General features: G+C 34.3%; 1 pseudogene across 1 annotated transcript; it reads left to right on the top strand.

The window, feature by feature from the left end:
* The first annotated feature begins 17,771 nt into the window (after positions 1 to 17,771).
* LOC309635318 (small ribosomal subunit protein uS19 pseudogene) lies at positions 17,772 to 47,702 on the top strand (annotated as a pseudogene). Its single transcript has one exon. The product of its transcript is annotated as a small ribosomal subunit protein uS19 pseudogene (transcript).
* Positions 47,703 to 72,089: the final 24,387 nt, after the last annotated feature.

Raw genomic sequence — 72,089 nt, 5'->3', positions numbered from 1 at the left:
ATATTGGAGTATAGTTGATTAACAATGTTGTGTTACTTTCAGGTGTACAACAAAGTGATTCAGTTATACATATACATGTCTCTGTTTTTTTTCAAATTCTTTTCCCAATAGGTTGTTACATAATATTGAACAGAGTAAACTTTGATGCAAGAAGAGAAATTTCTTTCATTGAAATGGTAGATTGACCGAAGATACAGGTACAGCTCCTACAGGATTTTGGCTGTAAATTTAGGAAAATGAGAACATTTGATCAATTACTTTTTTTTTTATCAATGAAGAATGATGTAATGACATGAGCTGAGCATGTCAGCATAGGTGTTTGGGTGAAAGAACAAGTTAATATGGGAAATTTGAAGAAAGTAAAGAATTTGTGAAATAGTTTTTCTTAGAAAGTAGAAAGTGAACTTATGTAATAATGTAGCAGTATTGTTGGGAATTTTATTTACAAATTTAAAGTATACCCTTTCTGCCTGATTATATTTCCTCAAGCAAATTTAGCTGCTCTCATTTAGATGGAGATAACTGTGTTTAAGACCATTGGGATTTAGGCAAACAAATGAATGGTTCTCCATTCAGTTATACTGGCAGTAACCTTCATCAATAAGAGGGTCACTTAATAAGCGAATGCTTACTTAACAATATGTGCTTGTCCAAAGAGGAATATGAGTACAGGGGGAGAGGGCAAGTGAAATAGTGGCTACCTTGGAAAACTTTCTCCAAAGCAGTGCTTTTTCAACAGTTTTAAAGATAATGTTAGTTATTAAGAATGTATTGAAAAGACATTAGCAGAAGCAGAGGTAGAGCAAGATCACAATGAAAGCACTGCGGGTAATCTGAAATAGTGCTTTTTCTAAGTGCCTCCTCTTCCCCAATTTTTCTCCCTTTACATTTCATCTTGCCAAGTCTTGCACAATAGAAATTTTCTCTATTAATGTAAGGCACTGTTTCTCTACTTATGCTTGACAGAGTTCAGGGTAGGGAGATAGATGATATATCTCAGAAGAAAGAGAAGGGCATATATGCACCCAATCATATTTGATATCATAGGATAAGTATCCAAATTCATGTGAGAATAAAGTGTACAGGAGTGGAGGAATAATTGAATCTGTCTCATAGCAGTAGGGAAAATTACCATTAATTTTAGTGCTTCCTTGTTTCAAAAGCACCTAAATGACATCTTTTTTAGTATAAAACAAAACACTGTGGAAGGAAAATATATGGAATGTATTCATGCATCTTAATTGTCGAACTAGATTAATATAAGAAGTAATCACTTTATCAGAATGAAGGAAACTGAATCATGGAACTGAATGAACAACAACAAAAAGAAACTAGGTTAAATTACTTGATAAATATTGAAGTTTTTGTACTTGTGATTTGGGATAGTGGAGATTTAACAGATATACCTATCTCCCATTCAATCCCTATGCCGTCCTAATGATTTTATGGAGCACTTATTCACAAGTCTCTCCCTCCTTAATTTGTGTCAGGCTTTCCCATGTTGCCATACTTTTGTCTGACAGGAGAAGGGGAAGGGAACAATGAGTACCAGAAAGTACCAGCATTCAGAGCCCACCCAACTTGAAAACAAGTAAACTCACAATTCACTTAACTGCTCAGTCATCCCATGCAACACAAACACAAACATCTTCAATAGAAACACAGGTAAAGCACATTTTCCAACCATTTAGAAATTTAGAAGCATGTTTACTTGTGGCCTGTGCAAAAATTTTTTTTAATGTACCGCCATTAATTGCAACACCACTCACTGTAATGTTGCAGCACTTGGCCAGTGCCAAGATGAGGTTTAGAAAGGTTTCCACTACCTATGCACTGTTCAAATGCTTCTTCTGTTTGTTTCAATCCGTCCATTCTTCATTCACTCAATGTGTGGGACACAACTGCTGGTGATCCAAAGACTAATAAGTACTCCGTCATGCAGGGTCTACAGAGGATCTTATATTTGAATTGCTTCAATTCAGACTGATAAGAAGGAAAGGAGGGACAGGAAATTCAAGCAGAGTAAATAACATAAAAAAAAAAAAAACAAACAAGCAAACAATGGACAGTGAAATATAAAAGAGCACATTATATCTGGGTAATCCTAGTTTTTTTGTTGAGCTGAATGGACTATGTAGAGGAAAACTTAGACCTGATAACCAAAGAAATTTTGTGTAAGTTTAAGAAGCTATTGACTGAAATAAAATAGAAAGATAAAGTCATATTTGTACTTTAGAGAGACAACTCTTGAGAAATGGTAGATAATAGATGGGAATAGAAAAAGACTAAAGGTAAAGATAGGGCAGAGGTGGGTATTACAACAGTCCCATGGGATACTATGAGCACTGGAACTAAAGCACTAGCAGTAAGTGTAAAGAAGAGAATGAGGAGTGTAAGGCATCCTCAGGAGAGAGCCAACAAGACTTGACAAACAATTGCATATCATGGTTAAGGAGGAGACACATTAAGAATGTCCATTTGTTGTCTCAGGCAACTGAGTGGGTAGTGACACCATTCACTGAGATACACAAAAAGTCACAATGATTTTGGTTTTTTGAGTCTTTTATAAATATACTGGGAATATTAGGAGAGGTACCACCTTAAGCCTTATCATTTTGTACCTTGCATGTAATTGGTTCCATAGATATTAAGAGCAAAACCTTGCAAAGGACTCAGAACATGTGTCAACTTCAGGATTTTGCCTGGCGCCAGCCCTGGGTACAAAAAACTTGTGTAATTTCCATAATGGGATTTTAATGGGTAAAATTCTGTGGATCTTTTTTTTTTCTTTTGTCCTTCAAAAGAGTGCCAGTATCTCTTGTAATACCAATATACAAGTGTTAACAGGAGGTGTTAGGAGAACAGTCTAAGGCTGTTTTTATACATGCAGTATCAGGGGTGATTACAATATCATTTCTTGAATAACTTGGTCAGACACAGCACTTCTGTGTAGGGTTCCTAAGTGTCATGTAGCAAGTCACAGCTGACCTATTTGAACAAATTAGTGAGCAAACATTCTGTGACTATTTCTAGCAGAGCATTAGTGACAGTCTAAATTTATTTTTACCCACAAACTAAAAGATTTTAAAGCAATTCAGGTTAGATACTATTTGCAAAGCAAAGTGAAAGCCCTGTTATTCATGCTTCCCAAATAGCATTGTCTTGACAAAATTTACATGTTACATTTATAGAAATAAGAAGAGAAATGCTCATTTATGACTAGATGACATTTCCACAGATATGTATGGCTAAAAATATGATATATTATGGTTTTTACCCAAATCTGACATATAATTGCAGAAAAGTAGGAAAAAAATCAACTTGCGAATGCACTGCTGAATGATCAACTTGTTCCTTGCTTATGATGGCACATTTGACTAATTCAATTATTATTTTTTTGTTTCCACAGTTTGAATATAATCCTATGAGTCATGTTTCTGTTTGTTCTTGGGTATGAATGCATAATTACTAATGGTGATAGTTTTATATATGCATGAAAAAAACATTTGATTTTCATAAATAACATTCACAGTTTAATCTTTAGACACAGTGAGATAGGAACCCTCTCCAAACCATGGAGACAGTGTGATATAGTCATGTCCCACAGGTCAACTCAGAGGAAGAAAAAATAAATTAATGCTCAGTTATAATACAGAATGCAAACAAGTTGCATTACAATGTTATTTGATTAAAAATTCAATTTTTTGAATTGAAAAATTTCAATCATTAATTGTACATAAAAGTTTGTGTATCATTGCTCTAAATACCAATCCACACAAGTAGCAATCTAGTCTTAGAGTAAACAAAACAAACAAACAAAAACCACAGAGGAAAACAAACCAAAAAAAAAATTCAATAGAAAAGAAAACATAAGTAAATACTACACTTGTAGAACTAATAAATAAATTATATCCAGCCTCAGGGTTCCACTTACATTTTACACAAAATATTTATCAGCTGATATTCCTAACAGAAGCCTACAAATTTTAGGTCGATTACTGTTCACGTAGTCTAGTACCAAAGACTAAGAAATGGACACTAAATTTTAACTAGAAATAGCACCTCCTGGAGTATACTTTTGAAGTTTCTGAAATCACATGTATTTAAAAAGTTTTCTCTAGTTCCTTTGATGTTCAACCTTGATCAATTTTCATTTGAAGAAGTAATTATAAAGTCCCCAGAGTCCCCAAAACAACATAATCAGACACTCAAGCACAAATTCAAACAAAATGAATTTCCATCTACCAAAGAAAGTGATGTGAACATCTTGCTTTTTGTCTAAATACAATGATCATTTTAATTACAAATTATGGGAAAAGTTAAGGGAATCACAGCATTCAGTATACAGCATATATGTGTGTGTGCATGTGGGTATGTATTTTTATGCCTTAAAACAATATAGCCAACAAGCAACAATATTATAATAAAATATGACTTTAAAAGGTTGAGTATATATGGGCAATGCATTGTTTTTCATTTTTATGTACATTTAAAAATTGTTTTCTGTGTGTAGGAGGGAGGTTTGAACTATGTGAGGAAAGAACTATGATATTTCTGTTAATAGAGCAGGATCTAAATTAGTTGACAGCAGAATTACCATGTGGAGGTCATAAGTCTTTGTAAACTCAGAGTTTGTATTTGGAAATTTGGCCCTTGTCCTAGTTCTGGGCTGACAGGTAGGGGTGGGGATAGGGAGGGCATGCAGACTTAATGTAAGTGCACAACTCTCAGAAGTTTAATGTGTGACTTAATCCAACTGCAGGAACTTTAAAAATTAAATCTGTATCTGTGTTGGAGATACAGTTCAATACTTTATAAAGATTAATGCAAGTAATTTTTTAGTACTCCTCTGGCTGCAACAGTGGACCCTGAATAAGAATAAAGTGGGCCTGAGAATAAGGCCCTGTGTACAGGGCACTGTGAGTACTAAAAAGATCCTTGGCAATCATGACAAGCCAAGGAGTCAGAGACATGGCAAATATGGGCCATACTGGTGAACTCTCAAGTTGTATTATCTTTTATTCTTATTCCTTCACTACATTATAAAGTTTTCATTAACTTTAAGATTTCAGGAAAGTGTGTTAGTTCTACTTTGTTCTATTTGGAGAAAAGTCAACCAGTGAGAGCTGCAGTGGCAAAGAAAAGTAGATGTGAAATTGTAACAGCTGACCCAAAGAGATATAGCAACCCATCTGAGTTAACAAGAATTCTTTGGGGATTTTTAGCAACAGTAAATGAGATATGTCGAAGGAAGGAAGGAAAGAAGGAAGCAGGGAAGGAGGGAAGCATGGATTTCCTGCAGATAGGTAGAAAGGAGGCTTTGTGTTGTTCAGGTATTAAAAGAAGGGATACCCTGAAGTTTAGGGAACTTCAGGTTTTGTAATATAATTTGAAGTTACATGTGTATTGCAACATCTACTTTTTAATACAGTTAAAGAGACTTCTTTAAAAAAATACAACTGTGCTTACAAAATCACATCTAATAGCTAACTTTTAATTAAATCAACCTTATTCAAATTGGGTTAAATATTGTTCAGGAGCATTGACTTTAACAAGGAAGAGTGACCTTAACATTGTTAATCCTTAACAATGTAGGATCATAGTTTTAGGAAGTGTGCATGAGTGGGAAAGGAGGAGAGAAGGGGTGTGGGTGGGTAGACAAAAGCAGACTAACAAAAACATCTTTGCATATTTCTCAAACAACACCTAATCCTTAGTTCTGCTGCTGAGAGGTGCATTTCTTGTGGCCCATGCATTTATCTACGACAGCAGATAATGTGTGACAGCATCCATCTATATCTGATATTTCTCTTTTTCACACTGAGACATCAATATCCAGCCTGTTAGATATCTGTAGGTAATGAATCATCTACAATTAAGACTTTTTTGAAATTTACTGTATTTTTTTAATGATCCTCTCATTTCAAAATGAGGAACTTCACATTAGTGATGGTTTAAAGTGAAGTTTTTAGAGTATATCATATATTTCATATGGAAGCAGATAATCATTTCTTTTCCTACAGATAAAATGAGAAGAAACTGTGTAGACGTCTCTCAATCCCTTAAGAACTCCTCTTTTCAGCTGACACAAACTTGATCAGAGTATCCCTGAAAGACTGATCTAGGGATGTATTTTCTACAAAAAGGTTTGAAATGTTACACTTACCAGAAGATGACCACAAATCTGCAAATTTAGTGGGAAGCCAGAGAGCCAAGTCACTACAACTAAGATGCCATTGGCTGGTCTCAGCAGGTCACAGCCCTCCAGCAGCTACTCATCATATACACCAACAGATGTTGTTCACGTCTGAAATGGACACAACAGAGAGGTTTATAACCATCCTGCCCATGCCACATAACGATGGGAGTTAAGACATTTATTCTCTGTCTCTTTCTCTCCCTCTCACTTTTGTTTTAATAAGCCCAGTTACATATTCTGAACTGTAAGTAGAGAATTTAACCTAATTTCTGCTTTATTTTAAATAGCTATTATAATAACTTTACTCATGTTTAATTTAGAATAAAAGATGAGATGTGTAATATCTATTGACCATTTTGTAGAGGTTTTAGATTCATTCTATGTTAGCAGAGAATTTTTAAATATTACATAATTTACCTTCGTAAAAATTTCCTTCTTAGTATCAACATGGGATTCCTTTGCATGTTGTTGGAGTATATATATAAGGTATCAAATTGAATAATGTCTACTTCTTCTCTACTCCTCTATCCTATACTCTAGCTAATAATCAACTATCTCTTATTGTTTGATTACTAGGGAAAATGTGGAGACTGTAGATAAGTAGTAAGGGATTGATATCTAGGTAATTTGATTTAGGAGAAACTGAGTCTAATACTTGCTGAAAAAACTTTTTCCAATATTCTGCTGTGATACATGAAACTCATCTTTAATTCTATGATTAAAGAGTCACTCCAAGTAATTGGAATTTTAAAATCACTGTTTGTGCTACCTGGGAAAGATGAGATATTAATCATGTTGTTTGATTGATTCAAAATGTTAGTCATTCATTTAAAAAAAAAAAAAACAAACGACTAGGGTTCCTACTATCCATTATGCCTTTAACCATGTTAGTTGTGAGAATAGAAATGTTAACAAGCTAAGCCTTGTATTCAAGGTGCTCTTAGGCTTCCTGAGGGTTGGCGTATGCAGATTTTACAATACAAGCTATCTTAACACACACACACACAATGTTCCAAGAGGTAATGTAGAGGGCTTCATTAATAAAGGAATAACTGACACTGTCCAGAAGTGGGGTGGGAGGTGAGCAGGTCACAGAGAAGTGGTAAGGATAAGTAGGATTGTACAAACTTCTACTTTCTTTACCTTCCCATTCTCTGCAAGAAGAAGAACCATATTTAGGGAAAAATCATAAATACTGAAGTAATTTTTAAAATACATGTTGCATTAAATCCCCTGATGTGACTCATATGATTCTCATATCTTTACTCAGTGAAGTAAAATCAGTATCATTTAAAAATACTCCGATTTAACCTAGGTTAAATTTTTGGTTGACCCCCAAGGACAATATGTTATGAATATACTTGATAAGAAACTTTAAGTAAATGAATTGTTGACACAAAAGTCTTTGAGAATTGAAAGTGTTTATTTATAAAGATAAGGGAAAAGCCTGGAGAAAACTGAATGTCAGCTATACTTAAGTTAACTCCTCTCATCCTATATCTGATCAACACCATGAAGTTGCATTTCTCTATCACTTTACTCAAAAGAGCAAAGGGCTTTCTATGCCATCCTGAGGTTTTCTTTTATGGTTTTATTGTAGGGTATGTTGCTGTGTAAAACTGAGGAAACACTGTTTGAGAAAACTGCATTATTAATATTTAGTTGTAGAAAATTGCATTAATTAATTAAAGATGTAGCTATGTTAGGTGTGGGAGGTCAAGGTTTTCTACAAATCTGTGTTAATTTACTGTAGACTGTGACCTTACTGTTTTACTTATAATGCGTTAACTGGTGTATAAAGATGTTCATCCCATTATTAATTTAGGAACAAATCTGAATGCCTTCCTCTTTGCAAAAGTTATTTTCAAGAGCAAATCATATGTGATTCTAATATAGTTTAAATTATTAATTTTAAAAGACAGAGCAATATCTCTTTCTCTTGCAGATTTATAACAATCAATGTTTAGTGGTTCTTCCATTTTAAAATATATGTATTTTATATACACTAACCTTCTCTTGCTAGTCAAAATTCAAGTTAATTTTCTTTCATTTCCTCAAAGAAAAAGATTTTGGTCAGTCACCAATTAAATAATTTTAGAACTGCTTGTAGAGCATAATTAAGCTTTCCCCTTTTCAGATTAAGTGATACAATCAGCAGTGTGAGTTCAAACCTTGAGCCGCAAGCAAAAGTTTTAGAAAGAACTCCTTCTTCTTTATTAACTATAAAATAATTAGAGGGCTGAGAAAAATGGCAACCAGGGGTTATGAGGGCAAATGGTAAAAGGAGTTTTTTCTTTTCATTTTGTTATTATAAGAATGATCTTTGAACCAGAGAAACTATTAAGGATCAATATACCATTAAATTATAAAATATTATTAAAATCTCACAAAACATTTATTTTTAGCTAAGAAGTTCTGCTGTGCTCTTTCAGCTGTAGACCTTCATGGTTCCATGGCAGAGTGTATGTTACATGTGGGCTTCTCTTCTGGAACAAATATGTGTAAAGGGAGGAGATGATGTGTCAATATTCTCCAGGTTGTATTGCAATACCATCTTCATCTCTTCAGTATTTCTCTTGGTTTTGAAAAACTTGAAGAATGATGCAAGTGGAGACCAAAGAGTATCATTTGCTACCTTGTTCTACCAATCCTGAGAAGGCTTTCTGGGTTTATAGTAGCAGTCTGCTTTTTCTTTCTTAACAAACTCCTCAGTGGTCAGCAGGTTGTTTCAAGATGCACCATTAGTCAACATATCCGTCAGACTTCTGTTTCTCATTCTTTGAATATTATCTGAAGAGCCCCCTGAGCTGGCGCCTACAAAGATGGACAGAGCAGCACAACAAAGTATCATGGAAACACTTAAATGAGGACATTAACTATTCTTTAGTCAGTGCACGATAATTCCAGGGACAATATTTCTTTTACTATTTTGTCATTTCATTTAAAAAAATTTAAAAAGACCTACCTACTTAGAGAACTAGTCTTTGGCAAAAATACAATGCTTTCTTCCAAATGATTTATACATTTTAAAGACAAATTTAGTTTTCTAATATCACATTTATTATGTCAGATTTCTCACTCAAAAATTCCAACACAAGTGTTTAAGGAATGATGACTTTTTCAGTGCTTCACCCTATTGTTATATACAGCAGTGATAAAATCAACTGGTTTAATGTCTATCTTTTTTTTCCTTTGCTGCTCTCTTTTCTATGTTAATACTCTTGATGACTCTGGATAGTAATTTTTAACTTCAGTGATCGTATTCTATCATAATAACCTATAACTTATTTTTTACTCAGTTTTTTTTTGTAATTCTTCTGTCTCACATTCATGATTATTGCCTATTTATTATTATCATCTCATAATCATTGTGTCTTTGATTTATAATTCTCCAGTCCCTATCTCTTCTCTAATGTTTCACTTATATTATCTCTGGTCTGTTTGTAAAATCCTTATAGTACAACTGAAAGGGGGCGGGGTCAATGATCTCATAGTGAAAACTCAGTGACATTTTTAAATTCATTTTTTTTGCACTAACTAGTTATTATTGAGTTTTTACTATGAAGTAAATAATTTTGTTGGCAAATATAAAGATAAATCCATTTTGCCTCTGCTCATTAATTCTTATACTTTAGAATAATTAAAGAGAAATACATAAGGAAGAGAAGAGGTATAATAGAAATGAAATGGCAAAGCAGAGGAGGGAGCAAATAATTTTGCCTCTGTGAGTCAGAGAAACATTTAAGTTGAGTTCTGAAAGGAAAAAATGTATCTCTAGGCAGAGAGAGTTTTGGAGAGGAGTAAGTGAAGGCTAAAGTGAAAGTAATTGCTAAGGAGTATACACACATTAGTGTATGGATTTACAGTGATCTTGTTACTGCATAGAGGCCAATGATTCTCTTTTCCTTACGAAATATGTTCTGAAATGTTGAAATTGCCAGATGACTGTACTTTAAATAAAGATGAGAGACAGAATTGAGGTGTGCTTTATATTACTGACCACTGGTCTGAATAGATTGGAAAAAGAAATGATTTTCAGTGCTAGAAGCATATAATGAGAAGCCGGTTTGCTCACACATGGATTCTAGTCAAGACTCAGGTAGTAATTTGCACACATAAAGGAACTGGTCATGTTTATCAGAAGGTACCTTTATACATAGTTTTAGTCTTTAACTGGTCTGCCAAACAATTTAAAGAACATTGTTGAAAAAATATATACACCAAGCAATAAATTCTACTCATTTTTAATAAATATTAATATATAAATATACTCAAAAAAGAAAAAAGTATTTCAACACAATAGATTTTTTGCTTATATTTTCAAGTTAAACACTTTTTTGGCCATTAGTAAATGACTTTCTAAATTGCAATGATCTCACCCCCTCCCGAGTTTCTGCCCCTTGTGTGTATATTGGTAAGGAAGAAGTATGGGCACTGGAATAGATCAGTTTTGTTTTTTGAGGTATCTTTGTTCTCTGCTCACATTCTCCTAGATTTTACTATTTGTTGGCATGTTGTGAGCAGTATTTATCCACTGGTTGTGACTGAAAGAAACTCGTAGCTATGTTCAAAGATTCCCTTTAAAACTCATTCTATGCTTGTTACTCTCAATATTAGAGTGATAGAAATGTATAGTTTTTCCCCTTTCTCTATGTTAAGTTCCCAGTGCCTGATCCTTAAACAATTTAAGGATGTGCCAAGCATTTGATTTTGAAGGAATAAGAGCTGGCATTGAATATGATGCAATGGGTAACATTGCCACAAAATAAAGTATTTAAATTTAAAAATAAAGCCCATCTGGCAAATGACAGTACCAACAGAAAGGAATCACAACAAGGAGGACAGGACAAACTCCTCAAAAGAAGAAAAAAATGTGGCAATTGGATTTGTGGGTCTGTGCTTTCATTCTCATTATATTTCCCTTTGGAGGAGGGGGTAGCTCTAGGCAAGGATTTAAATGTTGGCTTGAGCAATATTTTTTCCTGTGGAATGTCTCCAGGGAATCTCTGACTGAAATCCAAATTCAAGCCCATTGTAATCTCCTTGCACGATGCAACATATGGAGTGGCAGATTTGTGCAGGATGGTGTTGTGCAGATGTAGGATGGTGATGATGCTACACTGTGAAGTCAAAGATAGCATCTAAGGGTGTTCAAAACTATCAGTTTCACTCCCTGGTCTGAAAAAAGTAGAAAGAAATTCAATTTGAGAAAATGATTGTGCCTGGAGGAAAATAACAGAACATAATATTGAAACACTTAATGGTCAAATGGAACCTGAAACCAAGTTAGGCTAAAAGAACTGGATTGATAACAGAAATCAGACTTGGTATGTGTCAGAAATGAGACATGGCACTTGAAAACATGATTCTTTGCAACATCTGATCTCATTGATATCTTATTCAGATACCTAAGTGTAAGAAAAATGTTGATGAATTAGAGGACAGTGAGGAAGAAACAAAAACAATATGAAAGAAAAACTGACTTTTTGAAAAAAATTATCTTTTCAAAAATTTTAATGGAAGATATTACCATGTACTGGATGTAGAAGAGAAATTCATACAAAACTGTCTAAATCTATATAATTAAAAATAAAGAAAAAAAAATAAAGAGAAGACTTTGTGTAAAGAATAGAGAAAAAAAATGGACCATTAAGTCAACATCATAATGGCTTTTGATGATTTTATAAAATTTTTAAGGGAAGGTCTGAAACTTGCCATCTGAAACAATTTTTAGAATACTTGTCTAGCTCCTCAAGTTACTTTACCAAAAGTCAAATTGGGTCAGGGATGATATTCAGATTGCTCATAGGCAGAAGATCTTTTCTTCCCAACTCATTTATTCATTCATTCATTCAACAAATATTAAGTAAAAACCATGAACCAATTATCAACATAACAATAATGACTCAATACCTTAATGTCAAGGTTAAATATAAGGCCATCCATTTTTTTTCTTTTGCACTGCAAGCAAACATTCAAAATGTTATTATTTTCCCTTTGAGAGTGTCCAATAATAAGCCATGGATTCAAATGGTAATTTAATATTGTTGAGGCCAGAGAAATGCTTTCTGTTTTTAGTTTGTTTTATTCTCAGTATGAGTATTTTCAGGATGCTTTAAAATAGTAAGTCTAGCACACAATCTGCCTCAAATTTCAGTGTTAGCTGTTGTCATTTAAGTAGACGTATTAAGCACATACTTATTGAGGCAAAATTTCATAGAGTCTAAGATGCCAAACCCTTGGATACAAATAAGTCAAATGGAGAATGAAGAGTTATTCTCCTAAGGAAAAAACTGTTAAAACAATAGGGGAATTGTATACATTTTTTAAACTTAAAATGAGAAAAAAATATATATGCCAGGAGATCTTGTATTTTTTAAATTACAAAACAGACACAAACAAAAATACATATTACATGTTTGTATAGTATTGTAGCTCTTATCCTTATGTAATTGTTGAGGTGAAAAATCTGAGTAGTTAAAAGAATAACATAAATTAAGAATAACATTATTAGTAAATTTAACATCATGTGTATTTCTTTGTAAGTTGCCTATTAAGATAAGTACATACTCCAATTACTTTGCTTACATTTTTCGCAGAAGTATCCAGGATGTTTTTTTAAATGAATCCCTTTGTATTACATATATGTCATACATAAATAGGCTGCAATATTTAAATTTTCCTCTTAGCCACTATTGCACATATCTAAATTCAATAACAATTCTTTCACTCAGCAACTATTAATTTAGTGCAATTGTGTGTCGGTCTCATTTTTTAGGCATAGAAAATAAAGACATAAGCAAGACGACATAAGCAAGACAAAAATTTGCCCTCATGAAGCTTATATTTTAACAAGGGAGAGAAAATAAACATAAATAAATGTATAATATAATGCCAGGTGCTGATAAATCTATGAAACCAGTGAAACAAACTAAGGCACAGAATGTGATGAGGCAAAAAAGGATGGACAATTTTATATAAGAGGCTCTTGGGGATGCTTGCTTGAGAAAATCACATTTAAGCAGTCACTAGAATGAAATATGACTGGAGTACAAATAAGGGAATGGTAAGAGGTAGAAGAGGGAGTTCTAGGATAGGGAAGAGCCAAATTATGTAGAGTTTGGGTTTTATAATGATTGTGATGGAAAAGACATTGGCTTCTTTTGAACATAAGAATGATAAGATATGATTTACATTTTTAAATGCTCACTCTGCAGCCTATTTTGGTTTGTTAGCAAGAACTGACAAGACTTGGAGTAGAATGACAGCAGTGGAAGTGGGGAAAAACACCCAGGTTCAGGATACATATTGAAGGTAAAGCCAAGAGAACACATTGGTACAAGCAAAGAATAGAATTAGGATGATTTCCTTTGTACAGGCTGTGCAAAGTGATAAGCATTGGTACTACTCACTAATAAGAAAAATACTGGAAGACCAGCAGGTGGGAAAGATAAAAAAGTGTTGCTAATCAAGGTATGTTATGTCTGAGATGATTATTAGACTATTAAGATTATAGATGCAGAAGCAGAGTTGGCAGGGCTAGAGATATGGATTTGGAAACTCTCAAAGATGCATGCCAATTTCAGCTCAGCTACTTGCAGGTCAGTTACCTGCAAGCTCAGAATCAACTGAGTCTTTTTAAATTTATCCAGGAGCATCTCCAAAGCCATAGAAACTCATTTAGTTCTAGCCAGGAAGAATAAGGGGTCTAGTGCCCTTAAGGGTAAACTTCAACCAATATGTGTGTGGGGGCGGGGGAGTGGCCAGTGAGTAAATGCCCCAGCCTCCCATTCCTTCAGGCAGTTAATTCTGAAAGCATTCTATGTTTTTCTGGAGGTCCAGAGCAACTGAGTTTTTCTGCCTAGTGATAGTTAATCTTATGTGTCACCTTAGGCCACAGTACTCAGATATTTGGTCAAACACCAGGCTAAATGTCACTGTAAAGGTATTTATTAGATAAGATTAACATTTGACATTTAGATTAATAGATTTTGAGAAAAGCAGATTACACTCCATAATGTGGTGGGCCTCATCCAATCAGTTAAAGGTCTTAAGAAGAAAAAGACAGAGATCCTTGGAGGAAGAGGAAATTCTGCCTCCAGATTGCCTTGGGAGTCAAGGTGTCAAGATGAAACCTGAACTCTCCACTTGGTCTCCAGCCTGCCAGCTTACTCTACAGAATTTGGATTTGCTAACCTCCACAATAGTGTGAGCAAATTCCCAACTAAACTCTGTCTCTAGAGAGAGAGAGAGATAGATAACATAGATATATAATAGATTATATATATGGGATTGCTTCTGTTCCCTTAAAGAACCCTAATATAGATTTTGGTGCCAAGAGTTATTCTAGACAACTACTATCTTAAGGATCAATTTTCTGAACTGGTTCTGATGCTTCTGGGATTGGTTCTTTAATCTGAATAGAGTTAAAAGCACTATGACTCTATTTCCAGTAGTAAAGAGAGCACTAACAATCCATGATGTGATGTGGCAGTAGCATATGCAGAATATCATCATTAGATACTCTTAATCAAGAGTATAAGAGGAGAGATTCTAGGTGACCATGTAAGTGATACTTTCAAACATTATTGTCAAAATAATCTTAGGGCTTTAGTTTCACATGTGAAAAAAGGATAGTGTTTTCTATCTCTGAGAGTCATTACGAGTATTAAAGAATAAATGAGAAACCTAGCATGCAGTATATACTCACTAAATTGTTGTATTACCAAGGCTATCATTATGATTTTTTGTTGATTGATTATAATCTTTCATATATTGTTATCAATTAAACAACACTTATTAACCATCTAAATGTCCCAAGCACTATTGTGGTCTTGGGGGTTCAGTGGTGAGGAGTGTTGACAATACCTCTGTTCTCTTAGAGCCTAACTTCTGCATTGGAAGAAAAAAAGACTTGCAAGAAACTTGAAAACACTGTATATATTTTAAAAGAAGCATAAGAGCAAAGGTATTTCTAGTGAGAAAAAATAATGGGCTTAACTTGACTGGAGTGAAGAAAATCTATTAGGAAGTAACTGACAGAAGAAGTGGGGTAGTGGTTGAATATTCACCAAAGCCAAAGGAGTTAAATCTCAAGAGATTTTGAGAATGACTTAGAGTTCTTGTGAGAGATTGAGGTAAGTGGTTAATCTGTGACCCTGAAGGACTTTATGGGATGTCAGGGTTGTGTGACCATCACTTGGTATCTTGAAATCTAAAAATATTTTCACTGAGTTTATTCCCAGTTCTCAGAATGCAGCTTCATGTTTCTTTGCTCCTTAAAATAGAAACTCGTACAGCCAGAACTGCTGCTTAGTGTAGTAACCTACTTAAGATTCCAAGTTTAAAATACCAAATGTCCTCTACATTATGAAATAAGCAGTCATTTTATTCATCCATAGTCACCTATAATTTGTCCTCCAAATTAATAAGCAGGTGACTATTATCCAAGCCTTTTTACCAAAACCAATTTCTTCGTTTATTCATTTATATTATTTTAAATGTTTCAAGCACTTAATATTGGATTTGAATAATATGAAGTAGCATGATTTCCATTATTTTGCATATTAATCATTATAGCATGTAGAATTTATTGTGCTTAAATATGAACATTATATTATCTCAGGGTAACACAGAAATATCTGATAATCTAATAGACGTGTACTATTACTATGTCTTTGAATGCTGCATTTTTAGGTTTATTCATTGAAACTCCAAATTTTGATCCATTGCTCTCATGACAAAAAATTAAATAAATAAAAAGAAGGAAAGAAAAAGTCATCATATTATTACTTAAATTAAGGAAAGATAAAATAAATCTAAAAATAAAACATGCAGTTTCAAAAGGGTTCTAGTTGTCACTGAACTCATGAGAATGAAAAATACACTCAATAAAGAGATGAGGAAAAGAAAGAAAAATGAAGGTGGGGGTGAGTGCTGGGTAATGGAACAGACTGTTTTGTTGAACTTGAACAAAAAGGGGAACTAATTACTGTGTCAAATAATTCTGATCTTTGTCACAAACTGTAACATTAGAACCAAAGCAATCCCTAGTGTCAGGCTTCATATGCACTTGACTTTCCAACCACTATATTAGCATATTTTACATTTATTTAATAGCAACTTTGCATTTCTTTTCTCAAGGGACCTCTGTTTTTTTTTTTCAATAAGGCAGAAATTATTATGAAAGTTGAATTTCACTAGTCTCTTGGGAGCTGGACTTCGTATTTGCATCAGAGGAAAATTTTTGAATACTAGGGTATTTTGGAATTCTTATTACTTCTTTTCTCTATTTTGTCCTAGGAAATGCATCAGCCACTTTTTTTACTGCATTTCATTTGAAATTTGTAGCATCAAAGCAGCAAATGTTCTCCTGGCGTTTAGTGTCTCTGTAATCCACTGACTCTCCATCACTTCAGGCATTTAGAGAACATGGAGCATAAGGCACCAGGAGCTGCAGTGTACAGCCATTAGACACACTGTCAGGTCTTCACATTGCAGTCCATGTGAGCAGCCCCATTTGTGGACCTCTTGATACTTATTAATAATAAAGGGGAAGATGGCTAGTTTTGTTCTTAAATACTCAGGAAATTCCTAAGCACTGCTCTCATTTGTGTACACTTAAATGTCAAGTCCAGCAACTGACATTACTTTGCCATAAGAAATTACATTTTATTTCACATGAATATATGGATTACAGAATTTAAAAAATAAATCAGTAAAATATATTAAATATAGTCAGCCTATTTCAAACAATAAAAAAGCAATTCTGTGGTACTGAGTAGTAATGAAACAGGTTTCTTTTAAACAGTAATTTGGATATTAGTTTTAAAGGAACCGATTTTTTTAACCCTTAAACTGTCAGAAATTTATAACAAGTAATGATTATTTGTTATTTTTAAAATTCATAAGAAAGGACTGGTTGCATAAGGAATATTCTTTTGTACATAATATATCAAGTAAATAAAGCACCAAAAGGAATGTCAGTTTACTTTTAGTAAGAATCCTATCAGAAAATAAATGCCAACTAGTTCTTTACATGAACATCTCTGTAATCCTTAAAGTACTACTCATGAAATCATGCCATTTAAATGTCAAAATATCTATTTAAAAATCTATAGAGCTTAAACATTAATGTGATTTATTATAAGAAAATACATGTCTCAAGCATACCACATAAATATGAAGTAGAAAATCCATGTGTACATATCCCTCTATAATTTCAAAAGAAAGATATATTTAATAGTTGAGGGCTTCCCTGGTGGTGCAGTGGTTGAGAATCTGCCTGCCAATGCAGGGGACACGGGTTCGAGCCCTGGTCTGGGAAGATCCCACATGCCACAGAGCAACTGGGCCCGTGAGCCACAATTACTGAGCCTGCGCGTCTGGAGCCTGTGCTCCGCAACAAGAGAGGCCGCGATGGTGAGAGGCCCGCGCACCGCGATGAAGAGTGGTCCCCACTTGCCGCAACTAGAGAAAGCCCTCGCACAGAAACGAAGACTCAACACAGTCATAAATAAATAAATAAATAAATAAAAGAACGTGAATTTCTTTAAAAAAAAAAAAAAAAAGTTGAGGAATATCACCCATAGCTATGTAAAACACATTTTCCTTCATACTGGTAATGGTAAAACACTTGTTTATAATTTAAAATACTCATGGCATTGGGTAGAAAAATAATTTGCTGTCAAAATTAATCTAATTCAAGAAACATTAAGAATCTATAGTTGAAAAGACTATAATATTAAAATAGTTTAAAGAAATATCCTATTTGTAGCAAATTCTCCAATATTCCCTTCTCTTTGAAACTAATACACTTTGACAGAAGTTCAATATTAAAACTGAAGGTACTGTAAAAAGACTCAGAAATTACCTTTCTTAAATATTTAGAAAAGGTGTCAGAAATATTTTATACAATTAATTATACAAAAATTATTGGCAAAAATTATAATTCCTAATATTCTTATCATTGATTTTAATAGTATGACCAAGTTAGGAAATACGTGTCTAATGTTGAGTCAGTTGAATAGTTATTATTCTTTCAACACAGGTCAATTACTCAAAATTAGTCATTGAGAAATTGTGTTTCTACTGAAGTTGATACTTGTCTCAATGATGTGTGCACATACACACAAATACACACACACACATAAATATACATATATACTAACTTAACCAAAGATAGTATATGTATATAAGTGTATGTGTGTGTAAATATATTTCACTTATATTATTTAATAACTTTGGTATATCAAAGTTGCTCATGATCAAGGAAGATCCATAACTAAAATAACAAATTAGGGGTTATTTCCCCCAAATCCTACATATATTGGTTGTAAAGAAAAAGCAAGAAGAAATATTAACCCATTTTGTCCATATCCAAATGTCAGTGTTTAAAATACTGCTTTTATCTGCTTGTGAAAGTCTCTACCTTTCTTTTGCAACTCCCTCAGGAAATGTTATTTTTGGTACCATTTTCTCTAAATACCACTTTAACTGTGATGGTTGTCCCTGATGGTTACACTCTTTACTCCTAAGAAGATCTCAGTACAAGTTAAACATAATTAAATAGTAGACATGCATGCATACATACCACACACACACACACACACACACACACACACACAGGCTTCTCATGAGAAAGCTAAAGCATGCTATATATGCATGGTATGATTTTCCCAACCTCCTATTCATTGTTCTCCAAATCTAACTTTGAATAGTCTCCAGCAGACAAATGAATGTTTTACTACATAAGAGAGATAAAAATAGAAAAGAAATCCAGGTATGGTACGATTTGATGGATACTCTAAGATATTTCTTAACTGTGACTCAAAGAATATTTCATAAACATAGTTAAGTTAGGATACTAGGGTTTTTTCTCTTTAATCTCCAAGAATTACATGTCATAATCTCTTTTCAGGCAAACAGTGCTCTTTAAATTGCTCTTGATTTTCACTATGTTTCATATTTATTGTTCTTAAAACTTTTCATAGAAATATAACTTCTTACTGTTCTTTCTCATTGATTTTTCAGGTCAAAAATTGGAAATGGTGACTTTTTTTAAAAGTAGCCAAATCTTCACACAGTCCTTCACCAAATGACTCTAAATTTGAAATATATTATCTGAAACAAATCCTTTCTAATATATAAGGATAGATCTATGTGATATTTTTATTAAACTTTGAATGCAGATTAAACTCTGCAAGGTTAAATGACAAGGTTAAGTGTCTAATTTTGCAGCCCTTTTATACCTGGTGAGTGCTAAAGCTTTCCTAATGATAGGATTAAATATGGTTTCTAGCTACAAACAGTTGCTTGTCGTTCCCTGTAGGTTAGCCTCTATATTCTGTGCTTATCACAAACAGAGAGGAAATAACTTTCTGGGCCTTTTGTGAGTCTTTTAAAATGCACAGACTTTAGGGAAATCATATTTTCTTGAAGGAAATGAGGCATGACCAATCACACAAAACCTGAGAAAATCCCTTGATAGATGACCTTTGCCACATGTAAAAGAAACTGTTCAGTGGCTGAGGTTTCATGGATTTCATGCATGGAAATCAGATTTTCTGGCCACCAGTGCTGTTCAGTAAATAAATAATCCATCATTGTGTCAAACAGTTGAAACATGGAGATACTGCCCTTGCTTATCTGAATAGACATTTCAAGTTAGTAACTTATGTAAACTGTTTACATGTCAGCAGTTGTGTGAGCAGTGTTCTAGTTTTCACTATGTAAAATAAAATCACTTAGCTTTAGTGATGTTAACCTAATAGAGCATTCATTTGATGCTGCCCACACCTATGAATTTACTGGTGCATGGTGAAGGCATCAGGATGAGGGTATGGAATGTATGGTGTGTCAGAGAATAGTGCTAAATCATTAGTAGGCAGTTCCAATGACATTATTAAATAAATCAACTTACTATTTCATTTAAACCAATAACAGCTTTCTTAAAATATGTTGGCATGATTATCTTTGAGTTGTTTTAATATCTATGTTTTAAGTACATTGTATTATTACAATAAAGTTGGTTAAAATGATGATACTTGACACCTAAAGATTATTTTTCTTTTCAATGGGCAAGTCATACCTATTTGAGGTTATATTCATAATTTATTTTTACTGATTTAACTAACTTTAGTTCTTATATTTTAATTCTATATTAATTTTCATTTTAGCATTTATTCAGTTGTATCATCAAAATATCAATGTATACAAACATAGACACAATTAACTTAGTTGCCAGATCTTTTTCTACTAATGGACCATGTCAGGTTTCCACTACAGCTCTGTTTCTCCTAAACAGGAAGAACTATCCAAGTATTTCAACTATGTTTCTGGCATTAAACACATTTATGTTGCTTTTCAGCTAACTCCTACACTCACCTTTGATATTTAAAGTACTTTCTTGCTAAAATGTCAGGTCCCTTCTGTCACAACAAAGAGTCTGTCTTTCCTGTCTTATCTCCTAGGTATTTGCAAATAGCACCTCACTTACAATAGCCTTTTTTACTCTTCAAGAATACAGTGGGAATTCGTTTGCTTTAGAACACAAATAGTGCTCATTTCATTGTGCTAAGTTTGCCCAGCATTTTGAGAAAACTTGTGAAATTAGTCTGTGAAGTGGGTATATAATAAGACTTATGAAAACACTTCCTGAAAATGGGGAAAAAAATTGTAGGCATTAAATGTAAAATATCTTTTTTCATTGCAAATGATTTAGTCAAGATATTTTATGATGTTTTACCAAAAAAGATATATACTATACTTGCACCCTGATTTAATTTGATTCTGTAAGAAATTAACTTTTACAAATATTTTCAGAGATACCTATCAGATTAAATCAAAATAGAAGTTTAACTTAGTTTTTAACTATATAATGAAGGATTTTTTTGTTTTTAATCTGGCACCAGTCTAAACCTTATAAATCCTTACCATTCTTGGTTTAGAGTGTTATATATTTAAAAAGGGACCCAAAGAGTATGAGATTATTATCTAATCTACCAAGTAAATTAATAGAAAGAACAAAATTTATTTTTAACAATTTATAAACAAGGAAAAAGCCCAAAGAAACAGAAGCCTTTATATATGATCTTGCTTATATTCTACAACAAATTAATCATAAGATACTTGTTTTCAACTTTGTAAGGTAAAACAACAATAAAACTCAAAACATTTTGAGTATTTCTAAGAAAATCTGTAGTTCAGGACAGTCATTTGTGGGTAACATTTGTTTTGTATTAGCATTTTAAAAATATCCATGTGTTTGTGGATCACCTCACTTGAATTATGATATATTTTTTAATCTATCAGTCATCTGCCAGAGAAAGGATTTATGTCCAGGAAGCACAAAGTAAATTGACAGTACCACAAGGATTTGCCTCAGTGGGCATTTATTACTCCCAGGCTAATGGAGGTTGAATATTGTACTTTAGCACATTTCCCAGTTCACTTCTACAAATTAAAATAATCATACGTATATTTATACTAAACTATGTATTAGTACATTTGAATGTTCGTTCTTTATTTTTATTGGACATGTACTCCATGTTAATTGTTCAAAACTTAGAAAAAAATGAATAAAAAAGCACTGTGAACAATGTAATCCATGACATCCATAAATTTTTGGATATCGTCAATGCTTACAATTAAAAATACAAATAAAGGGAAGAAGACAACAGTACCATTTTATGCATACTATTTTATATCTTGCTTAATTTTTCCACTTTATAATATACGGTGAACATCTTGCCATATCCATAGATATAAATGTATGAGGTAACTAGATGAAACATTCAAGGTGCAGTCAAGAAAACAGGAGACACTAGGAAACTGGAGTACAAAGAGATATAATATAGGAAATTAAAGGCTTAAGTGCTGCTCAATGAGAGAAGACTAGAAAGGCCATACTCAGTCAATATGGAAGTGAAAACATTGCAAAAAAATTGCCACCAATGATTGCAACCATATCTCAATATCAAAGAGAATGTTTCTGAAGAAACATTCCAGAGGCACCTGATTGCTGCCAGAAACCCTAGGTGCCTCAGCACTGAAGTGGGTGATCCTCAAGTGGGACGCCCAAAGCTACAGGATTCTTGTGTACAACTGCCTCTAGAAAACAAGGACTCTCCTCTTTGCCTTCAGAATCTAAACTGGAACAGTTCTGGAAAGGGATTATGGGACATGGACTTCTGGTTTCTCTCTTGAGATGGTGGAAGGGGCAGAGATGAAGATGAGGTGACAAAGGACATTAAAAATAATGATTACTGTTTTAATGACTACATACTATATCATAATGGATTTGCAAAATTTTCTTAGTTAATGAACTTTTTGGATATGTTATTTTCAATTTGGCTAATTTAACTGTTGAATATATATGTATATATGATTTAATGATATGACTGAAAATCTAGAAAAATAATAATATAGAGAGAACATAATTTGCTTCAGAAAAAAATATCTGATTTTTAAAATAAATGCATGATTAACTTAATTTTCAATTTGGGTTTGGAGTCAAAAATGTGAAACTCCAAATAATTATCAAAATTCAATAATTCATTATTTCATATATCTGTTCATCCAAAACTGGCTTAAACTAATCTACTTTGTGGAGAATACTGTGAAAGGTACCCAGAGAGATGAAAATATGTTTTAAGATTAAATCGCTGTGATCCAGACACTTGTAATCAATTTGTTGAGATATAGTTTGTCATTAAAAAGACAAAGAAAAAACAAAACAAAACAAAACAATCCAGGCAGGCTATGTGGCTACTTATAACCATTTTTGAAATTCCCAATGCCAATATTTCAAGTAAAAAATATTCCCAAATGCAGGGACTATAGCTTTGAGCACATCAGGTCAATATACAGATTTGAGTAAGTATTAATTATACATTTTGATGGGAAATTCTCCTTATCTTATGGAGAAAAATAGAGTAAAACACTTTAATAAAACTTGTTAATGGGAAAATTTCTTCTTATATAAAAATAACAAAACAAATAAAATTTTTGTTTTCTTAAACATTTATTTACCATTTCTTGGCTACTCAGGGTCCTATTTTGTTTTTTGCTATTAACTCTTAAGTTGCCTATAATTTAAAAAATGTGTTTTGAAAGAATTACATAGAAAGAAGCTTAGTCAATAATATAAAAATATTCATTTCATACATCTTACTAAGAGAATAGATGCTTTCTAAAAATATTGAAATGAGAGAGCAAAGACAGAGAGCCAGAGAGAATGTGCATTCAGAATTTTGTGTTTCAAATGTCATGTTGATGTAGCCCTTACAGTCACAAATGTCAGTTTTATTGAAAAGTTCACCTATATTTTTAGGAGCTTCCTGCCTAAAAAATGCAGTTTCCCTCTTAGTTCAGATATATATATATGTTTATTTTTTTTTAGACAACAGCCCGTTTTTGCTCTTTTGATATATCAAAAAACACAGATATCTTTAGAGTCTGACTATATAATCCTCAGCATGAGAAGCAATTTCTTCATTAAAAATAAATAAATAAATAAGGAAGAGCCTGTATTCTACACCCAGGAGAAATCCTGAGTGTGGTTTGGTACCCAAGAAGAAAAGCCTTTGAAATGAATCTAATGTCACGTTATTGAAAACGTAGCTGCACAGATTAACTTTTTTCACTCTGCAATGGCTTACAAAGCTTCAAATGCCCAGAAATCTCATAAACCAGACCATTTAAGGAATCTAAATAAGCTTGCACGGTTTTAAGCTTTCCGACTTTGAATGTTAGCTTTGAAGTTTTGCCAGAACCTGACTGCAGAAGAGTTGCTTTTAAACTGAATTCATGACACTGGAATTAGTGTTGGAGGTTCAATATGCCTAATAATGATTATGACCATGCTAACCATAGACAGCCATCGCATATGGTACCTCTGAATTAACAACTCTCCAAAGATAAGATGCGTAATATCTTGGCGCCAGTATTTATTTATTTTTCATCTTTACACACGGGTTTTGGAGAGTGTCCAGTTTGGAAAGCCAGTTGCTTTAATGGCATATGGCATTTATCCATGGGTAAGAGGGCATGGAAAGAAGAAAAGAAAGAAGGTTAAAAATAGCTGAATTATAAATGTCCCAATATCAAATTCCTTTTCCTTTTTTCTTTTTGTCTTCATTCTGTCTTTTTCTATTAGCTGGAAAACCTATAACAAAACTCTGGGCAAAACTCCACTGTCAAGTGTCTTTTTGCCAACTTCCAACCAAGACCAGTTCTAATTCCATAAATTTCTCTGTACCTTTAATTTACATAAGCAAATTTCTCCTCATAGCATGAGGTTAATTACAAAGCCTTTTTAATATCAACATATGTGCTTTATTTTAATTTGAAGACTTGCATTTTGCCACTTAGAAAAAAGAAAAATCTACCATGTAGATCTTCCCTCCCATCCTAAAGCTGACATAAATTTTTTGCCCAAGTGAAAGAAAAACATCCCAAGTTTATACCATGGGAAGGCAGAGTCACTTATGGGGAAATTTACTATCATCTTTAGTTCCCTAGATTTTCCAAGAAAACAACAATGCTGTTATTAGTATATAGGCCTGGTATCTGTCACAAAATTTAGGGGTAAGAATGTTGCCCTGCGAGGTTTATGATTCTGCCAGCAAAATTATTTAATCAGCAATTCTAATAAAAAAGAAGCAGGTATATGTATTCAATAAGTACATACAAGTAAGTTTCAGAAAACAAATGTGTGTGTGCATAGATCAATAAATACATACATGCATATCTCAAGTAGCTATATCAAATGCTAATCCAGAAAGAAAAAAAATTTAATTCTTCTTGGGATGATTTTTACCTATTATTTTATGAGATTTTCTACTGAAATGTGGCCCCAGGTTAACTAATAAACATGTTCTCCATTTCAGATAATAATTTTATTCAATTATGAGCACCTACAGCATTTTAAAATGTTTTATTTATTTGATCTGATAACATAGATAACAAAATATAAGAAAGAAATCATGCACGGTACCTAAGTAGTCACATTTATGCAAAGTGTCAAAATAGTAAAATTTATTTTTTTACTTTTAGCAGATAAATGTAAAAATGAAACTTAAAGAAAATACATTGTTTTTATAATTTTTTCTAAACCCATTTCTACATCCTCAATTGTTAAAGTATTTTTAATGGAGATTATAGAATAATTCTAGTAGGTATACTGTTTTGCTATAATCTTCATTTTCAAGTAAATTGTTAAAATCCAGAATTGTTAATAATAAATGGACGAGCTGTAGTAGAGTTTGCATCATAACTTCTTTAAAAACAGTTTTAATATGTAAAATAAAATTGGATAGTTTACAGTGCTTGAGGTGAATGAAACCATACTGTTTATTAATAAATACAAAAGTACATTAAAAGGAAATAGAACTAAAAAATCACTGAGTGACTTTGATCAATAATCAGCCAATATTAATATTTTCTGTCTGTCAGTGTGAAAACCCACACAGTGGCAAACATACAAACCACACACACATGCATACAAGCACACATACTTTTTGTTTTGCCATGCATTCCTGGATTATAAGTTTCCTTCATTTCCTTTCCTTCCCTTCCTTCCTTCCTTCATTCCTTCCCTCCTCCTTGCTTCATTCTTTCCCTTCTTCCTTTTATTTTTTTCCTTTTATGGAGAAGATAGTTCAACTTCAAACAATTATATTGGTTAGTGGGTCTGCCTATTCTTGTCTTTTAACTCATTCAACAATTACTGAACACTTATGCAATTTCCAGCTTTGGTGATATTTAGATGAAAAAATATCTTTCCACCTTTGAGGATTACACAGTCTACCGGTTAGATGGATACAATATAACAAAACAAGTGCCATAACAATAGTGCACTGTATTTGGATTTTATGCAAATCTGAATAGTGTAAATTGAATGATTATGATGTAAAATATTAATAAAGACTTACTTTATATAAAAGCTTTAAAATAGAGTGAATCAAGCCCAAGTTAAAAATTTATCAAGTGTGCATAATTTTAAAATTTGTAATCAGAATGAATTATGGACTTGGCTTAATATATGGACTCATGGTTGTGTCAACTTGTTAAAAATTACCCATCACACTTTTTAAGAAATAGCTTTGAGTTATTTGAGTTTTTCATATGAAACTTTCCAATACATCTCTCAAAACAAACACACACGCACACACACACACACACACACACAAGATCAGACTATACACAAAAAGTATTGTTATGAAGGTAAGAATTTAAGCCTAGATAAAGCTTCCATAGAATGCTTCAGATATGTAGTAATAACTAAACTTTGAAGTTTGTGTAGGAGTTTTCCATTTTAAATGAGGTAGAAAAGACTTTACCATGCTGAGAAATAAGCATAAGCAAACATTTCATATTGAAGAGTAAGTAGCCCAATGATGAGTGATGAACAGTTAGACTTGTTCAGATAAGCAAAGGCACACACAACATAATTTGAATATATTATGTTGGTGATGATAAGTCATTGAGAGACCAGGTTTTTATCACCATTTCTCCATATTAAACATTATAACGAACCATTTTTTACATGCTCATGGCATCAAAAGACTCTACCACATCTGTCTCTCTACAATTGAATTTTTCAGTAACAAGGGTAAAATATATTCCTGTGACATACATACAAGGGTGAAAATGATTCTCTCCAGATTAATAATAAATATTGGTGGAGACTGTATTAATGTTCCCTCTCACAAGTGCTTAGCAGAGTAACTTGCAAAAGTAAGCATTCAATAAATTTAAAAAAATTATATCATATATTATTTGAGGAAATAAATCAGTTGTATTTTGTTGAACATTTCCTTTACTGCTTCTATTTATAATTAAGAATCCTGTAACTCTGTAAAACAATTGTCACAAATTTCAAATCTATAAAATTCTTGCTTTACCTATTTCAAACTCCATTCTGAGGATAAAAAGACATTTTTAAAAGTATAAACTTGCCTTTATAGTTTTTAAATGCTTAATGTAATGTCATTATTCTGGTTAGTAGTAAGAACTCAATGAATATTTTAATAAATAAATGGAGAAAAATTGTTTATGATTTCCTTACATATTTTAACTCTTTGCTAACAGATACCTATTACATTTAAAATATCTTAACCAAGAAGGCATTAAGTCAGTATCTATATTTTCTCCTTTCCAGTTATTTTAAAATACATTATTGCGGAGTTTCTACTTCCAGTTTCGGTAGACTAGTTTGTTTCAGATCAGCCTTTGAGCTGAAAACCACTTGAAAACTTGACAGAAAAAAATCTGTTTGAAGTCATCCAAAAGCTACCAAGGCAGTGAGAACTTAATCCCACAGAGAAGGGAAATCGGGAAAGGAGAGCTCAATATTGGTGTTGCTCTTTCTTTCAAAGCATGTACTGATTCAAACATAGCTGAAAAGCTGCACAAGGTTTATGAAGATTTACCTTGTTGATGTGAAAAAAAATTTAATTTAACATATGTCTTAGAGGAGGGACCCTGGTTTAAAAAGATGCCTAGTTGAGGCTCCAAAGGGCTACACCTAGTAATAAAGGATTGACACCCACCTTAATACAAGTTCAACTTTTGATTGTATTAAAGAGATCTAGTCTATGGTCTGTTAGAAGCAAAGCTAAACTGCCTCTGGAGGAAGATAATATCATTACAATTATATCTTCAATTTTTCATGTATAATATGTACCATTCATTAAAACATAGCCCAGCTATGAACAATGCATGGGGTCACTGGAAACTAAGAGGAAAAAAAATGGAAACAGACCCATGGGAGATCTATACTGAAGTTATGGGATACAAATGTATACATAATTATGATTAATTTGTTGAATAAATTAGGGATGAGTTGAGAATTTCAGAAGAGTGTAAAAGAGAATTAAGTAAAACTGCCAGAACTAAGAAATACATTAAGAAAATTAAGAATTAAATGAGTAAGGTCTTTCACTTCTGACCAAGATGGAATAGCAAGAAACAAATTTTTCCCTCCTTGTAATTTTTCCTGTTCCAGCCAAACTCTGGAAAATACACCTAAATCAATAGTTTTCAAGAAACTAGACTTCAGGCGATGAAGGAAAATTACCTCTAAAGGCAAGAAAATATTTAGGTGAACCCTATAATTCTCCAGGTTACAGACTTGAAAGAGTTTCCAGACTACATGCAAGGAGTGGGTTCTCTGGCAACTCCTTGGGCCAAGAATATAGAGCGGAGAACTTGGAGAAACCAAGGCAGATAGAATTTGTAGAGCAGACTACTGGAAAGGAGGAAGATATTCAGAGAAAAAAAAAAATATGGAGATCTACAGAGGATCATTTTAGAGTATTATTACTGATCAGGACATGCTGGTTGAACTACCCAAAGACAAACAAAAGGACACACTCACAAGGATTTATAAGTAAAAGTGCCTAGCTGGCACTCATACAGGGTCAGGAATAGAGCTGGTCTCCACCCATCAGACTGGAAACCTCATAAGTCATGTGGCATTAAGTGGAGAATCCAGACATAGAAAAAAATTTAGAGAAAAATTAGCCCTAAAATAAGCACTGCTATGCTGCTGTCCAACTGATATTAAAAGCAAGAACTCAAAGCATCAAACCATATCCAAGTTTACTTAACTGCATTCTAGAATAAGGCTCAAGAGGATTCACAGGAATACAAAATATCAGGCATAAAACAAGGTAAGATTCACATTATCTTGTTTCCAATGAAAAATTACCAGGCATGAAAAGAAGCAAGAAAATGAAGACAGGAAAAGCAAGTTAATAGAAAGTGATTCATAAGTGACACAGGTTTTAGAATTAGCAGTCAAAGACACTGAAAGAGCTGTAACTATATGCGGGCTATGTTCAAAAAGATAATTACAGAAATGGAAGGTATACTCAAATCAAAATTCCAGTATGAAATCTATACTGGCTGTGATAAAAAAATACAGTAGATAGAATTAATGGCAGATTATACATTACAGAAGAAGATATTACTAAATTTGAATTGAATTTATCATAGCAATGGACAATCCAAAACAAAACACAGAGAGGAGAAAAGAACTTAAAAAATGTAAAGAGCATCATTCACCTGTAGTATGACTTTAAATGGCCTACTTTTAAAAAACAAAGCTGGAAAATTATTCAAATTTCATAAAAACTATGAAGCAAAGGTCCAAGAATAAAAGGAACCTCAAGCAAAAGAAGCATAAAGGAAACAGTGCCAAGGAACATCGTAATCAAATTGCTCAAAACCAGGAATGCAGGAAAATATCCTAAAGACACCGGTGAAAAAGATATTTATAGGAAGAAGAATACAGATAAGATTGACAGCAGCTTTTCCATTGGGAAACAAAATGCAAAAGAAGGATATAGTGGAACAACACTTAAACTATTGAAAAAATGTCAACCCAGAATTCTATACAAAGTGTGAAATATTTTTAAAAAATGAAGGCAAATTAGGACTTTTTTAGACATATGAAATCTAAAATATTTCATCTCCTGCAACCCACAGTACAAAAGATATTAAAGTAAATCCTTCAGGTAGAAAAAAGTGATACTAAATGAAGGTATGAATCTACAAAAAGGAACAAAGAGTATTAGAAATGGTAATGACATGGACAAATATGTAAGCAATGCTTTACTATTATATAAATCTCTTTGAAAATATAATTGTCTCTTTAAAAATAACATCAATGTAGTGTGGGTTTATAATAATAAATGCACAGTATATGGAAATAATAACATAAAGGCTGGGCGACTCTTATTCTATATGTGAAATGTTATAATATCAATTGAAAGTAGACTGTGATAATTTAAACATAACTACTCTAAACTCTAAGACCACTAAAATAACAAAACGAAATCTGTAACTAATAAGTCATAAAGGAGGGGGGAGTAAAAATTGTAGAAAATACTTAATTCAAAAGAAAGCACAAAAAGTGGTAAAAGAGAGCAAAGAATATATGAGATAGAAAACTAATAGCAAGACAATAGACATAAATCTGACCATATCAGTAATCACATGGAAAAGAAATGATTTAAACACCCCCAATTACATCTGTGTCTTTATTTCTGCCTTGCAAACTGGTTCATCTGTACCATTTTTCTAGATTCCACATATATGTGTTAATATATGATATTTGTTTTTCTCTTTCTGACTTACTTCACTCTGTATGACAGTCTCTAGGTCCAGCCACGTCTCTACAAATGACCCCATTTCGTTCCTTTTTATGGCTGAGTAATATTCCATTGTATATATGTACCACATCTTCTTTAAACACTCCCAATTAAAAGTTAGAGAGAGAATGGAGAAAAGAGCAAGACCCAACTATTTACTACCTACAAAAAAACACACTTTAAATATAAAAACACAAATAGGCTATAAGTAAAAGGATAAAAGAAGATATACCAAGACAACACTAGCTAAAAGAAAGCTGATTAGCTGTATTAATTTCAGACAAAGTAGATTTTAGACAAAAGAATTTTACCAAGAAAAAAAACGATCCTTTCATATGATAAAAGGGGCTAGTTCATCTGGAGGCCATAACGATCCTAAGTTTCAAAATGCATAAAGTATGGACTTCCCTGGTAGCACAGTGGTTGAGAGTCCGCCTGCCAATGCAGGGGACACAGGTTCAAACCCTGGTCTGGGAAGATCCCACCGCCGCGGAGCAGCTAAGCCCATGCGCCACAGCTACTGAGCCTGTGCTCTACAGCCCATGAGCCACTGAGCCCGCATGCCACAATTAATGAAGCCCACGGGCCTAGTGCCCATGCTCTGCAACAAAGAAGCCACCAGTGCAATGGGAGGCCCACGCACCACCATGGGAGGCCTGCGCACCGCAATGAAGAGTAGCCCCTGCTCAACGCAACTAGAGAAGGCCTGCGTGTAGCAATGAAGACCCAATGCAACCAAAAATAAAATAAATAAATAAATAAATAAATTAAAAAAAAAAAAAAATGCATGAAGCAAAAACTGCTAAATGTAGGGAAAAGAGAAAATGCACCTTTTGTAATCAGAAATTTCACTACTCATCCCTCATTATATGATAAAACAAGGAGACTGAAAATCAGTAAGGATATAGAAGACTTAAACGACTTTGAACTGATTGACATTTGTAGAACACTCCAACCAGGAACATCAGAATACATACTCAGTTCAAGTGCATTTAATAGGAATCCCTCAAAAGAGGTAAAAACTTGACTGAATTAAAAGGAGAAATAAAACAAATTCACAATCATGCAGTGAGAAATTCTCACATCCCTCTCTCAGTGAATGACAGTAACAAACCAACAACAACAAAAAATATCTAGAACAGAGCAAATATGACAAAGAAATTTAGCTAACTGACATATGTGAAATATGACACCTAAAAATTGAGTAACATTTATTCTTTTCAAGTACACATGGAACACTTACCAAAACGGACAATATGTTGGTCTATTATGTGAATTTTAATAATTTTTAAGGATGAAAATCATAAAGAATAGGATTTTTGACCACAATGGAATTAAACCATAAATCAAAAATGGTAATTAAAAATTCTCAGTTTTTAAAAATTATAGCTCTTTAAATAATCAGTAAGTCAGAGAACTATTTAACAAGATTAGATAATATTTGTTAATGTTCTGAACTTAATCATAATTGAAAAACTACATATCAAAATTTGTGGGATGCAGCTAAAGCCATGCTTTGAAGGGGACACATAGACTTCAAAGTACACATTAGAAAAATATTGAAAAAATAAAAATAAATTATTCACGCACTCATATCAAAAGTTACAAAAGGAACATAAAATTAAATTTTAAAAAGCAGAATGAATAACTAATAAAAAATGAGCACAGACATTAATGAAATAACAGACAAATTGAGTGGAACAAAGGAAACACTGGTTCTTTGAAAAGACTAATAAAATGACATCAAATCCTTGGCAAGACTGAAAAGAAATTGAGAGAGGGTATAATAACCAATATCAGGAATGAAAAATAAATAAGCATTAATGTTCTTAGATTCAGTAAAATCTATTTTCTATTAAATACATTAGACACCCATCTCCTTTCACCACTGAATTTTAATGTAGACCACATTTTGAAATATTTTTTCAAGGCTTAAATATCCACCTTATGCTGAATGGGCAATCTTCAGTAAAGCTTAAAGACCCTTAATTTTTCTGAACTATTCTTAACTATATGTGGACTGGCTTCTGAAAAAAATGCCTTGCCTTTTTTATTCATATAAAGATTATTATTTCCATTTACTTTTAGTTTTCAAAGAAAACGACTGTTGTCCCAACAACCTTCAATGGTGACTAATCAATTTAAAAAATTTTTAGAATATTACTATGAGTTCATGAATTATTTTTTGTTGTAAGAAATTATAGTCTCTTTTTGATGCTCAGACTGTCTTCTCACATGGCAATGAGAGCTTCTTCAGATTGACTCATGTGTCCTTTCCACATGATCACATTAGTCTTTGACAAATTCCTTGGAAAAGATGTTGTAGAATCATCTTGTACATCCATATCTTACTCTAGACCTAGAATAAGTCATTTCTCCATGGAGTCCTGGTTCCTCTAGTGGTAAATTGTATTTAGCAACCACAAATGGATGCTCATTGTCACTGGGCTGCTATTGATTCTTGCTCTTTTTAGTGTTTAGAACTAGGGAATACTTATTTTTCTGAAAAAAAAATATGAACTGTAAGTTCATACTTATAATACAAATTCAAATTCAAGATTACAGAGTTTTACTTGACCTGGCTGATTTTATGTTTGTATCTCTTTTTTTCCTACATTAAAATTTTAGTCCTAATAATATTAACATGTTGACTAATTTCTTTACATATACAAAAATTAGATTCAAAATAAAAATACTTATATTACTACAACTAACAATCCTACTGAATGTGGCTTAAGAGTCCTCTCTCTCGTTTATATACTTAGCCTATATCTCACTAGAGATTTATAGTCAAAATGCATTGTTTTACAGTAATTTGAAATAATTCTCTTTTCTGTATGGTTATGCCACCATGCAATTATTTTTTTGAAAAATATTCTATTAGTTGGACTTTTTAAATGTCATAATCATAAATTGAGGGGGATATACTTGATCACATAATTAAAAAGTGCAGAGGTCAAGAGAATGAGAAGACAAGGCACAGACTGGGAGAAACTACCTGCAAATATGTATTTAACAAAGAACTGTTATCCAAAATAAACAAAGAAGTCTTAAAACTCAACAATAAGAAAATAAAAACCCAATTTCAAAATGGACAAAAGAAGTAAAGACACTTTAACAAAGAAGATATACACATGCTGAATAACCATATAAAAAGATGTTCCATATCATGTGCCATCAGAGAATTAAAAAAACAATGAGATACCACTACAGACCTATTAGAATGGCCAAAATCCAAAACACTCATAACACCAAATGCTGGTGAGGTTGTGGAACAACAGGTACTGTCATTCATTGTTGGTGGGACTGCAAAATGGTACAGCCACTTCGGAAGACAGTTAGGCAGTTTCTTACAAAACAAAACATACTCTTAAAGCATATGATCCAGCAATTGTGCTCCTTGGTATTTACTCAAATAAATTGAAAATGTATAGCTACACAAATCCCTGCACACAGATGTTTACAGCAGCTTTACTCATAATTGCCCAAACTTGGAAGCAACCATGATCCTTTGGTAGGTGAATGGATAAACAGTAGAATATGCAGACAATAAAATGTCATTCATTGCTAAAATGAAATGAGCTGTCAAGCCATGAAAAGACATGAGGGAAACTTAAATGCATATTACTAGGTTTAAGAAGCCAATATGAAAAGGCTGCATACTGTATGATTTCAACTATATGACATTCTGGAAAAGGCAAAACTATAGAGACAGTAAAAAAGATCAGTGATTGCCAGAGGTTTGGCTTGGAGAGAGAGGTATGAATAGGCAATGCACAGAGGATTTTTAGGACAGCCGTACTATTTATTCTGCATGATACTACAATGGTGGATATATGCCATTACACATTTGTCCAAACTCACAAAACGTACAATACCGAGTGAACTTTAATATAAATTTTGAGTAATAATGATGAGTCAATGTAGATTCATTATCAGTTGTGACAAATGTACCACTCTGGTGTGTGGGATGTTAGTGGAAGAGGTTGTGTGTGTGTGTGTAGGAGATATACAGGAACTCTCTGTACTTTCTGATCAGTTTTGTTGTGAACGTAAAACTACTCTGGAGATAAAGTGTATTAAAAAAAAAAAGCAAAAGTAAGTGAGGCTTGACATAGTAGTTGAAATTATATCACCAAGGACTTGACTTTGCCCCATAACTCCTCTTTGCTTTCTGGTGTTTTATCCCTAATTTTCCATATGGTGCCCTCCCCTAGAATCGTTTAGGTTTGTAAATTGTAGTGGCAGCTGTAAGTCTCACATTCTCATAAAAAGAGAGACGGTCAGAGAGATAGTCTTTTCTAGCTTTTATAGAACAAAGAGAAGGTGTTTCTTTCTTAGAAACAGAGTGTTCTCTCTGAACTCATTGGCCCTGATTAAGTTTTCTGTATATCCCTGAGCTAGTCACTGAGACAGTGATAACAGGATAGACTGATGGATGTAGGTTAATCTGTGAGAAGAGGATAGAAAAGCCCACATCAACCATTTTAGAATAGGTCAGTGAATGGTTCTTCAGAAGAAATAGAAGGTAAACAGAATTCTTCCTGTGAATTTGAGTTAGCATCTAGTGGCATTTCCTTTTAGCCTAAAGGACTTCTTTTAGAGTTTTTTTGGAAAAACTTTTCTAGCACCAAGTTCTTTCATTCTTTGTTTACCCCAGATATTTTTATTTCAGCTTCATTTTTGAAGGATAAGTTTGCTAGATACAGAATTCTTGGATCAATTTTTTCTCAGCCCCTTGAATACTGTACATTATTTCATTACATTCTGACAATGTTTCTGATGAGATGGTGGTCATTAACCATATAGATACTCCTTATACATGATGATTTGTTTTTCTATTACTCCTCTCAAGATATTTTCTTTGTCTTTGGTTTTCAAGTCTATGATGTCTCTTGGTGTTGATCTCTTTGTGGTCATTCTGTTTGGAATTGGTTGAGATTCTTGGATCTGTAGATTAATGTTTTTCATCAAATTTTATAAGTTTTCAGTCATTATTTTTTCAAATACTTCTTCAGTCCCTTTCTCCTTCTCATCTTCTTTGGGAACTCCAATTATACTTATATTGGTGTACCTGATCTTTTCCTGTAGGTCTCTGAGGCTCTTTTCTTTTTTCTTCAACCTTTATTCTCTCTGTTTATTAGATGATATCATTTCTACTTCTTTTTCTGCCATTTTCAATCTGCTATTGAGATTCTTCAGTGAAATATTTATTTAAATTATTGCAACTCTTCAATTTCCAGAATTATCATTTGGTTTTTTAAAATAATTTACATATCTTTATTGAGAACCTCTCTTAGTTGATTCATTATTGTCATACTTTCTTTAAATTTGTTAAATACAATTTCATTTACTTCTTTAGACATATTTATCATAGGTCCTTTGGAGTATGCTAAATCCTACATCTGGAGATATTAAAAGATAGTTTTTATTGACTGTTTTTAACCTGAATATAGGTTACAATTTCCATTTTCTTTATAAGTCTTATAATTTTTAAAATGAAAACTGGACATTTCAGGTAATTTTTGTAGCAACTCTGGATTTTGAGGTTTTTTGAAGGTTGTTGTTTTTACTTCTAATCTTTAAATAACTGTTTGTTTCTGTGTTTTATAACTTGCCTGACCTAAATCTATAATATCTTTTTCTAGTACAGTATGAGACCATTGAAAACTGTGCTCAGTTATTTTTTGTTTGGTTGGTTTTGGTTTATTTTTGTTTTGTTTTACTTCATTTTGGCTTTGTTGCTGTTATTCTTGCTCTAATTTGTAAGCATAGCTTCTCAGGAATTGACCTTTATGTCCATATTAGTAGTCACTCAGTGATTGGACAGGGATTGTGTTTAAATGCCTGGAGCCAGTAAGACTTACATATTGTGCATGTGGGTGGGGAAGAACATTCAATGTTCAGGTTATTTACAGCTCTGTCTTGGTTTTTACTTTTTATTGGACCCTTTTGAGTCTCCTAGGTCTATGTACACAAGTTCAATATACACCAGGAGTACATAAGTAGCTTAGAGCCTCTTCAGTCTACTCTCTAGCCAGGCCTCTTTTGTTCTCCTTTGTTCTTGTGCAGACCAACTGCTAGGAATATGCTTGCCCAAATCAGAATGCAACAGCAGACTAATACAGCCAGTCACTGGCTATCCAGTGACAAAATGCATACTTTGCATTCAGGGAGATCATAATCTAAGGGAGAACTTGAAAATACAAAATCCATTAAAATATTAGCTGATAGCACAGAAGATATATTACCTACCCTTCAAATACCTTCAGAAAAAAATATGCACTTCACAATAGGTGTTCTGTTGCCTCTGCAACCTTCTCTCCAACATACTTTAATGCAAGCGGCATGTATTCATCTTCTGTGTGTGCAGACAGGCAGAAAATCTGTAAGGTTTTAGAAAGCTGTATCAATAAATTTTCTGGAAACTAATATCTTTTCTCAAAGTCTTCCTTCTTTCTCAGAGCTTTCAATACCCCCTCCCCCATCATTTCTATTGAATTCCCTAACCCCTAATATTTTCTGAAATCTTAATTTAGTACTTTTAAAAGGTGAAACTACATCTTTTTTGGACAAAATGTTTCCAACTTCCTGTAACTTATACCAAGAAAACAGAATATTTTCATAATATCAGTTAAATAATTGTTTTTTTTCATTGTCATTTCCAGGAAAATAAATGTCAAAATGTGGTTTTATAGAGAAACACTGAAATTCTCTATAAATTTCCCATTGAAAGTAGCTCTATGAGGTAGATTCATGATGAGATGAAATGAAAGAAGCAGGATTAGGCAACAGTCACCTGATATTAAAATGTCAAACACAAAGTGCAAATAATCCTTTGATTGAAGATAGCAGAGTCTGTGGAATTCACATGTTTTCACAAGGATGAAAAATTATTTCGATAAAGTTATTTTCTTTCATTTATTTGACAAGATACTGTTCTGTTGAGTGAGATGAGGGAAAAAGGGAAGGCATACCAATACTTTGCTCCTGTATAAGTCACAATAGGTTAATTTATGCTATGATAATAAACTAACTCCAAGTTCTCAGCAGTTTAAAGCAATACAAAGGTACTTATTGCTTTTGCTGCAAGTTAAATACAGGGCAGTGATAAGATTTCTGTTCATTACAGCTACTAAGGCTAATGAAGACTTCATTTTAACACTTGGTTCCATAAACATCAAGACACAGAAAGAGGACTCAGGACATTGTGAATTGGTTATTAAAGCTTCTACCTGAAAGTGATATACATAGTTCCATTCATATTTCCTTGACCAAAGAAGTTACATGGTAGTTCCTAACTATTTATATGAGCAGCGATGTTCAGTCTTTCCAGCTACCTCGAAGGACAACCAGAATAACTGTGAACAGCTCTAAATACTACCTTCACTCTTCATGCAGCCTACAATTTAATGAAAGGAATTAGACATCTACTCCAAAGTCAATACAAGAGATATGATAATGGCTGAAGAGCATAATGATAAAAATACAGCAGTAATGACAATAAAATATTAATGTTATCAAGTTTTATCAATTTATTAATGTACTGGGCATTATTCTAAGTGTTCTACATGGTATTAATGCATTTAATTCTCAAAGCAACTCCATGAACTAGTTAGTACTGTTATTATCTCATTTTAGTGACTGAACCAAGATTAGGACCTAAGGAGTCTGGTTCTTGAGCCTGGACCTTTAAATATTATAGGACATAATAGCCTTTTGCCTTAGTACTTTGATTTTCAGCATTTGTTTTTAATTTACAAGACATTTCATCCTCTAAAAGCTTACTGAGAAACTTGATATAAGAACCAATCCAAGTGGAACATCTTTGGTTAAAGTGGAAGAAGGGGCTGGAGTCCTTCTTTTTTGGGTCGGCATGTATTATCTTCCAGCTACAGATCAAGAAGGCTGGCATTAACACAAAAAATATTTGACACTACTTTATTTGCTAAAATTATGACTAATATGACCCTTCACATCTTCATACCTTAGCTACATTATCTATAACAGGTGTTATTGTGACATCAAAAAAAAAAAAAAAAAAAAAAAGCAGAAAAACAGAGTGTCCTGAGACAAAAAGTCAGGAGTCTATGGACAAGATGAAATTGGAGATACTGAGTTTTTGATTTCTAGAGTTCAATATTTTTAAAAATCTTTCTAAACTACTTGTATGCAAACAAATTTAGGATTAAGAAAGCTGTAAAGGGAAGAAAAAAACAATGTGCCATAAAAAGGATAAAAAGCACTATCCTACCAGTTAATTATTATCCAGCTGAGTGATATTGTTTAATTCTTAAAGAAACCAAAAAAGCACAGCTATCTGGCAGCCACCAACAGAGAAAAAGAGTTTGAACACCCTGTACACTCCATGAAATCCATGCACCTGTCAGAAGGATTTGCTCTTCCAATCTTAAATGTGCTTCCCATTTCTCTCTCTTCCTTAACAATGAAATAAGGAAAATACGAAGATTATACATACATATATTTTAACTTCTCCATCCTTAATAGTTTTCTCTAAAATTGTCTAGATATAAGAAACACAAAGCCAATATTTACACTATTTCTTTTCAGAGGGCAACATTTAACTTCAGTAGTCATTGCTACATATTATTTTAAGTAAATAAATACTTGAAAAACAAACAACTTTAGTTTCCGATCACCAACAATATAGTTGTCATATTAACTTCCACTTAAGTTAATTAGATAGAATGTGGGATGTGACAATTAATTTAAGTAAATAAATACAAAAATAAATAATACCTATAATACAGGTGTCCCCAACCCCCGGGCCACGGACCGGTATCGGTCCGGGGCCTGTTGGGAACTGGGCCGCACAGCAGGACGTAAGCGGCAGGCAAGCGAGCAAAGCTTCATCTGCCGCTCCCCATCGCTCACATTACCACCTGAGCCATCCCCACCCCCACTCCCTGTCTGTGGAAAAATTGTCTTCCACGAAGCCAGTCCCTGGTGTCAAAAAGGTTGGGGACCGCTACTAAAATAAATACATAGATTTTATATACACCCCTTTTCCCCCACACAAAAACAGTCATTTTCTTTCACTAAATACTTCAATTTTTTAGCAATCTCCTTTAATTAACCTCATGAAGATATTAATGCACTTTAGCCCTGCCCCATAAAACTTTTTTTTTAACTTCAATAATTATAACCTGGCATCAGAATGGTTTTAAAAAAGTTAAAATATTTTATTTCTTAGAATATTTTCAACTCTACCATTGTTACATTTGATTAATAAGTGTAAATTTAAAAAGGCAGCTGGGGTTCAGGCAGCAAAACTGAGAATATTTCAAATGTAGTCATTCTATAATTCAAATTAAATCAGAAACATAATAGTTTTACTAGTAAAAGGATATTACAGCATAAAGTGTCTCCTTTAAAGTGCCTTTATACTTCTTGAAACATTCTAATATAAAAATGTATCTCCTCTATATCTCCTTCATTCTTTGGGTCTTACATTACAGTGTGCCCCGCTGGACACAAAATTCAAAGCCTTCTCTAATTTTTAAAGAAACCATAAATGGTTAAGAGGATTTAACTAAATTTTTTCTATTATCTTTGGAGAAGTTTTACATTAGACATACAATACAGTAAACAATCCTAAAAAAAACAAACAAAAAAGTAAGAAACAAAAAACTCACTTTGGACATAGTTGGTTTTTTTAAGTCTTGTCTTGAACTTGCCACTAATAAGTACATTTCTGAGCCATTTCCTAGTAAATGTTATCTCACCCTTAAGACACTTAAAATTCCTCCTCCCTCTTTTATTTAGAGTAGTTTGTTCTTTCATGGAAATCCATGCACCGGATATTAACCCTACATTACATTTGATTTGGACGATGAATTTCCCCAGCAAAGTAGTTACGTTTCCTTAATCAGGTTACTTAATTCCCAAGAACCCTCTTTATGCTCTTAGTTCTATGGCTAAGAAATTTGACAGTAAATTTATTTTTCAGATTCCATGAGCATCTCCATATATATGTTCCTGTATTGTTATGGGATGTTTATATAAAACATTGTAGACAATGATGTTATCGTCATTTTCCCAGTATGCTATGAGGCTCCACTGCTATCATTAAGGAATCACCTGCCAAGTTAGAAATACATGTTTTGACAAATGTCTTTCCTTCCATCCAAATGGTCACAGTTGCTACTGTAACAAATGACATCCATTCTCAATACCTATCTCTCTAAAACTCCAAATAACATATGAACAAAGAATAAAAGGGCTAAAATCACACAGAGTCCGATTATATTCTTGGAATGAATTATTTCAGCTGTAACTGAAGAGTTTATAGTGCAATGGGGAAAAGGCTTTAAAATTTGTTCTTAATAGAATTTTTTTCTGTATATAAGTATTATTGTGTCTAATTTCTGAGATTTTAAACTCTGGATTAGTTAGGGCATTCTAAACCAAAATAACTGTATGTGGCTTTGAGAAGTATCACTATCCCCTGTGAAGCAAACTAGAAGTTTAATAAATTTTCTAACTCCCCATTGATTTATTATGTAACCTTGGAGTTCTTTAATATTACCTTACTGTTTTTCTTTTTCTCTTTCATTCTTTCTTTCTTTTTTTTTCAATCTGACCTCTCAGGTGGTTTGTCATACATGCTTTCTGTTCTCTCAAAGGGAGGTGATTTAGATTAATGAGTTTGAACTCCACAGATTAATACTCTATAAGTAGCAATCATTTTTTCAATTGGTATTATTTCACTATTTCAATTTTCTGAAATCACTTGGGACTTGTACTAACCTAGAGGGATGGCAAACAAGAAGATTAAGCTAGAACAGCCATGATGTAAATTCTCACACAACCTTCAGAAATAAATGAGTATCAATTTCATTAGAATTAGACCAAAGATGATCTGACAGTAGCCAAGGCAGAAAGACAATTTTTTCTTTAAAGGATCTTTCAAAGCTCTTTCCCTAAGGCTTGCCCTCTAACTAAAATTATGCCCAGGAGATAAATGGAAACCAGTGAGATTCACTGTACAGAAGCACAAAATCTTTACTGAAATTTCATCAAAGAGAATCAGATTATTTTTTGCCAGAGAATAGAGGCAGCATTAGTGATAAAAATTAGTATAGAAGGGTTATAATGAATGTAACAATCTTCCAAAGAATCAGGATTTATTAAAATTGAACATGTGCTCTAGAAATGTAGGCAGAATGTTGTTGGGGAAAAAATGGACAAATTCAACAGTTGAAATATTATTAATATCACACATTATTGAAAGTATATTAAATATTCTTTATAAGAATACAAAACATGCATTTTTAGAGGAAAAAACCTCAAAATTGAGGTTTTCATCATCTGCTTTCAAAAGTTTCAGGTGCTATAACCCTGTTCTTCTAAAATAGTTACATAGTAAACATACTAATCTGAAGTAAATGGTAACATTCTCCCAAATAATTGCAGTCATTTGTACAATGTAACTTGTGAATAGAAAAAAAGCATTCACTTTAAAGATATATTTCTAATAAAAAGTAACATCTAGGACTTCCCTAGAGGCGCAGTGGTTAAGAATCCGCCTGCCAACGCAGGGGACATGGGTTCGAGCCCTGGTCTGGCAAGACCCCACATGCCGCGGAGCAACTAAGCCCATGTGCCACAACTACTGAGCCTGCGTGCTTAGAGCCTGTGCTCTGCAACAAAAGAAGCCACCGCAATGAGAAGCCTATGCACCACAACAAAGAGTAGCCCCCGCTCACCGCAACTACAGAAAGCCTGTGCACAGCAACAAAGACCCAATGCAGCTAAAAATAAATAAATAAAATAAATTTATTTTAAAAAGTAACATTTATCATATGCTTATTATACTACAAGCACATACTAAGTGCTTTGCATACATAGCCTCACTTCATTCTCACAATCTTCATTTCATCCTCACAGCAATGAAGTACAGAAAGATACATTTCTCAAAAATGCATGATATTTACTGAAATTTGATCAAAGAAAGATTTGATACTTATTTTTTTTTAACATCTTTATTGAAGTATAATTGCTTCACAATGGTGTGTTAGTTTCTGCTTTATAACAAAGTGAATCAGCTACACATATACACACGTTCCCATATCTCCTCCCTCCCGCATCTCCCTCCCTCCTTATTTTAATCACATGTACTGTACAATTTTATTACAATAAAATAATTTTACTATCTTTATTATGAATATATATTAGAAAGGTTAAACAATTAACTTACAGTCACAGGAATAATAAGAACAATGTAGCAAAAATTTGAATGGAAACCACCTGACCAGAGAGTTAAACCCTTAACCATCATATGATCTGACCTTGTGAATATTCACTGCAATAAAAATACCCTGAACAATTGTTTGGTCAATATTCTCAAGATAAGAATAAAAGAAAGATACTGCTAAAGGCTTTTAAAGCACAGCCTCTGGGTTGCAAGTGACCATTTACTGTGCTCTTGGAGTATAAATATTATTCAAATCAAATAATAATTATGTATTTATAATATACTATATACTGTAGATTTCCAGGAATCTACAGCTGGGAGGAAAAGCAAAGTATACAAATAGAAGTGAAAAAAAAAAAAAAAAGGCAATATTTAAGTAACAGTTAAATGGCAATAAAAGCACTGTCGAGAAATTGCAGACTTAATTCCCCTTTAAATGATTCACTGGATTGAATATTATGCATAAACGGAAGAGAATTTATCAGGTAGGTTTGATCAGAAAAGAATTTACATAAGAGCTAGATCTAGAAGAATGCACAATATATGAAAATAGAGGAGAGGAATATTATTAATAGTAAGAGAAATTGCCTATGGTAATATGTAACCCACAATAAAAAATATAATAGAGCACCATTATTTTTGTATGGTCCATGGGTTGTTTTAGAACTGGTGGAAAAAAAAAAAAAACCATAAATGGCTAACATAGCTTTACAAAAGTAGAATTGACTTGAAAAAGGTAAGGAGAAAAATGAATGTTGAAGAGTACATTGTAATCTTAGGCTTTACACAGACAACAGAGAGAAAAAAATCCAATGGCTCTAATCTCCAGTTGTCCCTTGTAAATGACTGATCTATTAACATAAATTCGTAGACGTAAATTCCTAGATATTAACTAACAATTTCTCTCAAAGCCTACACATAAAAAGACAAAATTTAAAATAAGTTTTGATGTACTCATGAAATTAACTATCAGACAAATGGAAGTATTTTCTAAACTACCAAAAGTAATACATGAAAGGGTATCATCATGGAGGAAAGAATCAAGATTTAAAAGGATGGCTTTATTTTGAATACTGAGTAATGCATTAGAAAATAAATGTTAAGAGTGTAATGTAACTTGCTAAAGTTAATAATTCTAATGCAATTTTTAAAGTAAAGATTTACTGAATATCTTCTCTTGCACACCAACAAGCTAGACCTTAGAAACATATGAATGGATATTGAAAGCTCACCTCTCCTGAATTAGTTTATAATTTAATGAAACAGACACACATTACCTTAATAAAAAGTCAAGTGAGATTTTATCACTGTTCTAAAGGTCATAATAATAGATACTGATTGATTTGGAGAATAATTTTTGAAGTTCATCTAAAATTGATATACAGGGTTGTTTTTTTTTTCCAGAGGTGTCGTTCATTTTTTTTTTTTTTTAATTGGGGTATAATTGTTTTACAATGTTGTGTTAGTTTCTGCTGTACAATGAAGTGAATCAGCTATATGTATACCTATATCCCCTCCCTCTTGGACCTCCCTCCCACCCCCACCCCCAACCCATCCATCTAGGTCACCACAGAGCACCGAGCTGAGCTCCCTCTGCTATACAGCAGGTTCCCACTAGCTCTGTTTTACACATGGTAGTCTATATATGTCAATCCCAGTCTCCCAATTCATCCCCCTTTCCCTCCTCCGTGTCCACACATCCATTCTCTACATCTGCGTCTCTATTCTTGCCCTGCAAGTAGGTTCATCTGTACCATATTTCTAGATTCCACATATATGCATTAATATTTGATATTTGTTTTTCTCTTTCTGACTTACTTCACTCTGTATGACAGACGCTAGGTCCATCCACGTCTCTACAAATGACCCTATTTTGTTACTTTTTATGGCTGAGTAATATGTAAATTGATACAGCCACTATGGAGAACAGTACGGAGGCTCCTTAAAAAACTAAAACTAGCTTTCTGAAGAGCCAACAAGATGGCGGAAGTGGAGCAGAAGAAGAAGTGGACTTTCCTCAAGTTCACCTACCACGGCGTGGACCTCAACCAGCTGCTGGACATGTCCCGTGAGCAGCTGATGCAGTCGTACAGTGTGAGGCAGTGGCTGAATCGCGGCCTCCAGAGGAAGCAGCACTCGCTGCTGAAGCGGCTGCACAAGGCCAGGAAGGAGGTGCCGCCCATGGAGAAGCCTGAGTTGGTGAAGACGCACCTGCGCGACATGATCATCCTGACCGAGATGGTGGGCAGCATGGTGGGCGGCTACCATGGCAAGACCTTCAACCAGGTGGAAATCAAGCCTGAGATGACCGGCCACTACCTAGGTGAGTTCTCCATCACTTACAAGCCCATGAAGCACAGCTGGCCTGGCACTGGGGCCACCCTCTCCTCCTGCTCATCCCCCTCAAGTAGCCTGCTGGCCAATAAAGGTAGGAAAAAAAAAACTAAAAATAGAACTACCATATGGCCCAGCAGTCCCACTACTGGGCATATACCCTGAGAAAACCATAATTCAAAAAGGCACATGCGCTCCAATGTTCACTGCAGCACTCTCACATAGCCAGAACATGGAAGCAACCTAAATGTCCATCGACAGAGGAATGGATAAAGAAGATTCAGTACATATATACAATGGGATATACAGGTGTAATGCAATTCCTAACAACATTCCAGAAATAGTTTTTGTAGATATAGACAATATTATCCTAAATTTTATATGGAAAGGCAAAGGAACTCGAAGAGCTGAAACAATTTTAAAAAAGGAAAGTAAAGTGGGAGGAATCAGTCTACCTGATTTCAAGTCAATTTATAGCTACAGTAATGAAGACTGTGTGGTACTGGTGGAGGGATAGATACATAGATCAGTGGAACAGAATAAAGAGTCCAGAAATAAATCTACACAAATGTACCCAACTGTTACTTTTTAATTAAAACCATATTTTTAAAAAAAAGCACTGTAAGGTTCATTGCAATACTGAGAGGATGGTACAGAGATTTCCAATATATCCCCTGTCCCACATGTACATAGACTGACCCATTATCAATATCCCCAAAAGAGCGGCACATTTGTTACAACTGACGTATCTACATCAACACATCATATTCACCAAAAGTCCATAATTTACATTATGGTTTACTCTTGGTGTTGGACATTTTATGAGGTTAGACAAGTATATAATGGCATGTATTTATCATACAGAGTATTTTCACTGCATTAAGAATCCTCTGTGCTCCACCTATTTATCACTTCCCCCACCCCAAAACCCTGCCTACCACTGACCTTTATACTATCTCTATAGTTTTGCCTTTTCCATCATGTCATATAGTTGGAAACATATATTATGTAGACTTTTCAGATTGGCTTCTTTCAATTATTGATATTAATTTGTTTCCCCTATGTCTTTTCATGACTTGACAGCTCATTTCTTTTTAGCACTGAATAATATTCCATTTTCTGGGGATTCCACAGTTTATTTACGTATTCACCTGCTGAAGAACATTTTGGTTACTTCCAAGTTTTGGCAATTTTGAATAAAGCTGCTAAAAGCACACATGGGTAGGTTTTTATGTATGCATATGTTTTCAACTCATTTGGGTAAATACCAAAAAGCATGAATGATGGATTGTATGGTAAAACCATATTTAGTTTTGTAAGAAACTGCCAAACTGTCTTCCAAAGTGGCTAAACCATTTTGCATTCCCACCAGCAAGGAATGAGAGTTCCTGTTGATCCACAACCTCATCAGCATTTGGTGTTATAAGTTTTCTGGATTTTGACCATTCTTAAAAAACACGTAGCATAATCTCATTGTTGTTTTCATTTGTTTTTTCCTGATGACATATGATGTGAAGAATCTTTTCATATGGTTACTTGCCATGTGTATATCTTCTTTGTTGAGGTATCTGTCCAGGTCTTTGGCTCATTTTAAAATCAGATTGTTTTCTCATGGCTGTTTTAAAAGTTCTTTGTGTATTTTGCAGAGCAGTCCTTTAAAGATGTGTCATTTTCAATTTTTTTTTTCAGTGTGTGGTTTGTCTTCTTATTCTCTTGAAAATGACATTCACAGAGAAGTTTTAAATTTTCATGAGATCCAGCTTATCAATTATTTCTCACATGTACTGTACATTCAGTGTTGTATCTAAAAAGTCATTACCACACCCAACACTAGACTTTGTTCTTTGATATCTTCTAACTTTACAGTTTTCTGTTTTACCTTTAGGTGTGTGATTCATTTTTAGTTAGTTTTTCTGACAGGTATAAGGTCTATGTCTAGATTCATTCTTTTGCGTGTGAATATCCTGTTGCTCCAACACCGTTTTTTGAGAAGACGATCTTTGCTTCATTGAGTTGCCTTTGCTCCTTTGTCAAAGATCAACTGCTTACATTTACGGGGTACTATTTCTGGGCTCTCTATTCTGATCTAGTTGATCTATTTAATTCTTTTGCTAATATAACATTGTCTTTATTACTACAGCTTTATGGTAAGTCTTTAAGTCAGGTAGTGTCAGCCCTCCAACTTTGTTCTTCTCTTTCAATATTGTGCTTGCTATGCTGGGTCTTATTCCTCTCTATATAAACTTTAGAATCAATTTGCCTTTATCCACAAAATAAGTTTCTGGGATTTTGGAATTGCATTGAATCCACGGGTTAATTTGGAAATAACTGACATCTTGACAACATTGAGTCTTTTTAACCATGAACATGGAATATCTCCTCATTTATTCAGTTCTTCTTTCATATCATTCAGCAGAGTTTTGTCGTTTTCCTCATGCAGATCTTGTTTGTACATATTTTGTTAGTTTTATACCTAAGTATTTCATTTTTTTTGGTTGCTTTTATAAATGGTATTGCATTTTTAATTTCAAATTCCATTTGTTCATTGCTTGTATATAAGAAAGCTATTAACTTTTGTATATTAACTCCGTATCTTAAAACCTTGCTATGATCACATATTAGATTTTTTGGTTGATTCTTTTATATTTTCTACATTAACAGTCACGTCATCTGTGAACAAAGACAACTTCAGTTCTTTCTTCCCATTCTGTATACCATTTATTTATTGATTGATTGATTGATCGATCAATCGATCTAATTATTTATTTATGTCTAATTACATTAGCTAGAATTTCCAGCATGATATTGAAAAGGAGTGATAAGAGGAGACAACTTTGCCTGTATAGGGGCACACAGAGAGCTCTGCTTTCCTTATTTTACCCTTAGTTTAGATTCCTTTACCTGACTGTGCCCCACCAACTGGCTATGTGATCAACAAGGAAGAACATGTGGAACCAGGTTGGGTGGGGAAGAGTTCAGGATAGAAATACTTAAAAAGTCTATATCTAAACAAGAGGAAAAAGAGAGTATGTTGTAGCAATTAGAACAAATTGACAAATTTCAAGGAGATGGTTTGCAGAAATATAAAAAATTAATAAAGTGAAACCTCAATTAAATAGGGTTGGGAGACAAAAAGGGGGAGCTCTCATGACTGAGAAGATAGAACTGCCCAAAGTAAGAAGAAAGACTCCTCTTCTTTCCTGTTACAGACTCAGCCAATGAAAAGCCATGGACTCTGTTTACTATATCCCTCCCAACTTCCTCTTTTTCCTCTATAAAAGTGTTCTCCTTTCCTTGATGTGCAGGAACTTGCACATGACTCACCATGGATACAAACCGTGAACTGCAATTCTCTGCTGATTCCAAATAAACCCATCTGACTGGAGAAATAAAAGGCAGTCTACTTATTTCAGGTCAAAATTTTGGTGACCCATATGGGGGACCACAGAAGACCCCTGAAGGCTCGAGGGCAGGTAAGCAAATGGGTATGAAACCCACAACTGTCACTGCTTTCCTTACTGACCCTAGAATTTGAAGATATGTCTTTTTCCAGGATCCAAGCCCACACCCTCTTTGCAGTTGAAGCTCTCCTGACTTTATTTGGGATTTATTTTAAAGTTTAATTTTTCTGGTTAAGGCCTTGTTCTGCATATGAGTTCTCATTTGGCACTTGGGTCTGATTTTGAGATAAGACTATTTCAGCTAAAACTGGCTGAGAAACCCTCAGCACATTCCTTAGGGAACAGGAGCTGCTTTACTGAAACAGTGACGGTTAAGCCATCAGCCTATTCCAAAGGAATAGGCTATTCTCTGGACACTGGCTGAAAAAAAGCCTTTGGTTTGGCTCCTCCAAGACCAAACTGTTAACCTTAGAATTGGCTGGTACTAGCTTGAAAGCTGTTTGAATTGAGCTGTTTAAGCTGTAAAATGTTTGACCTGTTAAAAATTATTCTTTTACTCTAGAGAGAAACTTCTGAGAAACGAGATCCCAGGTAACTAAATATTTTGAGGGTGCAACCACTATAGGGACTCCAGCCAATTTAATATTTAAAAACCGAGATCTTTCCTCACATACATTTTTAATAAAATGGACCAACCTGACCAAAGGCAATTTAGAATATCAATGACCATTATGGGGAACTTTTGAAATCCCATAGTTAATTTCCTTAAAACTGAATTGGACTACAATTGCTCAAAAATTTCCAGAACTGAGTGGAATGCTTTTTTCAATTGTTATTTTGAGGCTTCCCAATGGTATCACAAGTCTAAAATGGCCTCTCTGCAAAGTAAGACTTTAAGATTAACTGAGGCAAACACTTAAAAGATAAAAATGCTCTTGAAGCCTTAGGCTCTCCTTCCTTTGCTTCTTTGACTCATGCTCCCCCTCCAGCTCCATCTTGTCTCTTTCCCTTGGCTCCTCATCAGACTCTGCCTCTGGTACCCTCTACTTCTGACCCTTCTATACCACCTATGCCTCCTCCAGACCCTTGATTCCCCCATACTGATTCTCTCTCCAAACTTTTCTTTTTCTCTGAAACTCTCCCCACTTCCTTTTCCTATGAACGTATTAAAACCCATCCCTTTAAAATTAAACATTTTGAGGATCCAGAAGCTAAACCCCTATTTTTTTTTTAATATTCCCTGTACTAAAGCTGAATTGTGAACCACTGGTCCAAGATTTTCCCAGAGTAACTGAAGATCCCTACGTATTTGCTGAGAAATTTAAACTTATCAACCTGGCTTCTCTGAATTTCATCAGCTAGTTCATATGCTTGCCAGTGAAAAGTCACGCCCAGCACTGGGTGAAAACCTTTAATTGGGAAAATCTTGAAAGGTCTCTAGGATTACAACTGGGAGACCAGTCCACTAACTTATTATATGATCAGACTTGGGCATTTGCTAGGTGACTTCACTAGACAATTCCTAGGGCTGTTGATTGGAACAAAATTTAGACTTGCACACAAGAATCTGAGGAATCCAATCATGACTATTACAACTGACTTTAGATTACTTTTAAAGAAAATTCTGGTCTTCCTTCAGATGTTGATTCCACCTGGGTAGCTTTTAATTCTATGTTTACTAATGGGTTGAACTTGGACCTATCCATTCTAGCAAAAAGGGCCAGGATGGAATGGGAAACTATGTCTACTCCAGATTTACTTAATCCAACAAACCAGCTCTCTCACACTCTAGATGAGTCACTTCACAGGAAGACTGCCAAAATTCTTAATCCTCAACACCAGCAAATGAAGGCTGCTAAACAAAACGAAAACACTCCTAGCTTCTGCTATTATTACAAAGAGCCAGGATACTGGAAAAGAGATTGTTATAAATTTAAGTGCTTTAGGCACCTTCAGCCCTCTAACCAGCCTTTCTAATGTCCTCCCAATTTTCAATGACGGGACTCTGAAGAACTACAGAGACTTTTCCCAATCCTACCTCTAGATTGGTTTGGACAAACATTTTTCCAGATTGGGGATGAATCTCTTCCAGTCCTAATTGACACTGGAGCCACATTTTTAGTGCTCAACAACAATACTATAAAGAAGCCCCTACTTCAGAGTACTAAAGCAGTTCAAATAGTGGGGATCTCTAATGAACCTCAACAGGTCCCTGTGTCCGAACCCATTCTGTTTTACTTAGGCCCTTTGAGAGAAACACATCATTTCCTTCTCAGTTCCTCTGCCCCTACTCATTTATTAGGCTAATACTTCTTAGAGAAGCATGATGCCAGATTTTTTTTCCCCAACAGGAGAGAATAACTCTGGAATTTAACAGCAATCATCAAACTGAACTAAATGACCTTTTGACCTTCTTATCTGTTCTGTCTCTGACGATACTAGAACTGACTCTTGGAAACACTGATCACTTGTCCCTTTTGAATTGCTACCACCCTCTTTATAGGCAAAATATCCAACTGATATTGTCAAAATTCACAGCACACCTCCCATCAGGATTCAAATAGAGGCCTCAAAACCTCCCCCAAGAATCAGTCAACACCCTATAAGTAAAGAAGCCCTTCAGTGTATAAAGCCCATAATAGAAGATTACAAACTTCTAGGCTTCATTATGCCTTATACTGCTAGCACACATAACAATTCCATTTTACCAGTATGAAAACCTAAGAGCCAAGGGTGGAGGTTAGTTCAGGGTCAACAAACAACATTGTTATCCCTCAACACCCTGTTGTTGCTAACCTTCATTCACTACTAACATCTATTCCCACCAGATGTCAATTCTTTTTTTTTTTTTTAAACATCTTTATTGAAGTATAATTGCTTCACAATGGTGTGTTAGTTTCTGCTTTATAACAAAGTGAATCAGCTACACATATACACACGTTCCCATACCTCCTCCCCCCCGCATCTCCCTCTCTCCCACCCTCCCAATCCCACCCCCCCAGGCGGTCACAAAGCACCGAGCTGATCTCCCTGTGCTATGCGGCTGCTTCCCACTAGCTATCTATTTTACATTTGGTAGTGTATTTATTATGACTGATTTATGCAGTGCATTCCTTAGTATTCCAGTTGACGAAGCTACCCAATACCTTTTGGGCTTCACTTGGGAAGAAAAACAATTCACCTGGATAGTAATGCCTCAAAGTTTTACTGAAAGTCCTTCTTATTTCTCACAAATCCTGAAGGCTGATATGGGTGATATAAAGTTCCCTAGAGGTTCTACTTTGTTGCAATATGTAGGTTATTTGCTTCTTTGTTCTCCTTCTCAGGCTCCTCACAGGAAGACCACATCCATTGCTTAAACTTTTAGCCTCAAAGGGACATAAGGTCATCAAAGAAAATTTGCAGTTTGCCCAAACCCAGGTTTGATATTTAGGGCATCTGATATCAGGACAATCGTTAGAACTAGATCCACACAGACCTCATGATGTCCTAAGTTTCCCAAAACCCTGAAGTAAGCATCAACTGTGAGGTTTTCTCCATCTAGTTGGTTATTGCTAAAATTGGATTCCATATTTCTCTCTTACAGATCAGCCTCTGTACGTTTTACTAAAGAATAACAAGCCTGACCCATAGTATCAGAAGAGCCAGATGACATAAACTTTAAGGCTTTTAAGGTAGAGTTTAATAAATCTACCTTCCTTGAGCAACCCAATAATCAGATTTCTCTTTTTCTTTTTGTACTGAACAGGAAGGAAATGCCCTTGAGATATTGTAATCAGCAAATGGACCCTTTGGGATGGAGATACCCCCCTTGCTTTAGAGCCATTACTGTCACTGTCCTTTGGTTAAACCACTGAGAAAATCTTTGTGGGATCCCCTTTAACCATTTTTGTACCTCATACAATAAAAGCTCTCCTGAATTCTCATCACACTCAACATTACCCAGCTAGCTGCTTCACCTCTAGTGAGGTCCTTTTGTTAACTGCTCCTCACATAACTCTTACACTATAATAACCTTAACCCTACTTTTCTCCCCTCTATCACTGACAAAACCCCTCACAACTGCTTAATGCTGATAGATTACCTCCTGACTCCCTGTGATGATCTGCAGGATACTCCTTCGGGTAACACTGACTTCTCATGGTTCACTGATGGTTCTTATATAAAAGATGACAATGGCAAATATTGTGCTGGGTATGCTATTGCTACTCTTTTTGATGTTGTTGAGGCAGCATCTATACCTATGGCTATTTCAGCTCAACAGGCTGAATTATATGCTCTTACACTGGTTTGTATTTTACCCAAGGACAAAATTGCCAATATTTATATTGATAGTAGATATGCTCTTGGAGTAGCCTGTGATTTTGGAATGTTGTAGAAGCAGTGTGGCTTCCTTACTTCCATCTGAAATAAAATTAAAATGGTTCTATGTTCAGGAATTATTAGACGCATTACTTTTACCTGTCACTTTAGCTATAATTAAGATTCTGGGGCATTCTAAACTTGATACTCTGCAGTTAAGGGAAATCACCTTGCTGGTATTTTCACAAGGAGTGCTGCCCTGAAAGGGACCAAGAGCAGCCAAACCTCTGTCATGGTCCAAGGAATCTTTCCCCAAATAATACCTTAGAAAAGTTGGCTAGAGAAACCCACCAATAAGCCCCAGAAAAGGAAGAAAGAGATTGTAAGTTCAACAATTGTAGGTTTGATAAAAAGAGAAAGTTTTGGCTTGGATCAACTAACAACCCAGTCCTACTGGAGACTCTAAAATTCCCACCCCTCATCACTGTACATGTGTTAAACCATTGGCCTACAGACAAAATGATAGCTTTCATGAATCAGTATTGATGGGGAAATATTTACAAGGCCATAAAATGTGCCTATCTGACTTGTCTCACTTGTCCAAAATACAACCCAGAGAAGCCTATTTGTATTGCTCCCAGACATTTTAAACTGCTTAATGGACCATTCGAGGTCTGGCAAATTGATTTCATACAACTTCCTCCATCTTATGGATATAAATATGTTTATTCATGATTTGGATGTTTCATACTAGACTGAAGACTTCCCTTGTGGACAAGCTACTGCCTCTTCTGTGGTTAAAGTCTTTTTGGAAAAGATTATCCCTACCTGGGGAAGTCCTCTCAAACTTCACAGTGATTGAGGAATACATTTTTACCGTCCAGATACTTTGACAAGTCTGTGTTGTTTGGCCAGTTTTATATCACTTTCACTGTGCTTGTCACCCTTAGTCTTTTGGTTTAGTCAAACATAGTAATGACATTAATAAGACTCAATTGGCACAATTTTAGAGGCCCTCAAACATGACACACCTCAAGTAAGCACTGAACCCTTACTGGACCTGCACATCTTCTGGTGACCTGAAAGTACAGATTTCCCAGAATTGAAGCACACCACATCTGATGAAACAGATGTTTCCAAGATACCTGAACCAGGCCTGTTGGAAGTCTGTCACCAAACATTTGATGATGATGTAACACTTCAGATGATCTCCAATGATTACAATCTTGGTAACATATGGACTCTACATAAAAAGTACCTGAGAGTTCTACCCCCTACCTCTCTTTGTTACTCAAATGTGACTTCAACAGGTTTTCTATCTGTGCACTTTCCTTTCAGTGTGAGATCCTACACCCAGGAAAGGTCCTTTCTGGCATTGAGGGACAAAAATCTGTTGAAACGAGAAAGCCTGACTCTTGATCATAAATATCTTGATTAAAAGGGATTTGAAATGTAAAAAATTAATAAACAAGAACCTCAATTAAATATAGGTGGGAGACCAGAATGGGGACCTCTCATGCCCTCAGACAACAGCAAAACCCAAAAGGAAAAAGAAAAACTTCTCCTCTTTCCTAGCAAGGATTCAGCCATTGAAAAACCATGGACTCTATGTTTTCTACAGCCCTCCCAACTTCCTCTTCCCTTCTATAAAACTGCTTTGTTTTGTTTTTCCTTCTCATGCTGTTCAGACACTTGCACATATGGCTCACCTTGGTTGCAGACCTCAAATTGCAATTCTCTGCTGATCCCAAAAGAACCCATTTTTGCTGGGGAAATATCAGGCAGTCTATTTATTTCAGGACAACAGAAACCAGTATGGCAAGGAAGTTAAAGCTTTTCCTGAAGTAAGGCAAAAGTAAAAAAAAATAATTTAAATGAGGATAATTAACACCCCCCAACACACACACACAAAGCCAACTACATATATGATGAATGTGTTTACTCTGATAGGCCCTGTGATATTTATAATCCTCACAGCAATCCTAAAGAGAAGATTTAATTCTAACTTTTATAGAGAGGATAGTGACTCTCAGGGAAGTTAAATAAATTATAACCCAGGTCACTAATACCTAGGATAGCAGAGATGGGATTTGAACCAAATCTGCTTGATTCCAATTTCATAATCTTTAGGTTATAACCCACAACGTAGGTTATCTTTATTCAAGCTGACAACAAAAAACATCCTTTACCTACCTACTTTTCTAGTGAAAGGAATCATATTACACTTTTTTCTTTAAAAAGTCAATCATCTTTCATTTACTTACACAGAGCAACAGAGTGTGAAAAAACCATCAGAGGGATTTTAAAAGTAGCATGCACAATATAATAAACAGGTCTGTGCTAGGCTCATTAGAGCTATCATCTCCTATATTCTCAATCATCAAGATGGAGAGTTAATATTAACCCCACGTTATAGATAACAGACTCAACAAGGATAACCTCTTTGAGGGTACCCTATCTTTAGACACACAAAGGCAGACTGAAAGAATAGGAAGTTAAAGGGATAAAACATGGAAAAAAATTCAACATTTTATTTTTGTAACTAAAATCACTACAATTCTAGAAGTTTTAATGAGACCATGAGCTTTATTTCAGGCAGCCACAGTTATATTTCTGATATCCTATTTAATGATTAGGTTTATTTTCTTTTCAATGTGGAATATTCTATTCCATAATGCATAGAACCTAGTTGAATAAAATTATATAAATATGGAAGTCTCATAATTATATATGAGTATGTAAAAACAATTGTTCAAAAATGGGTTAATAATATTTTCTAAGGGCTCACTTCAAAGAAACTTAGCTTTTGTCTTTTCCCCTTTTTTAATCTGCTAAATTAGGTTCTTGGCAACCCAAGTTGCTCCTCCCAGACTACAGTCAACTGGTGGCATGTTAAGAACTAAGGAAAGCTCTTGAAGAGGTAGCTTTTCTGAAGAGGCAATCCCTTTCCTTTTGTCTTGCCCAAAGACAAGAAAATTATTTTCCTCCATTCTTCAGGAGGCCTGAAATCTCTCCTCCATCATGTACACTCAAGAGCCCCCAACTTGGGCTGGGGTGCAGAGGAGACGGTCTTCCATTAGGTGTCAGTTCCTTTTACCCTGGAAATATGGGCAAAATGCTGAGAGTATATTTCTTGTCAGCACTCATTAATCAAAACAGAACCATAATAAAGACAGATCCGTGAGTAAAATAACCAAAACAAAAAAACAAAAAAAACAACTTGGAAATACTCCTCACAGAATTTTATTAGATGTTCAGTTACACATTTGCATTTTACTTTCAGGAGATAAATATTAATATTAGGAGGTACACTAAAGTCAGTCAGGTCACAATATTTTTTCATTAATATAATTTACTCCCAAGTCACATCACTTGAATCTTTATGAATTGAAGGATGCAATTTATTTAAGATTAATCTGTTCATATTCTAAGTGCATAATAATTACTTGAATAAAGTTGGATAATATGAATATTTATACCCCAAAGCTTAAAATTTATGTAACTTGATCATGTAAATTTACCATTAAAAAAATCTAAAATCATCAGTAAAACTTCATAAGCCATTAACATTTTCACTAGATATTAATCTACATTTTGTGTTTTCCCATGACACTATTTAATTAAAAAAGTGAATCCTACAACCCAAGTCAAATATTGAATTATTTTCAAACTTTTTAAAGAAAAGTTTGGAAATGGGACTGATATTCTAAATCTCAAAATTAAGTCTCTTTTTCTAAACAGTTGCTCTACATCTAACCTTTTCCTCAGATTCTGTGCCATTCCATTACATACACTGGAAACCAATGATTAATATATAAATATACCTTATGTTGTGTGTTTGTTATCAAATAACAAATGTAAAGAGCTAAGAAATAGCAAAAGAAATTGCAACAGTGCCATTCAGAAGCTTGTTCAGTTTACCGATAGAAACATTCTTTTTTAACTTTTTAGATCAATATATGCCATTTACTAAATTTTAAAAGCCAATCATTTGTTATCAAGTATACCTTTATTAGTTATTGCCAATGCCTTTTTAAAAATAAAACTAATATTTTAAGAATATCATGAAGGTAAATATGTGTCTAAATCATCTACTCATATGGATGGAATAAGAGGTCATAGGCAAAGTGCTTTGATAGATCTTTTAACTATAATAAATAGGGATTAACCTTAAACATAATGCCAAAATACCACCTCTTTTGAGCTTACAATGGTTAAAAAAATAAAACAGGAAAAGGCTCTTTATAAATGCATGAACACAGTTTTAAAAAGCCTTCCCACTTTCTACTGCGAAAACATAAATTATATACTTTGCAACCAGCTGTAATGGTAGGCATAGGCAGCTGGGCCAATTTACTGTATAGTACTATTGTACATATTGTTTGATGCACAAATTACTTATAATTTCTAGAAGTGCATCTTTGCAGTTTGATATTTTCTAGTAGCACTCCAACAACTTGAAAAGTTGTAGACTTTTGGAGAGGCTAGTTTTGAATAGGCTTTACCATTGCTGAGTGTGTTTTTCTACATCATGGTTCACAATAGTCATTTTATATGTTCAAAAAAGTAAACAGAAATGCAAGATGTTTTCCACAGACTTTAGGAAAGAACTTAGAGAAATTTTGATGATTTTCATGTTTTGATTCTTGAAGTTGAATCTTTAGCTGTGTCCACTGCAAAAGTATATTTGCACCTATAAATCTGCCATCATCATAATTAGCAAAAAGAATTCAAAACTTTAGACAACATTGAATTTGGGTCAAGTATGTTGGAAAAGAATTCATGAATTTGAGCACAGAGTTATTAAAGGAAAACTCTTGGTTTTCTCAAACCAAAGAGGAAAAGCAAGTACCTAGATTAAAATCAAAAGGTCATTTTACCTACTGTGAAATTGTAAGAAGGATGAATCAAGCATTCTTCCGGGTATCTGAATTTGTCTTTTCATATGTGTCTTTTCATATGTTGAATCAAGAGGAGGGAAGGTTAAAAATTCCTTTTCTTTCTTTCAGTCCCTGTCACTGCAAGCCATGTGCCTTAGGATGGCTTCTTTTGTAAGTGTAAATCCTGTTTTTCCTGGCTTCTACAACCCCTTGGCCAGCCTGCATATTGCTGCTGCCACAGAGCACTACCCACGTTTTTGCCCCTGAAGGCGCATTTTGATGACATACCAGCTTCTCTAGTATATTCTCCTACTGTTCTATCCGTATTATTCTCCTGCCATGATAATCACAAATGATATGTCAAAAATGGAATTGTAAAAGTTCTGTAAGCTGTCATCGAATGGATTCTCAATGGTCTCTTCCCTAAATGTTTCCTTTGGTCTTTAAGGCTCCCTGCATTCCTTTGTAGGCTTAAATAAGGACTAACTCATTATGGCCCTTGTAGATCTCCTCCACTGACCCTGGCCTTCTGTTCTAAGCATTTTATCTTTATTCTCTCTTCTATTTTCTGCATTCATGAAGCACTTTCTTTTAGCACTGATATTAGCTTTATCTGTACTCCTTTGTAGGAGGTTCTTAATAGCACTGTACAGAAATAGAAACACAAGTCTACACAACTACATCCAAGTATACAGATATTGTGACTGATTTCACCTTTTGCATAAGGTTTCAATGATATTTTACATATCGCTTCATGACTCATAGATTGCTACTTCTAGTACAGACATCTCTCTGAGTCCCAGATCCATTGACTGAGTTATATGCATGGCTTCTCAATTTGAAGGCACAATGAGACCTCCAACTCAACTGAACCTATCAGTCTGCTTCCCATTCCCCAGATCACTCTTCCTCCCAAACTTCATATATCAGGGAGCACAACTACCAAACAACAAATTTCCTAAGTCAAAAAATTGGACATCACCCTGTATTATTTGTTAGGGTTGCCAAAATAAAGTACTAAATATTGGGTGGCTTACCAGAAGATTTGTTTTCTCACAATTCTGGAAGACATAAATCAAAGATCAAGGTGTTGGCAGGGGTGGTTTTGTCTGAGGTCTCTTTTCTGGGTTTGTAAATGACTATCTTCTTCCTGAGTCTTCATATGATCTTGCCTCTGTACCTGTGTTCAAATTTCTTCTTATTATTAATGATGCCAGTCATACTGGATCAGGGCCCAAACTAAAGGCCTTGTTTTAACTTCATTAACTAATTAAAGACCGTATCTCCAAATACACTCACATTCTGAGGTATTAGGGATTAGGACTTCAACATGAATTTTGGCATAATGTATCCCTAATCTCTCCCTTATCCTCATTCTGCTATCTTCAATCAATCACCAAGCCCTGTTGATTCTACCTAATAAATATGTCTCTAATATGTCTACCTTTCTCCATCACACTGCACTAACTTAATGTACAACAGCACCAGGTTTCACTTAGATTTCTGCAAAGACTCCTGGTTTCATTCTGTTCCAATCATTTCACCATATCAGAGTTAAAATGAACTTTCTGAATACAGATCTAATTATATCACAATAGTGAGTATAGCAAGTAGTGTCAGGAGCTCAGATGAGCTGCCAGGTATCAGAGGAGCTCATTAAAAAAACAAGCCCAAAATGAAAGAGTTAAGCCTTTAATCACGTACATTGCCATGGCATAAGCAATAGTGTCAACTGGAGAAAGTGCTGACTCCCTGGCTCCATTTTCCCCCATGGAAGCGTGCACCAGGTGAGGGTTAGGTAGATCAGCACCGACGTGAGGATCACCTCACTTTTGATGGAATGCTGAACAAAAGGCTCCAGCAGTTTGACAGACCCTGAGCCTGGCGTGAGGATGAGGAAGAGGGCTAGGAGTGGAAAAGTACTGGATACTGAGTCAGATGGGAAAAAGTGTCTTGAAGGTTTCCCCTTCCTTTCCTTTCTTCTATAACGAGGCTTCGGTAGAAGTGCCTGAAGAGGACAACTGCCCAAAGCCTAGACAGAAGGAGATAGAAATGAGATGTCTAGGCTAGGAATGAGATATCCTCAGGAGCATGAGTGGCCAGGGGAGCCTGAGTCTTTGATTGCAACTCCCTTGCAGTGTTCTGGCTATACACCAAGGCTAGGGTGTGTGTGTGTGTGTGTGTGTGTGTGTGTGTGTTGGAAAGATGGGGTGGGGGGAGAGCTTTACCCCATGAGACCTGGCAGGTAAAGTCTTTGTAATCACCTATTAGCAAGCCTAAAAAATGACACAGAAGATTTTAACCAGGAACTAAGCTCCTCAAGTAGATTTAAATTTTAGAAATTGGGTTAAGAATCCATGGTTCAAATCCTGACTCCAATATTTACAAGCTGTATCATCTTGGGGCAGTATCGTAAGCTTTCTGTACTTTACTTCCCCAAATTAAACTTGGTATGGTAGCATGTATATTTTGTGGATTTTGTGTGTTTTAAATGAGTTAATAAAAGATTCTTAGAACATCACCTTGAACATACTAATTGATCAATACATGTTAATAATCATTATTATACTCATGATAATTATCATTATAATTTTCAAGGGGAACATAACTAAAATATAATCAATTTAATCACCTTATAGTTTCAGCTTATAAATAAATATGTTTCTTTGGACAGTTTAAAAGAATAATAAAAAGAATAAATGGTCATGATACAGTGCAAATTATCTCTTCTAAATCCTTGCTAAGGTGAAGCAAGGTAGGTAAATATTTCTATATTTAAAAATGAATTGCCTATGAGAACACAATATAATAAATACTAAATTATGCTAAACAGACATATTTTCCTGTCTTAAAGGTGAAACATAAAAAGCTTTTATCTTTTCTCTCAAAAAATAAAAAGATGGTCATCTATCAACATCCTGGTGCTATAGATCAAAATACATTAATATATCGAACACAAATAATAAAATTACCTTAACAATTACACTTTCTATTCCTGGGTTAAAATGTTCTGGACAATAAATGAGGAAACAATACGATGGCTTTTATTCATAGAAGTTAAGATCAGTTCAATACTTGGTTGCATGTGTAGAAGGATTACCTCATTATCTGAGTTTTGATCATCCTTTTCTTATTTTAAATTTCTATATTTCTAAATACATTGTAGCCTTTCCAAAAAAGAGAAAAATTTTAAATATTCATTTAGCATAAATTCCAAGGAATAACTTTATTAATTTGAGGGGGAAACATAGAATTAAATTTCAAAGAGCAAGCCACATTTCACTACTGACAATATCCAAATTTATGTAGTGTAATCACTTTCATTTAAGCATATCTGAGGACCTTCCTCTACCAGCATGCATACCTTCTCTATTGTCTATTATCTATTATCACCATCAGTTAACAATCTCACCATCTTTTTTTCTATTTCTTTTCATGTGAAAATATATGAGTAAAGCGTCTCAATGTTATACTATTGTTTTTCCTGTGAAAGTAGGATTTCTGCTTAACTGCAAGGCTAAGTGGTCAAACAACCTGGCTAAAAGTATAAGCAGGTAGTGACAGACTAGAAGACAAAACATTGAATCCTGAGACTCAATTTGTATTGAATCTATATCCCACATGCCAAAATCATTTGGCTACCCATAGTTTAAGGGATCCAAGGGAACACTTCAAAGAAATAGATACAAGGGAGGATGAGACTTTGAACTAGGAGATTCTTTTAGAGTGGAAACACGAATTGCCAAAAAATCCACAGATGTTCGCCACATGAACAGGTGAAAAAATACTACTCTTTCAAATATATTTATCAAAGTCTTTTCTGCCTTTCTGTAATTTCATTTTAAATGGGCCTTACTTTTCAGCTTCTCTCTGCTTAAAAACCCTACTAAGTAAAGACAGATTGTATGACTTCATTAACCGTGGTGAGCCAGAATCTCAAGGACTTTTCTGAGCCTCTTTTCTTGGCATATGTAATTTTCTAATTGCTGTTCTCTAAAGCAAGAACTGCAATTAGAAAAGTGTTATCTGAGGACACAACTCAACTGAACATTATTTGGCATTTCAATTTGTTTCTAGCATTGAATGACCATAATGGAAATTCTACTTGAAAACTTGGTTTGTCATAATCACCTGCAATTGAGTTTATGGTTAATCCACAGGTATGGATTCCCTTTTTTCAAATCTTCATTGGGCCATAAGCATACTCATTAGCACCCAGAAAAAGTTCATTGGAAATGCCCTTAATAGCAATTAACATAAGGAAGTCAGAACAGCATAATATATTTTTTAAATGTATTCATTTATTTACTTATTAGTACCACTGTGGATTTATTAAGATGGTCTGTGGTAAAGATGACTACACATTCTTTTCTACTACTTCTGAAAGTTGGTGTTTAATTCCCTTACCCTGAATCTGAGCTGGCCTCAGTGAATTGTTTGGCCAATAGAATATTGCAGGAATGTTTTGAGATTTCTAAGGCTAAGTTGGAAGCCTCGCTGCTTCCATCTGGGCCTCCTGAACACCTGCTGATTGAAATCACTTGCCAGTTTGTGAAGAAGCACATGCAGACCCATGGAGAGGCTCATCTGAGGCACCCAGATTACACCCTCACTGAGATCCCAGCTGACAGCCAATACCAATTTGCCAGCCATCTGAGTGAGCCACCTTGGAAGTGAATCCTCCAGCTTCACTCCACCCATCCTAGTGATGCTACACCAAGCAGAAAAGCCATTCGTGACTAGATCTGCAAAAACTGCAGATTTGCGAGCAAAATTAATGACTGCTGTCATTTTAAGTTGCTAAATTTTAAGATAATTAGTAATACAGCAATAAGTAACCAGAGCAAGGACCATGGCTTAAGTGAAGTTATGCAAATAATAAGGGGTAAAAGAGATTAATTTTTCTACTTATTCAATGTATTGTTATTGATTTTATTATTATTATTCTCCATAGAGTTCAGTTATTAATGCATATTCTTGTAGTCCACCAATACAGGTGTCTATAAAACTTGAAATTTCTCTAAATTGTTTTCACTGATTGTCATGTCTTAAAGAGAACCTTCCAACAGTTTCCTATCAGAAGTTTCCTTAGAGAACTTCCTCTACCCAGATAATTCTTAGTATTGGGAACTAAGAACATAAATCAGTCTGCTCAAAACATTATTCTACATAGGCTGAAAATTAATATGAAATGAGGAAAGTGATGATAAAAAACACTGTTGACATAGTGAGAACACTAGTTCCACCAAACTCTTCCTCCCTACCTCAGTGGCTGACAACATCAACTACCCAGTTACTCAGAACCAAAAGGTAGGCATCCTCTATATCACTCACACTTTGATACTCAATTCACCATGGGTTACATCCAAACTATAGCTCATTCTTGCCCACTTATCTCCATCACCTTTGTAACCTCCACGGGTTAAATCACTATCCTTTCTTACCTGCACAACCACAAAAACAGAATTCCCTAATTCCCTTCTTCTTCAATATAATCCATTCTCAAAGTGAAGCTAGAGTGATTTTTTTTTTAAAAAGGAAAATGATACCTAGTGTACACTGCTGAAAATTCTAAAATGAAAACTCTACAGATCTTCGCAAGACCTGATCTCCAGCTATTTTGTCCAGGTATCTATGTTTTGACCATATCATCTTTTTTCTGTCCCTCAGACACTACACACATCTTTTCTTCCTTTTCTACCGCAGAGGCTCTTCCTTAATGTCTTGAATACTCTAACCCAGAGGTCCCCAACCTTTTTGGCACCAGGGACCAGTTTCGTGGAAGACAATTTTTCCATGGACCGGGATGGGGAGGGGGTGGTTTGGGGATGATTCAATCGCATTACATTTATTGTGCACTTTATTTCTATTATTATTACATTGTAATATATAATTAAATAATTATACAACTCTCCATAATTCTGACATGAGGTGGAGCTCAGGAGGTAATGGGAGCGATGGGATGGGGAGCAGCTGTAAATACTGATGAAGCTTCACTCACTCGCCCGTCACTCACCTCCTGCTGTGCGCCCCGGTTCCTAACAGGCCATGGACCGCTACAGGTCCATGGCCTGGGAGTTGGGGACCCCTGTTCTAACCTGGACCTTCAAGTAGCAGACTTGTTTCTTAGATCTCAGATTTCAATCCAAGTAACCCTGACCATGAAGCAATCCAAAGTTATTTCCCTTCTTCAGTATCATTCAATATTAGTTTCTTAATAAAACTAACCACAGTCTGAAATTACTTTGTTGATTTGTAATTTATTGAATATTCACCCTCTTCACTCAGTACACAATGCTGCAAGAATGGAGAATATGCTCTTTGCTGTCCCAGAGCTGAGAAATGTCCTGGTTCATGGTAGGTTCTGCATACATATCTATTAGATGAACAAATGAATAATTCTTATATTTGTTTCTATGTGTCTCAAAGGACTTTGAACCCTACAATGGGCATAATGCCATAAATCTTCATTTAAATTTTGAGGAAATACAATGTTAGAAATCTTTATTTACCTTTTGTAAATGGCACAGAAACACTAAATGATTTTTTACTAAGTTCCTGTTAGGCAAAGATAAGGACAAAAAGTGAGCCAGTCTCTCAACTTTGAACTCGCTATAATATTCTATTGTTTTTATTGCTGTTTTTCCACTCAGATGTGTTCATTCGGATAGAAAGTCTCAAATGGTTTTTTAGAAAGTACCTCAAAAATTGTAAACCCCATAACAAAGAAGAAAGGAAAAGAAATCTTATATATGAGAAGTTATGTCAGTCTTCTTTTATAGCAGCCATGTGCATTTGGGAAGAAATAATTTTGAAATAATTAACTTTTAAATTATCAACAAATGTTTCACAAAGAGACATCATGTGTTTAGCCAATTTCCTTCATTTAATACACGGTAAGAAATTGTGAAATATTAAACGAACTTTTTGAGGGGAATTAAAAAAAAATTTGAGTCCTGTTAGATTGAAATATTAAATTCTTAAAAAAGCCATGGTGAAAATTTCAGTGTTGAAGGATGTTGGAAATCTTCACTAAGTCACTAATCAACAGATGTTTTATTTGATGTGTAAATTTGTTCTAAATATTTTTTTTATTTCTAAAAAATTAAATTAATAGAACTCTACTACTTCATCCCTCTCAAAAGCATAAATAAGTACAGCAAGGAACTTGAGGAAAAACTTTCAGCAGTAGTTTATAACATTTGTACTTAATGACAGAAAATTATTTCAGTAAGTATGTTTATTGAATTTCCTGTGTTTAGAGCAAGTCATAAAGTGATTGATTCCATCTTCTTTTTTAAATAAATCAGGGTATTGCTTATCGTAAAAAATGAATTGGCTAATAGTAATAATAAGGAAGAAAGAAAATCAGAGTTATAGCTAACAATGATTAAATGTTTACCATGTATCATGCACTACTAAATTATTTTCATTAATTTTGATAATTAGATAAATTAATTTAATCCTTATAATAACCTGACAGAGTATAAACTACTTTTATACCCAGACAGTAGTGCTAAGAGATGTTAAATAACTTTCCTTACCTAAGTCATAGCCATTGTGTTGAAACCAGCATTCAGACTAAGGTGGTCTGAATCCTGAGCAGAAGGTCCTGATTATTATGCTGTGCTGCCTCCCGATGGAAGTTTTAGGTTCTCAGCACATGTAGGTTTATCCAGTATAGTCCATTAGAAGATCATGATCTTTGGACTTAGGCACAAATATATACCAGTTCTGCCACATACTATTTTTTTTTAAATCATTTTGAAGTCCCCTAGTTTTTCTGAGCTTTATTTTTCTGTCTTCAGTAAAAAATGATCTTTCCCGCCTCTCAAGAGTCATTATAAGAATGAAATATTTTTTAGAGCAGTTTTAGGTGCACAGTGAAATTGAGAGGAAGGTACAGAGATTTTCCAAATAGCCCTTCTCCTCTCCCCCCGCCACATGCACAGTCTTCTTTCTTATCAATATTCCCCACCAGGCTGGTATGATTTGTTATAATTGATGAACCCTACACTGACAAATCATTATCATCCAAAGACCATAGTTTACATTAGGGTTTATGTATACTCACTTGTGATTTCATTGCATTATGACCAGAAAATACAGTATGTGCTATTTCTATTTTTTATAGGGTTTCTTGAAGTATAAACAGACCTTATCAGAGCCTATCTTCATGTTTCATGGGCATGAGAAATGAAAGCACATTGTTTATATTCAGGGCATAAAATATATTTGAAGGTGTGTGCGTGTGTGTTTATGTGTGTATGTGTGTGTGAAAAGATCCAATGTGAAATAAAGAGAATTTTATGTCTCCTTCTCTATTACAGTATTCTAAGTGTTATTAATATTCTCAATATTTTCACTTGTTTATGCCTATGTAAGCAGTAATAGACTGAGTTTGTTTCCTACAATTATTTTGTTTATTCCTTTTTGTATTCATGGAAATTTTTGCTTTCTGAATTCTGATCCATACAGAAAATTTCATAATATGTTCCCATTGTAGATTTTTGCGGTTTATCATTGTAAAGTTCTTTGCTTCAGTTTATACTTTTTGTATTAAATTTGACCTCTTAATACCAATATCACTATTGATTTCTTTTCATTTACATTTACCAAATAGTTTTTTTTCTTTAATTTTCAAGTAATTATATAGCATATGGCAGGGGATGGAGCTTTTATTTTTGATCAAATATGAGAGCATTTACTTTTTCAAAACAACTGAATCTCATTTACAAATACTGATATGTCAAATATTTTTGTGTTTAGATAAATCTTACATAGTAATATATTTGCTTCCAGTGCTTCTTTCTTTTTCCTATTTTGCTCAGTAACTTTCAGGGTCATGTTCCTACTACGACATGTTTCTACTTTTCAAATCTTCCCTTGATTTGATTAATATTATTGCATTTTACAATTATTCTTTACACTTTTGGGTTTTTGACTATTCCTCCTTTCACTGAAAATGATTTTTTGTTGTTGAATTCTTTTATTGTTTAATTTGTTTGTTTATAGGGTAACAGCTAAGAATTGGGGTAGAAATACCTTTACAGGACTGATTTTTAATGGAAATTACATTGCCTGTTTTAAATAAATTGTGAAGTTTTTATCTTGGTTCCAACTGAACCACTGGCTTGTAGTGAGTGGTGTAGAATGCAGTTCTACCCATCAGGTGGCCATACCCAATGTATACTGTTATGACTAGGGAAAAAACAAAAAGTAGTCTGTTAATTATGAACTGACAAACACATGTTAATTAATGAAATCATTTATACAAAAGATATATAAGAAGCATAAATAAGGACCATGGCATTCAGGAGAAATTACAAAAATCACAGATATTTTGTAATTAATAAATGACTGATCTGTGTCTCTAACTCCATTCCTTTTAGCAGAGTGTCATCAGAATGAGGGGTTTGTTTCAGAAGACTGTATTCTATCCTGACTCTGCTTTTTAATTGACTTTGTAATTGCTACTGAAATACTTTCCTATGCGTTGGCTGCCGTATTTGTAAAACTGAATATTGATGATATTGTTCATATTAGTTTGTGTGGGTACTTTTGGAAATGCTTTGTAAAGTTTTATTCAAGTAACTATTATTTGAATTAATATAACTTCTGGAAAAATACGAACAAGAAAAGTAAGCCAATATTCAATAACAACAAAAAATAAACTTGTATTATTTTAGTTAGTAATACAGCAGAGGTTATAAAAATACCCATGGCATATAATTCAAGTGGGTGTGTTCTAGTACACTGCCCATAGTCACTCTTAACTTGTATTCTAATGACCTCATCTCCTCCCACTAGTATGTTTTCTTAGTCCACCTGCTAAACTGTTGTGCAAATTTGTTCTTGGTTGTTAATCAGTTTAACCAATCTGCAGAGAATATGAAAAATTTTCAGTGATGATTAACCTCACTCCTCTATAGATATTATCAAGGACATTATGCTTATCATTATTATTTTTTAAATTCTCATTTTAAATATATTATCAATCCTCCACTTCTCCAGATGACAAAAGCAAAGCTGGGTGATTATTTAACAACCAAGCACCACCAGCTGGTACTACAGGCTGGTGGAAGTTACCATGTGCTACCACTTCATCCTACCATAAATCCTTAAAAATGAGAATGTGAAAAGCAAATTGAGTTCATTAATGCCTTTGGATATGAACCATGGAGAAACATCAACATTTAAATGCTATAACCAACCATCAAGGAGATGGGGTGGGAAATGAAGGATATCAAGAAAAATTGATATACATTAATTAGTTTAGCTACTTATGTGGCTTTCATCCTAAGTGTCCTCTGAAAGTGTCAAGATGCCAGACTTAGAATTTAAATGCAAACAATGCATCCTTATTAATGTCAAAAAAGATTAGTCCAATTATAAAGATACAGAAGCAATGAAAAAAAATTATACAACAGAGAATGAGCAGTGTGCATTAAAAAGCTTATTTTGGTCCTTTTTATATTTATGTCACTGCTTTATTGCTGATATTAGAACAATTCTGCTTTATATGGACCAGTGAGTAGTTTCTTTTCTTTCATTAATTCTGAAGTGTAGGCTCTATTATTAACTCATAAACTACTCCATTGACTCACCTCTTCTCAATACTCAGGGAGAAGTTAGGCTAATTTTAGATTTGACACTTTAAACCATTATTCACTTATAGAATAAAAACCTCCTACAGTATAAAACAAAAATGTAACAAAAATGTTTTAGATAAGTTTTAATTTTGAAAAACAATATAAACAGGCTTTTTTGCATTATTCAATATATTTTATTGAATCAGTTATTTTGAGTTATAGACGAATTATAAATTCCACTTTGCTGGCAAGATTAAATAAGGTCAGATGTGAGACAAATGTGAAGGGCTAATCGGATAGTAACTTTCCTACTACTTGTCCCCCTATTACTCCCTCCTGTAGTAAACCAGAACTGTTTTCTTAGCTCTGACTTAGGGAACTGACACCCCTTCCATGAAGCTCTCTTTTGGATTACTGTGACCTCTGTACTGCTCTGAGCAGTAAGAAAAAGGGTCTAGCCACTCTAACTAGGTGTGGCTGCTCTCATTTTCTCATTTTCCCTCTTTTACTCTGCTCCTCCAAGCCACTGGGAATTTGGGAGGCAACAGCATAAAGCATGAATAGATGCTCCCTTCATCCTTCCTGCCCTTTGGAGGGAGGTCACACTGCCTTTGAGAACTCTCTGACAGGGTTTTGGGCAAATGAACAGTTTTAACACTCAGCTGACTCCTTGCACATAACTTTATAGTGTAATACTTTATTTTGATGGTCATAATTAGAAAGAAATAGAAAATATTCTGGTATGGTGTGATAGCCTCTAACTGAGAAAGAAGGTGAAAGGGCAAAAGAAGATCCAGACTGGTGTCATAAAGGAACAGAAAACTGAAGGCTTCTATGGCCAGTTTGACCTCACGTAGATGCTGTGAGTGGTGTGGAGTGGTGTGGAACACTGACTATCATGAATGTATAATTTAAATTTTTAGCACTCTTTAGCAATTTAAATTATCGTCTGTATATGTCAAGTCTGCTGGAATTCATTTTGTTTCTGAATGTTAAAAACAGAAAGTAGATAATTTTATCATTCTAAATGAGATAAAAATAGACAATTTTTAAATGAAATTCTTTTTAAACATTCACTTATCAGTTGTTTGTTTGAAGCTCAGATAATCATTTTTTCCCCAAATATGTTTTTAAAGTCTGACTATATTTCCAAATCATCTTTAAGGGCCTTTCTAGTGTCCTGTCACTTCACTGTTCTACTCCTCATTTCAAGGACCATTTGACAATTTTCCCTTTACAGGTCACTGTTTGTAGTTTTGGTCCTGTCCCAAATTAGATCCAGTGTTAGCACCAGGGCTTTTTTTCTTGTGCTTCTCCAAAACCACTGACCTTAGACTTAGTTCTCATGATTGAGTCTTTTCTTTGTTCCTTTTGCTAAGCCACAGTTTTGATAACATTACTCCAATTCTTCTAAGACTGTTAATACTAGATCTCTACATGATGCCTTGCTACCAACCTTTCCCAATAATAAGACTAATATTTATGTAATACTGCTCTAAGCCATTTTTATATATCATCTTCTATAACTATTATTATAATCCTCTATTGCTGGGGCAGTTTAAGAAACTGAAGCACAGAGTAATTAAATAATTTTCCAAGATCACAGAACTAAACACTCAGAAGAGCTGGGATTTGAATCTAGGCAGCCCAGGTCTTCAGTATACGTTGGAAGAGCACTGTGTTAATTGCCTAGTCTCCTTGGTTCATCACATAACTTTCTTCTAACCTCATTTCCATGTCAGCCTCTCTGTCCCTGGTCCCACTGGAGTACCTACCCATTACCTTTTCTAGAACTCCCTGACATGTCTATAGCTATACTATCAGTATTGTCACCTCACTATATACATTTGAGGCAAGTCAATCTCCTTCTCTTCAATTTGGCTTAGGAAATACACTGCAAATATATAAATAAAAAATGCCTTGCCCTCCATGAGTGTACTAGTGGTAGAAACTGTTCAGGAAACAAAAATGCCAGAGTGTGATAAGAGTAAGATTTAAAACACTAGAAACAAAAAGATTAAAGCACTAGAAACAAAAAGATTAAAGCACTAGAAACAAACTAGTAGTAGAGTTAGTAGCACGTTGAAATTACTTAAACAAGAGCACTCATGGCTCAACAACTGGAGTGGAGTTGGAGGAGGAGGGGAGTAAGAACTTGAAAGTTTAATCCACAGGATTTAATGGTCAATATATATTGTTGATTTAAATTCTCTAATTTGAGCAGAGTTGTTTGGGTGTTACAGTAGAAGTGTGGTAGGGGTTAGAAAATGAGTTTAATTTAGAAGCTATTTAATCTGATATAACAGGTTTGGAGTGAAAGCAAGTGAAGTGTGAAAGGGCACATGAGACGGGGAGTGGAGGAGGGAGAGGAAGAGGGAGGGAGGGAGAGGGAGAGAGAGAGAGAGAGGGAGAGAACTGAGCTTGAGATATACAGATTTCACCTTATTTCTTGACTTCTTACTACTGAGTCTGCTTGCCAACACTTGTCCCACAAAGACAGATTCATTTAGTGGCTGGGCAGATGTATGCACCTTCTGTTCTGACCTGCACCCCTGGCTAACCTGCTGTTCCTTTGACACCAGCAGACAAAACTAACTTAAGTAAAAAATTAGCCTACTACAAAACGAATGGAGCTATACAATGAAATGACCTTGTTCTGCATTTTATCTATGGAGATAAAGAATAATAGTTATTTATTGAACACTTCCCATGTTCAAACAGAATATTATCAGATTCTAACATGTTATCTCACTGACTACTACAGGACCCTATGAGGTACGTAATATTATTATCCTTATTTGCAGATAAGTTATTGAAGCTTAGAGTTTAAATCCATTACCCTAAACAATTGGTGAATGATAGAGCCATTTCTCTAATCCAGCTCTGTTTGATTTCAAAGCCCAAGTGTTTAAACATTATCCTAAATGGCCTCTCCAAATTCTTCCTGATTCCAGTTGGATAACACAAGATCACCTCTCTGTAGTCTACATTATGATAAAATTAAAACTCTGCAAAATTTAATTCTAGAACTTTCACATGTGGCTTGTGCAGAAAGCTTAGCTTAGCTTTAGCTCACTCTCTGAGACATATTAATGCTTCCTATAAGCATTTTTCCACCCTATTCTTGAACTGACTATGCTCTTTCTTATACCCAAATCTTTGCTCAAGCAACACATGGAGGTCTTCATATCCAATACTACTATCTTTAAATGTCATCTCTTTGGTGAAGGCTTCCCCACACTATCACCTACAAAAGATTGTTTAATTCTACATTTTTGCAACTGAAGCATTTTGTATAAAACTTCATTATCATGTTGACCTCATTATCTTTTGTGCTTCCATATCTGATTCTCTCCTTAAACAATGCACATTTCAAGAATCTTGTTTTATTCATTTCCACGTCCTCTTCAAACACAGGGTCAGTTATTATGCTGGCACTGAATCCCATTTGGAGAACCAGAAGCTAAAGATGGGCTATTTGCTGAGAAGCTCTGTGATTCCTTTTTACTCCCCTTCTATTAATCACAGAAATGGCAGTTAGGACCACCCAGTGGGCAGAGATAGGGTGGGAAACGAAATACCCTGGTGGAAGCAGCTTCTAGGGCACATTGGGACATTGCTCTGGACAGAGTACAGTGAAAGGAAAGAGATTCCTATCACTGGGCTGCTTTTTCATCAATTAATCTCTAAGTTATTATACATGTAGTAAATGACTGTACCAGTTCTTCTCTTGAAAGAAATTTCTAATAGAGAAGAAGATAAAAATGACTTTAAAATACTGGAATATTTGAGGGAAAGGATTACTGTCTGGTAGTGGAGAAATAAATATGAGTTTAAATAGGAGAGACCAGAAGTACAGTGAGACCACTTTTGCCTTCTTTTTGAAATAATGCAATCACTGTCTACAATAAAGAACAAGAACTTCAAAATTTTTACAAGCCTCCCTCTGGTTCTGACATATTTTGACAAACATTATGTTCTTAATTATTTGTCAGGGAAAAAAACA

The sequence above is a fragment of the Balaenoptera borealis genome (assembly GCF_965194805.1).
Source record: "Balaenoptera borealis genome assembly, chromosome: 9".
Classification (NCBI taxonomy): domain Eukaryota; kingdom Metazoa; phylum Chordata; class Mammalia; order Artiodactyla; family Balaenopteridae; genus Balaenoptera; species Balaenoptera borealis.
This window is presented reverse-complemented; position numbering and strand designations above follow the sequence as displayed.